The sequence below is a fragment of the Dipodomys spectabilis genome, unplaced genomic scaffold (assembly GCF_019054845.1).
Source record: "Dipodomys spectabilis isolate Male_0828 unplaced genomic scaffold, ASM1905484v1 ptg000064l, whole genome shotgun sequence".
NCBI classification, from domain to species: domain Eukaryota; kingdom Metazoa; phylum Chordata; class Mammalia; order Rodentia; family Heteromyidae; genus Dipodomys; species Dipodomys spectabilis.
The window spans coordinates 3,151,293-3,223,381 of record NW_024870741.1 but is presented as its reverse complement, the minus strand read 5'-3'; the positions used below and the strand labels follow the sequence as shown (position 1 = coordinate 3,223,381).

Here is a 72,089-nt window from a genome sequence, read left to right as displayed (position 1 = left end):
GCTTCTAAATGTAAAGAAGAATGATATTAAGAGTATCAAGGCTACTTCCATAGCTATAGCTGATGAATAATAATGATATTGGGGAATAGTCCAGTAATCTTGAACTTTTTCATAACTTTACTCTTCTCCAACACAAGAAGTCCTACTCAAAATATGATAAACATTAATAGAGGATTTATATATTTTTATTGTTCACTCCAAAGCAAATACACTTTCCTCTTTGCAAGCCTGACTTTGAAAGAGTCAGACCCTCAAAACTATTTTATAGAAGAAAGTTTACTGCTTTGAGTTAGGTGTTTTCCTGCCTTTGGGTGTTGCTCTCTATTATTTTGGCAACTGCATAGAAAAACAAGATAAATCCATTATGCTTGTGTTGAATTGTTCAAAGTCAAGCTGTCTTCAAACAAAGTTTTCTGTTCCCTTCTTCACTGCTAATTAAAGTTTAATTATTGTTCTTTAAATGCAACAAAACGTGATACTTTTACGTACATTCTCATTGAAATTGATGAAAACAAGAGTGTCTGTGATTGCTTTTTTAATAGTTTTCAAGTATTTTCCTTGGCTATTTTCATTATTGCCTATGTTCCGGTCTTCTAATCAGGAACAGAGGGTTACCAAAAAATATCTTCCTAAGATATAGGATGTTATGTAGAAAAAAATAGATGTATAATTAAAGATTTTCATCTCCTTAAAGACTGAAAAGCTCAGAAGACATTTTGCTATTACTGGCATTATTAAGATGATTTGAATGTTTCAGTTCTTAAACTTAGTGAAATACATGTGAAATGTTACTTGTTCTAGCAATGATTATGGCTTATACTTTTCTTCTCCAGTGAGATGAAACGTCTGACTATTTTGGAGGGCATATTGATTTTAGGGTAGGAGGCTTAATTATAGAAAGCCAAGGGAGATTCCTAAAACAGTATTGCCTTTCACTTATCACTTAATTATACTTAATGTATATAAGCATAGAAATATACAGATATGAATTGAGTGACAAATGTGTGATTTACAAATTTGACTCAATGACAACTAATCCAGAAAGCAATTCTTTATATTTATATAAACTAGTATACCTAGTAAGGATTTAAAAATTGTTAGAATATATTTTTCACATTTATTTCAAAATATTTGTTTATTTGTAACTGTTTATTTTTAAGTTTTGTTGGTAGTGGGGATTGAAATCTGGGCTTGGACATTGTCCCTCAGCTCTTCAGCTCAAGACTAGTGCTCTACCACTTGAGCCACTGCCAGTTTTCTGGTGGCCCATTGGAAATAAGAGTCTCACGGACTTTCCTGCCTAAGCTGGCTTTGAACCTTGAGTCTCAGCTCTCAGCCTTCTTAGTAGCTAGGGTTATAAGCATGAGCCACTGACTCCTAGCTACACAATTATTTTTTACATAGCTATGAAATATTGCTTGATAAACCCATTCATTTATATGTTGTGTAATAATAAAGCTACATCATATCCATTAATTTCTGCAGGTAAAATTTCTTTTTAGAGAGAATGCTCAAAAACTTATCCTCTGGCTAGGATGAAATATCTATTCTTAACTATAATCACTTTTCTTCTTGTGGTATACAATTAATATATTTAGTTTTAGTCCTGGAAGTCTGCTAATTAAAGTGACATAAAACATGAATTGTAAAGTGAAAGAAATTCATGGTTCAATTACTTGTTTTAAGAAAACAATTATGCCTTTTGTTTCCAATTATATTTCTGTGGGAATGTGTAATATTCATTGATTTGTTAAAATTTATAACCGTTACATTATATCAAGTTGATTCAAACTTGTTTGGTCCTGGGGCTTGAACTCAGGGTCCCTGAGATTTGTTGCAATTTTTTAACAATTTACCATTTCAGTCATGCCTCACTTCTGGCTTTTTTGCTGATTAATCAGAGATAAGATTATCAGGGAGTTTATTTTGTGGGCTGCCTTCAAACAGCAAAACTCAAATCACAGCCTCCCAAGTAGCTAGGATGAGATACATGAGCCACCTGCTCACCACTTGTATATGAATTTCATAGGCTAAATTGTTTTACACTTTCAATGAGTTCAACTCTTTCATTTTCCTTTCCTATAATTTTAATGCCAAATCTCAAAATTGTCAAAACATCTTCCGTTGCTGTAAATTTCCATCTCTCTTTTTGTTTTATATGCCACGTTTTAATCCTGCTTGAAGTTAACATTTGAATAAATTGTTATGTTTAAGTCAATGTTCACTTTTTAATTTTACCAAATACTGCCTAATGTATCACCACTTATTAAACAGAACATCATTCCACAAATGTTTGGTTTTACCCCTTATTAAATATTCCTTGATAATATTTATGTGGATCTAATCTGGTGCCCTACAGACCCATTGAGCTGGATAATCTTTCCTCTACAAATATAACAATTTTACACTAATAGCTTTAATATTGGACAGAGAAATATATTCCAGATTATTTTTCTTTGTCAATGACTCAAAGAGTGCTAGTCAGGTGTTCTTAGAAATTGTCATAAACATAAATAAAACTATGAAGCTGAGTGCTGTTGGCTTATGCTTGTAATCCTAGCTGCATAGGAGGCTGAGATCTGAGGATTGTGGTTGAAATTTAGCTGGAATGGGAATGTCTGTAAGACTGTTATGTCCTATTAACCACCAGAAAACCAGAAGTGGCACAGTTGCTCAATGAGTAGAGCATTCACTTTGAAATGAATAGCAGAAGGACAGCGCCAGGACCAGATTTCAAACCCCATGAATGACCAAAAAAAGGGGAAGAGACAATTTATATCTTTTCTCAATTGTATCCTCCAATCGACAAAAATTATGTCTCCATTTATTTAGATGTTTGCTTTTATATTCAGCATTGTATAATTTTCAATGATGGTGAGTAAATAGTACTTTAATACATTTTGACAATGTGTGAAGGTAGCATAAAGAAATTCAAAGAAAACAGTTGAAATATAAAGGGCAATGGAAATGGAGAAAGCCAGAAACGGGTTAATCAAGCCCTTCATCAATATGTGAGAATGTAAAATATTGCAATAAGATATCTTCATATAATTAATATGCACCAATTAATAACTATCTTCCAAAGACTTTGGTATTCAAGTATGACATAAAGGATAAATACACATTCTGTGGTGAAATGAAAGAAAGATAGATGAGAAAATGCATACTTATAATGATTGTGTAAATAAACTAAGAAATTCAGTCAACATGCTGAGGGCTCATGGCTCATTGGACTCGAAAGTTGCTGGTATCTAAGATAATTCTAAAATGTTAGACTTGATCCTATCTTTAAGACTGCTTAATACTATTGCTTTTTGAGTCAGTAATCTTTTCCTTGTTGCTGGTTGTGGTAGTGGTTCTGGGCCTTGAACCCTGGGCCTGGGCTCTGTCCCTCAGCTCTTCCACTCAAGGCTAGAGCTCTACCACTTGAGCCATAGTATCACCTCCGGCTTTCTGCTGGTTTATTGGAGATAAAAGTCTCAGGGACTTTTCCTGCACAGGCTGGCTTTGAACCATGATGCTCAGATCTCAGCCTCCTGCGTGCCTAGGATTACAGGCATGAGCCAATAACTTACAGACAAATAAAAATTATAATATATGTATCTCTATATATACATGTATGTACACATCTGTATATTCTTATATATGTATACATATATAGGTATTTGAATATATACACATATAAGTATGACTATATGCATATGTACATGTAGTGTGTACACATATATATATTTATTTAAATAGACTTGAATCAGAAATATATTAAGAGCATATTAATGCCAATGAAATACTTTAACCATCCTGAATAAGTTATCCAAAAATCCAAATACATATCTCTATAGTAATATAACAACAATCAAGGAACATATGGAAAGATCATAACATACCTAGACATTACATACATATAGAGATTAGTGGAAATAGAAAGAATAAGATAGTCCTGCACAACCATTATGTAGAAATTGCAATCCTTATACATTGGTGCTTGGCACTTAAAATGATATAGTCAGTTTCTTAAATATACTGGAAATCTTTAAGACATTACACATAGAATTGTCTCTATGATCCAGTATTTTGAATTATAATTTTATATACAAAATAGGTTACAACATATGTCCAATGAGACACATGTACAAGAATATATATAGCAAAACCCTTCATAATATCATATAATAAAACATGGAAATGCTCATTGAGGATGTTATTCCAATATACACATGCATACAAAAAAATATGCTCTATCCATGAGAAAAATTTACAGGGACTTACTATGGAAACAATGATATTACATGGGAGAAATGGATAAAATAGACTACATTTTCTAATTATATGAGGTTTTTAAAATTGGCACATCTGTAGAGGTAGAATATGAAATAATAGCTGCTCAAAGGGAGAGTAGGTTGAAATGATGACAGGAAATGACTATTAATAAATATTTGAGTATTTTGAGAGGGTAGTAATGATAAAATGTTCCTGAACTGAAGGTGATGTTCTTACTCCAACTCTTTAACATTCTAAGAATCATTGGACTTTATCGAAGAATCACAGATTGCATTTGCATTAACCTTAGGAAAATTTTTAGAATAGTAGTGGGTTAAACTGAGTGATAATTTAGAATTTAAAATCACAGAATTCTATAATGCACAACTTTAGTATGCTGATGAATAAGACTATCAAGAAAATATGATCTGTGATATGTCCTCTGAGTGCCTATATATGACATTAAGAGACAGTGAGTATTCTACAAATTCATGTAAATTGAGCTATGAGATAGGATTGAGAAGGATGAGGGATAATGATCATAAGATGCATTGTATTGGCCATGGGATGTGGCCTAGTGGTAGATGCTTGACTTGCATGTGTGAAGCCCTGGGTTTGATTTTTCAGTACTATATAAACAAAAAAGCAGGAATTGGCACTATCACACAAGTCATAGAGTACTAGCATGAGGAAAAAAACTCAAGGACGTTGCCAAGGCATGAATTCAAGCCCCAGGACTAGGCAAAAAAAAAAAAATGTGCATTTTATTAAGCCGGGCACTAGCGGCTCACGGCTGTAATCCTAGATAATCAGGAGGCAGAAAATTGAGGTTTGAAGCCAGCCCAGGCAAGAAAGTCTGTGAAATTCTTATTTCCAATTAAATCTCAGAAAAATCAGAAAGTGCTGCTGTGCCTCAAGTGATAGAGTTCTAGTATTCTTCCAAAGGAGCTCGGGGACAGAACCCAGACACAGAGTTCAAACCTCAGGAGAGGAAAAAGAAAAAAAAAATCACTATACACTGTTAATATACTGCTTTGTCAAACAGCAAGTCCCACACTACTACTTAAAGTTAATTAAAAATATGATAAAATACAAGTCATTTTGGGAACCAGACAAAGATGGTATACAGGGGATAAAGTAAATATTATATCATGCAGTTTGAGTTGAAATTTGTTCTATAGTCTTCTTAAATCATTTATGAAATTGACAATACTGCCAATTATAGGTCAATTTCCTTGAGGAACAGATTGTATGCTGCTGTCTTTTATACGAAATCATAGAGGTGATATTTTGCCTTGTATTGAACTATATCTGATATTTTAAAGTAGATTTGTCCTAATATAATATTAATTTAATCAATCATTTCATTAAGGTGATGTTGGTTAGATTTTTTCCAGTAAATCTTATCCCCTATAATAAATGAGAGCATGCTGTGACAGTCTCCTATTAATATGAAAAAATACTTTATAAAATTAACTTAAAAGGGGGAAAGATTAAACTTGACTTCTGATTTTATACATTTCAGATTATGTTTCTTATCTTCATTGACTTGGGTTGGTGGTGGCACAGTACCCCATGTCAGGAATATGTGTTGGAATATGTGTATTCGTGGAAGACAGGAATAGGAGTGGGAGAGGGCGAAGGAGGAAGAGGGAAGAGAGAGAGAGAGAAGGAAAAGAAGAAGGAGAAGGAGACAGAGAAGAAAAAGAAGGAAGAGAAGGAAAGGACTTTGATCTGAACACCTTTGATCACAAGTTCTCAGCGACCAAATCTCTACAACTATGCCCACATGAAAGGTTTCACCTCTTTATGGCAACTTAGTGAAAGCTAATTATTAATCTCAATCCTTTATGATTTCAGATTTAATTTCTAGAGTGTTGTGTAGATGTTTCTATACAATGTGATAACTTCTGTTCCTAAATATTTACTTGAATTAATCAAAGAAGCTATTTGGCATGGAGGTGGTTTGGTTATACCATTGCTGGAGAAACATTTTGAGTGCAAATACATTTTATTTAACAGATAAGGAAGCTTCAGAGATTTCATTTGGTGACCTTCAAAAATGACTATTTCATCTAACTCATAATGACTTTAATTTTTCATAATTTTATGACATTTCTATTCAAGTTTTGTCATCTATAGTTAGATTCTTTCTTTCTAGTTGAAGGAAAAATAAATACTATCACAATCATTTATTTCTTAATTATTCCATAGAGTAGGAATAATATGAATTTCCTACCATTCAAAAATAAGTTATATTCAAGTCTATAGGAATAATTCCATGTAATGGAATATCTTGCTTTATTTCATATGGAGACTGATTCAATTTCTAAAAATCACTGTTGACATAAAATACATGAAATTCAGTGTTTCTCTGAAATGTCTCGGTACTCAAACCTCAGAAATAAATAACTAGTAATTAAGATTTTTATATACTCCAAAAATGTATGAATCTATATTTTATGTCGAAAAAGTTTTGGTTTAAAAGAAGAGAAAAATCATGTGATCACAGTAGATAATATTTAATTTAATGAAAAATTACTTCATTCACCCTAACAGAGCCTATTGCTTTTAGCTTACATGAGAAATTTCATTAACGATCCCTTCATCACTTTTGAATATTAGAGTATTTCAATTTGTGCAAAGATTCTGTCATTTAAACCTTTGAGTGAATATTTTTTCATAAAAATGATTTTTTTTTCACACTGCAGGTTCAGATTCACTAACTAAATAAATATCTAAATATTAATTTGTTAAATTGAGCCTCTAGAATTCAAATAATAAGAAATTTATTTTATTCTTACATATATTATATCAGTGCTGAATATGGGTATCTCAAGCTTGTAATCCTCACTACTCAGGAAGCTGGGGTTCAAAGCCAGCCTTGACAACAATGATATCATCTTATAAATATGTTAGAAACAATTACAAGAAAAAAACATTTGATTACTTATTTTGGGGTCCATTTCACCTAACATCAACTTATTTGACCTTTGCTGCTTGTCTCAGATATGTCCCTCCCCCACTGCTTTCATTGTATTTGATGTTGGTACAATTTGTGGAGTGGAAGGGAAAAAACAAATGGTTTACATAAGGATAAAGGTGGACCCATTAAAACTATGAGGTGTAAAAGTCGTTATGTTGTAAAATGAACTTTACAACTTTGGCCGGGTGAGGGGCGGAGGGGGGGTGGATGGGAAGGTTTGGGAGGGGGAAACAAAGGAGGAGGCAACAATGCTTGATAAGAAATATACTCATTACCTTGCTCATGTAATTATAACCCCTCTGTACAGTATTTTCACAATAAAAAAATAAAAATAAAAAAAGGCCAGACTTGCCAAGAGTTTGTGAGTCGCATCTCAATTAATCACACACACATCAGAACACACGCACACATACACAAAGCCAGAAGTGGAGTTGTGGCTCAAATGTTAGAGCAATGTCCTTGCTAGGTAAAAAATCAAGGGATAGGTCTAGAGTTCAAATCACAAGAACAACACACACACAATATTATGTATAAATTCTTATTTTAGTTTAAAGAAATAAACAATATCATGGAAAGTAATATTTGTTACAAATCCTGAAATTTTGTGAAGTTGTTTTTATTATCATTTGTCTTAAGATACAACTTAGGTTATTAAAATTAATGTTAATATAGTATATTTATAATTACTCATAACACCTTGGAGTATAAGAGTTGGTATTTTTTCTATAGCCATAAGAGATAGTCTGAGTAAAAGAAAGAAAGGAAGAAAGGAAGAAAAAGAATGAAAGAAAGAAGGAAAGAAAAGGAAGGAAGAGAGAAAGAGAGAGAGGAGTAGGGATGAAGGGAAGGAGGGAGGAAGGAAAGAAGAAAAGAAAGAAGGAAGGAAAAAAGGAAGGAATTAAGGCACAAAGAAATGAAGGAAGGGAGGGAGGAAGGAAGGGACAAAAACAATTTAATTTATAAAATGTGCTATTTAGCCCAACATAAACTTGTAATTAACCCTTTAGTAAATGCAAGTTTGCAATTTTCATTTCTCTGCATGTTCCCAATGCATAAATGAAACCAACAAATGAAGGCTCAGAAATAACCAGGTGAAACTGTTTGCATCTGTAGTAAATATGTATGCAAATATTTTTCTCATTTTCCATACATCATCAAATAATTATTTGCAAACAATTTACATTTAGATATAAATATTCTAAAAATTCAAGTAACCAAGGGATGTCAATATATTATATAATGTGAATACTAGTAATTATAATGCTATTAATATTAGTCTTTATGTTATATTAATTGTAACAATTTTATTATGTGTTTTATCAGAGAAATTAGCATACTCTAATTAAAATGAAAGAAGATCTGTATTTGTTGGCACAAATGAATATTTCTGAAAGCAATTAACTCATTGGAGATTGTTCAAATACATCAGAAGGGCCTTAAAAAGGCTGTACCACGTTAACATGGTTACCTATGATGTGATTCAAGAGCCACTAAACAATCATACTTCATTTTGCCATCACTATAATTATTCCCATTGTAAGAAGAATAATTCTCATAATTTACATGATATAAACTTGTCCTTAAGTTATTATGTTCTATGAAATAATATCCAAATGTACACCACACTGAGTTAAAGAAAAAGTAGCAAAATGTTTTGGACGATGTAACTCCTTCCAGATACACATGTTAAAATTCTATTCTCCTGTATGGTGACATTAGAATCTACCTTTCAGAGATGACCCTGCAATAATGATTCTGATGAAAGAAGTCCAATATAATTACTCTGCCATGTGAACACCCAACAAATAGATTATTATGAATCAGAAAGTAGACCCCCATAAGACAAAAAAATTGCTTTGAATAACCATTTTTAAAATCAATGTTTAAGCTTCTGGAGTATGGATAATATACTCCTGATATTTTTAAGCCACTTACTTTGAAATATTTTAACAGCCCAATGGCTGACAAAAAGCAAAGTTTTGATTTAAATTTCACAAATTCTGATAAAAAAGATTCATAAGGTTTTATTATTTGAATTTTATTCTCCAAGTCTTCGGGTTTTAAATGGGAATTGAATTGAGATTCAACTCTCTATTCAACTATCATAATTAATTTTTTGAATATTTTTATTTTCTTTAGTTGTACAAAGGGGTTGCCATTCACTGAAACAGTATATGGATACAGTGCATCTTGATCAATGTCACCCCTTTCAACACTCTCATCCAATCCTTATGTATCTCAATATTATATTATGGAATTTCTTGCCATTTAACAAAGCAGTTTAGGTGTACAATGCACCTGGAATTGTGTCACCACTTCAACATCTTCAACCTCATTGCAAACTACCCCTTGCTTTGTATATTTCAATTCTGGGAAGTATAAAATGGATTCTTGCCTGTATTCTATCCTTTTCCCCTTCAATTTCCTACCCCTCTCACATTGCCCCCCACTATCCTCTCTTGCACTACATATTTACTGGTATTCATTTTGTTGGCTTTCACTTAGCCTTTTAAGAGAATTATAGTATTTTCACTCTCCATGGACTCTGACACTTCAGCTAATTCATTTGTACCTCCTTGCATACCATCCAATGTGTTTACTTTTACATTTATAGACACTCCTATCTACCACAAGTGAGGAAAGTTATGCAAACTAAGTTTCTCTGGGTCTGCTTTATTTCACTTAATATTATTTCTAAGTGTTTCATTTTTCCTTTAGAATGCTGCAATGTTATTCTTTCTGATGAATGAACAGAATTCCATTATGTATGTATTTATGTGTTTGTATATATATATATATATATATATATATATGTGCATATATGTTTGTATACATACATTTATATATGTACATATATACTTGTAAATTGGGACCAATAAAATTAGATATATATATATATATGTATATATAATCTATATATACATATATATTTCTTGATCTCTTTTTACAGTGAGAGGCATCTGGGCTGATTCCATATGTTGGCTACAGAAAATAATGCGATAATGAACATGATTATGCTGGTAGCTTCAGTGTGGCCTTGTTTCTGCTCTATTGGATAAATGACTGGTGGGTAGCTCTCTATTCAGTTCTGTGAGCAATTTCCATACCGTTTTCCAAAGTGATTGAACAAGATTACATTCCCACCAACAGTGTAATAGAGTTTCCTTTGGGCCACATCCCTATCAGTATCTGTGATTGTTCGTTTTTTCATAATGACATTGTAAGAAGGGTGAGATGAATCTCAGTGTTGTTTGGATTTGCATTTCTTTTATGGAGAGAGATGCAGCTATTTGTCATTCTTACTTCTTCTAAGAAGTTATCTTTAAGTCTTTATCCCATATATTAATTGGGTTCTTGTTTATTTGAGGGTTTATTTTTGTTGGGTTTAACTTTTTGATCTCTAAATATGGGTTAGTTATGAAAACACTTGTCTAATGCTTAGCTAATAAAAATCTTCTTCCATTCTGTTCTCTTTCTATATATCCTGCTAACTTTTTCCATTGCCATGTAGAAACTCTTCAGTATGATGCGATTCTATTGATCCAGAAAGAATGATATTACACCATTCATAAGGAAATGGAAAGACTTGGAACAAACTTATATTAAGTGAAGAAAGACAGACTCAAAGAAACATAGGTTGCCTAATTTCCCTCATTTGTTGTAGTAGAATGTGCCTCTAATTCTACAAGTAAACACAATTGGATGGTAAAAGAGAAAACATTACACTTGGACATGATAAATTGTATGGGATTCTAAACATTTATACAGTGAGATCAAAGGAGGATGACCTTTGGAGAGGATCACAAAGGATCAATAGCTGTACGAATATTATCATATAAAATAATGTTCATTAAAATGATCTCCAAGAAATGATTATGAGAGTTTCTTTATTAATTTGCTTTTTCCTTCAGTGTTCTGATGCCATTTTTTTTATTTTCTGCACCTTTGGTCTTATATGTACGTTTGGATGGGGCAAGGGGGAATACAGAAATGGTGGGACAAAGGCTTAAATGCAGCAGTGCTACTCAATAGACATTACATTGTAAATGAACTATACAACTTATGCGAGAGGGAGTTTGAAAGGGAAAAACTGGGAGAATATGTGTGAAGAGGTGACACTGTTCAAAAAAAATGTGCTCATCATCTGACTTATGTAATTGTAACCCATCTGTAAGTCATCTTTACAAATTAAAAATGGACCTCATTTGTATAGCGAGTAGCTATACAAATATTAGGTTAAAATGGCTTTAAAATAAAAGTAGTATGAAAGTAAAAAGAGACAAAGAAGGACAATAAATATTGACAAAGAAAACTCTCCATCAGAAGGATATAAAAATTCTAAATATCAATGTCCTGAATCTTAGAGAAATTCATCAGAGAAATACTACTTACCCTAAAAACATGCGTATATCCAAATAAATTGTTGGTTGCTTGAACAAATCTGGACAGGGTATCCAGGTGAAAACTTAGCAAAAATTTTTAGAGCTAAATAATTGCATAGACAAGTTATACCTAACAGAAATCTACAGAGTATTTCACCTACCAGTGTCACAATATATATTCCACTCAGCAGCCCAAGGAATGTTCTCCAAATTAGATCATATCTTATATCACAAGGAAAATCTTTCATAATTCAAAAATAAAAACGAAACTACTCTTTGTATCCTGTCAGACCATGATGGTACCAAATTAGATCTCGACATCAAAAGGCATCACATAACATTCTGAAACCCACAGAGATTGAATAACACATTGTTAAATCATCAGTGAGTCACTGAAGAGATATACAGGAAAGTTCCAACGTTTATGGAAATCAGTGGAAATGAACACACAAAATACTACCTCCTCTGGGACACAGCAGCAGCACAGACAATACTCAGAGGAATATTTATAGCTTTGAGTATGTACATCAACAAATTAGAACAATCTTAAATCAGCACTAATGATGCACCACTAAGTCTTTGACAAAACAGGAAAAACAAAACCAAAAACCACTAGACAGAAATAATACAAATTAGATTAAAAAATAAGTGAATCAGTCTCAAAAAACATACAATCATAATTGACTTTTATCTACTAGTAGCTCAAAAATTCACCCAATGAATGTCAATGTAGCTATTTTCAGAGATAGACTCAACAAGCTCAAACCAGTGAACAAAAAAATCTAGAATTCTAACAAGCAGCATTCTGTTTGACTTTAAAAAAATTCTCTGTTGTTATTATTAAGGTGATTTATAGATGGATTCTAATTACAAGGATCAGGTAATGAGTACATTTCCTTTTGTGAAATGTCTTCAGTTCCCTCACTTGTTCCCAGTCCCACCTTTCTGTCCCCACCCATGTGTTAAATAGTTCACTTTCATCAATGTTCAATGAACTCCACTGCTGCAATTTTTCACTCTTTTCCCTAAAGCTCTGTGCCCACCCCTCACCTTCCTGAAGACACACAATGAATATACCAGGCATAAGGTAAAAAAGACAGAATTATCACAAACTATAAACAACTACAAACACAAAACAAAAAAGAAGTTTTCTGTTTCTGTATCTCATAGTTCATTTGAGTATGTATATGTTGTTATATAAATCTAATTGTTTTTTATCATGAAGTCAATTCAGGGATTAAGGTGTAATAACATAATATTGCTTTCTATTTAGTAATGCTTTTTATTTTAATATTAAAGTTGTAAGTAACACAATTCAAGTCCTAGTGAAATTTGAAAGTTCATATTTAGATGTTCCAAATGTCTAATAATTCCCTTTTGGCAACCAAAATTTAAAAAAAGTCATGTTTTATCCTCACGAATGTCATTATTTCATGTGTAAAAAGTAAAATAAATGTAATGTTAATTCAGTGGACATAAGGAATCAAATATTTATGCAATGCATCAGTACCATAGATTATGACATCTATTAATAAAATTAATAAAACTTGTTTTAAGTAGATTACTTCAGACATGAACCAAGTGATAATTTTCTTTTCTAAGTGAAGTTATATAGAAATCACAGTCCAAAGATTCCAGAATTCTGTGTGCTTTATACATGTCAATTTACACATATGCTAGGCTCATCTCAACGTTATTTGAAGATAACTGAGAACAGGATTAGAATAAAAAAAATCACGCAAATGGTTAGCTGTATTTTGTGACTAAATAGGTCTCTTTTATATCTCTTTATTTTATTTGAAAAATCTGGAAAATTTATTTAAGTCACATCAAAAATAATGAGAAATATAAACCCTTAGCTCCTTAAAAGACAATCAATAAAAAAAGGAAACAACAAAGAAAAAATTGAACCTCATTTTGCACGTGGTCTTTGTATATTGTGGTGCTTTGTTACTGTGGATTATGTGACTCTCCCATGAATCTGGGCTCAAATCACAAGGGCAACAGGAAGAAAATTTCAAAATCTAGAGCAGCTAATACACTTGTGCAGTTGTTTGTACGTTTCACTAAAGTCGCAGCTGGACATCAACTGTACAAAGGAAATAATTCTACTTCTCTACAGGCAAGAATGTGATGGAAATCATAGTGTTATCTTCTTAGATGAAATAAGAACACCACACTTTAAAAGCTGACTAAATGATCAGCCCTTTGAATAACAGTGCCATTTTTAATGCATTCTAGATAATTCAATCCTTCATCCCTCCACAACCATTAATGACATTCACAAATCATTGCCGAGGGGAATTTCCAGTTCTATTTGATATTTCAAATGGATTAGGAGTAACATAAACAATAATTCCAAGTTGTTGAGAATATTTAATTTAGAATAAGCAAACAAATCAGATTCAACTCCATAGCATAACCTTTAGGAAAAGTGAATTAAGGTATATGGCATGTCCTTTGTAATTTAATTATAGACATTAGGGCAAAATGCCCGAAACACTCTGCAAGAAGGAAACAGAAGTCTTTGATAAGATCTATTAAAGATTACAAGTAATTTTACCTACAATTTCTATTATATGATAGCATATTTTTTCTGCTAATCAGAGACAAAAATATTTTTAATTATGATATGAAAAATACATCATCATGAATGAATGAAATCAGGGAGTAGATGGCTCAGCACTGGTTGGTTCTGTTAAATATTCTCATTATTTTGAATGATCTGGTGTTTTTGTCTGTGTGGAATTATGAATGTATTTAATGTCTGGGCTGGAAAATTTGATTATCAGATCACTGCTGACACGAAATGTCAGGAATCTAACCTGAGTCAGAGTGGTAAATATATATGTGTGCGTGTGTGATTGTGTGAGTGCCTCCAAGTCTGTATTTAGAAGGAAGTATCTTATTTCCCTCAGGGTATATACTTAATTCTATTAGTTATACTTCATTAATGACAGCAGATAAAAGTAATTGGAAGGATATGAAATCATATATGAAAATGCAACATTTATTGATTTTCAAAAGCTACACTATTCGAGAAATATTTAGTAAAACAAGTTAAATTATGGAAAGATAAAAGTAATGTGATTATTTATTGCATACAGTTTTATATTTTAGTTTCATCAAGTAAAAATGCCATTTATTTCTACTGTATAGGAAGGTAAACCCTAAATATTACAGTTTGTGCCATATTTCACAATGAGAAGGTTTGTTTATATCAATAAGTTTATTTCTTTTGGTTCTGCTGTCCTATTCATAATTCTTCTCATAGTATTCTTCTATGGACTTTTTCTTTCTGCCAGTTTGGGGTTTGAACATACATCATGCTCTCCGTTCTTTTGTTTTTTTGTTTTTTGCTAACAGTGGTCAGTCTACTATTTGAACCATGCCCCAGCCCAGAAATTTTTGTAGTTAATTGGAGATAGAACCTCATGAACTTTCCTACTAGCCTGAAAACCATTATCCCCCAAGTCTCGTACTTCTTAATCACTAGGATTATAGAGATGAGTCTTGGATCCGAAGTGTCAATGACTTTTCGTGTCTAATAGCTTCCACATGTTTGCTAGTAATTGCAATAATAAACTACCACAGATTGGGTAGCATTAATATTGTAAATACATTGTCTCTGAGTTGGTGGAATTAGAACTCCAAGATTAGAGTTGGCTTCTGATTCCTCTTTCCTTGGCATATTCAAGGCATTCTGCTTCTCTTGGAGTAGACTTCAACTTAAATGCTACCTTTGAGATTCTGTTTCCCCATATGCAATCACTTTGTAAAGCAATGGGTTTTTTATCTTTAGTCTGATTTCAGTGGGACATAACATATTACTTAATAGATAGAAGAAAATCTCTAATATGAAATTATTTGTATGGGACATTGAAGTTACGGTTATACTTTTAAAAAGTAGCAAAAGAGGTAAAGGTTTTATTAGAGCTTGTAAGACAAGTATGAAGTCTTGACCTTAGACATGCCACATTTAAATTCCCAGTGCTATTGGAAAATTGAACTCAAAACCTATACTTGTGAAACAGCATCTCTGACACTACCATACCTGCAGATTATAATTTGATTGCTTATTTTGAGGTTGTATCACTATGCCTGGGCCTGCTTGGACTGAGGTCCTCCTAACACAAGCACAAAACATTTTGCCTGGAACTGGAATTCTCTAAGTTCTGTTTTCCAAGTAGATAATATTATAGATTTGACCCACTTTATTCAGTAAAAGTATACAATTTCAAAATATCTTGGTATTGCCTATATTTGTGCTTAACATATATAGCTAACCTTAATTTTCTCCCTTTTTTCTTTAGTACTCTGAGTTGAAACCATTGGCTTTCTTGATATACATGGCTTTGTTTTGGATGGAATGCCATCACAATAAAAAAAGTCTCACAAAAATTTATGTCAAAAATCATGGAAAGAAGGCTTCAGGTTCGAAAAAACACTGATCTTTAAGTTATAAGTGCAGTATTATTTATAGTGTTAGTCAATTCTTGCTTAAGTATCAGGAGGAAGGCAGAAATGTGAAAGATGTCAGGTCTCTGTAGAAATTTTGTAGTTGTCATTTCATGTTATCTTCCTTCCTTAAAGCTTGTTTTATTAAAACCCTCTGGGTGTATATTGGTTGGACTGATTGGTAATCATCTCTGGAAATAAAGCTGATTTTAAAGGCTGGTGGTTTGGTAAATAAAGGAATGATCAGAATGAGCACAGATATTGTCACAGATTGAGCCGACCAGGTTAACTGCTGAACAGCCAAAAAAAAGCAAAGTTTCAAGTTTGATGATCCACATTGGAACATATGCAGATAGATAGATATATACATATACATATACATATACATATGCATATACATACATACACGAAAAATATCTCCAGTAGAATATAGAGAAACTTGGAGTGAGAGGTATTAAACTATATCAAACTGGTTTCAGGAAAGGTACAGTAAAATATAGATAGTTTAGCATAGATTTTGTAAAGGATGAAAATTCTTCCTTCATTATATACTTTACAAATATCCTTATTATGTTTTAAGTTTTTTTTTTGTGAAAATACCATACAAAGGGGTTACAATTACAGGGACAACGTAATGAGTATATTTCTCATCAAGCATTGTTACCTCCTCCTTTCTATCCCTTTATCATCCCTTTCCATCTCCCCTTCCCGACCCTCTCTCCCATCTTGAGCCAAAGTTGTAAATTTCATTTTTCTACATAACATCTTGTACATCTCATTGTTGCACTGGGTTGACCTGTATCCCTATTTAAACAATTTGGTTTTTCCCTTCCCCTCCAAAAATTATACCAACATCAAATACAGTGAAAACTAGGTTGTTGTTGTTGTTTTTTTATTGTACTAGGAGCATCTATACAATGCTGAAAATTTGAATTACACAAAATATGCAACATGGGTAGGCACTGGTGGCTCAAGGATGTAATCTTAGCTAGTTAAGAGGCTAAGATCTGAAGATCACAGTTCAAATCCAACCTGCATAAGAAAGTTCATTAGATTCTTATCTCCAATTAACCACCAGGGCAAATGGAGTTCCAGTTCAGATTGTATGTCAAGCACTGGTTTAGAACACAAAAACACCATCCAGGCCCTGAGTTTAAGCCCTGGGATCAACAGAAACAAAATATAAAATAAAAGATGGAGTTAGATATTTTATAATGAAACATAATTTAACATACTCTACATTGTTAGAAAGACTAGACTTATGTGTTAGCTTTATAACCTACCATAATAAGTGATGTTGTCGACTTATTAAACAGAAATGCTTATTCAGATTTCCAAGTTTGAAGGTTTCAGTATATGTTCAGTTGGTTTTATTGTTTTGGGAGCCTGTGAGAAGACAATGGCAAGGTGGGGAGTGTGTCAAAGAGAAAATTTTTTTTTAACCTAGACTGATTAAAAGATAAAATAAGAAAGTAGTTGAGAGTCCATGTTCTCATAGCTTTCACGCTGAAGAACTTAATCTCCAGAACTATTCAGATATTCTCCACAGTCTGGGAGGAAATAGAAAGTCACTTTTCTTTAACTCATAGATCTTTCTGGGGCATTCTAAATTCAATTGGCAACACCTTCACAAATGATAATGACTTGTCCAGGGGAAGAAGCAAGTAGATATTTCTGTAAATTCTAATCATAACTCAGCAGACTAAATATTTTATGGAATTCCTATTAAAATATTTTCTTGCAGACGGAGTGGGTCTTTATAATACAAATGTGTGTATCGGTGTGTTTGTATGTGTGTATGTGTGTGTTGAATAAACTAATGTAACAATGTAGCAGAGAAAAGTATTAGTGGGGCTGGGAAAGTGTCTTAGTTGTGGAGCCCTTGCCTTGCGTGCATGAGGCCCTTGGTTCGCTTCCTCAGCACCACATAAACAAAAAGAAAAAACTGGCGCTGTGGCTCAAGTGGTAGAGCGCTAACCTTGATCTGAATAGCTCAGTGACAATGCCCAGGCCCAGAGTTCAGGCCCCACAACCAGACCCAAAAAAATATTAGTATGGCCTTTCATTTTTCTTCTTATACTATGAAGGTCTGCCACAATTCCCAATCAAATCCTATCCAAGATTCAAACATTAATGCTGTCCCAAAAGTTTTGCATGCATGAAGGGCTGGGAAGGTGGCTCAGTGGTAGAGCACTTACCTTACTTACCAAAAGTTTTGCATGCCAACCCAAGTACATCTACTGCATTTAAGATGGCCATGGTATATAAAATTTTAAGTCTTTCAATTACGTTGTCACCAAAGAAACAACATATAATATTTCCTTAAAAATACCTAGACTGTAGAACACTTTACCCAGAAAATTGAAGGAATATACTTTATAGGATTTAATTTAAAATTTAGTCACTGAAATGAATGTTCTATATCCACAACTCAGAGCCCTATTAAACTACATAATTTCAAAACTCATCTATTACCATCTTCTATGAACACAGTCCTTCATGAAAACAAACCAGTTGTGGTAAACAAATTACCGTGTATGCCATTGTCAAATGAAGCTGTTCTAAAGCATGGAACTGGCAGCAATTAATGCCTGTAAACAGCTGGTTCTAAGGAGTATGGAAAGTGATTTTTCCACTATAAGTAGAAAAGTCCACAGATGTTTCAGATTGTTTCATTGTTTTCATTTGTGAGATATATTTTGGAAAGCACAATGAATGAAAGTGTGCTGTTTTGTAAAACTTTGCTGGCTGACACACCAGGGAAGGAAAACTTTTGAAATGTTTCAAATGAAAAGACAGATAATAGGGTGGGTAAGCTGTGGTATGCAGTTTAAATACAGACTGAAGCAAACCAAAGAATGGGAAAAAAACTTTTTCTTTAAGAAATGCTTTCTGGGTATATTGTGCTATACACTATAATGAGGAAATGATCATTTCTTTGGAAAAGTAAGGAAAAAACACTCACCTGTTGAACTTCTTTTTAAAGTGAATCTTAAATGACAAGGATGAAGAAATTTAAATGGGTTCATATTATCCAGTATCACTTTAATTTTTTATTAAAAGCTAAAACAAACTGACAGGCTATTAGTCCATGAAGATTTACAGAGTAAGTTTCTGGCATATATTTTATTTTGTTCCTCTTTTTGGGGGGATGATATAAATATTTTATTTTAAAGAGGCAACTTGGTTTTAACCATTACCCACAAAATGTATGCAGTCATAGAATAAGAAATTTTTTATTAATTTAAGACAATACTAGGCTCATTTTATGCCAACACAAAATATAAAAAACAATGACATTTTCACTGAACAACCACTCATTAAAAAATCATGAAATAATATAGTAAAACTCCATGCCAATTTTTTTTGTTGGTTGTGTGCCTTGAACTCTGTGCCTGGGCACTGTGCATCAGCTCTTCATCTCAAGGCTACCACTGTACCATCTGAGCCACAGTGCCATTTCTGGTTTTAAGGTGGTTTATTGGAGATAAGAGTCTCACAGACTTTTCTGCCCAGGCTGGCTTTCAACCACTATCCTCATATCTCAGACTCCTGAGTAGCGAGGACTACAGGCATGAGCCATCAAAGTCCAGATCCAAGTCAATTTTTAAAAAGCAAGCTTATTGAAACTTTTAGCTTTTTCCAGTAAACAATCTTATTTTTTCAGAATTAGCTTATAACTGAGTTATTTTTAGATGTAACCGTGAATTTTTTATAGAATCAAATATATTTCTATTACTCAGTATTTCACAAAAATCCACTGCAATTGACTTTCTCCAAAATCAATTATTACATACTATCTCACACACTATATTCATTACATTCCAAATAGTTTGGACCATTTCATATACATTCTAGGTGCTATTTTACATTATAAATTCACATCTGTGGTTTTAAACTAAGGAGAAAAGATTTTAGAGGTAAAATCAAATATGAATGTGTAGTGTGGCCCAATTAAACCAAAAATTGTGAATTCATACAGACAAAATTATTTTCTTTCCACTAAATACGTTGAAGTAATACCATTGGAAATAGTGAGGCAGGAAGTGGCAGAATTCAAATCTCATCAATGTCTCTGTTATTCTGCTAACCACTCCACTAAGAAACCCCCTTTTCCCAGTTGTCACAAAACTTCAAGTGTCTCTCTTTGAATTATATTTGGAAAAGTTCTAAATCACTGATTCTTTTTGTATTTTCTGTTATATGAAACAAAATATAGGCACAAAACAATTGAAATAAAATGCACACATATTTTGAAGTCATCACAGCTGGAAAAACAACCAACAAATTGGAACTTCCCCAGGAACAAAAACATGTTGTGCCCAGTTTATTTTTTAAACTACAAAACTTTCAAACACATGTAAATTTAAGTAGAGCTATAAGTATAACTGTCTCTCAGAAATAAGGTTGTGTTAATTTGTAATTAAAGTCACCTGGATCAACCTAATATAGAAAATCCCTTGAATGGATCAAATTGTTTAAAACAAATGTAACTGTATGTAAAGAAAGATCTGCACATACTTAAAAGAAAAAATGCTGCAGTATGAAATCACAAAAATCATAACATTCTTAAAATTTCTGAAATGCAATTAGTAATTCCAAAATATCCATAATGAGAACTAAATACTACTGACTTAACAAGAACAAAATTTGCAAATAATAGAATCTGAGCAGTGTACATGAGTGTACATAATTTAAAAATACTCCAAATTATACAGTTTTTAGAAGACTGAATGTGGATTATCTAAAGGAAAACATCAGCACATTATATAAATGAAATTAAAAATCTCATGAAAAGAGAGAATAGTAGTAGTTTCTGGAAAATAATACTTTAATAAATGGTGGTCAAAATCCAGTACTGACTAAATTGTATACCTAATTAGTTAGATCCAAAGAAGACCGAAGGGGGCTGGGAAGTTGGCTCAGTGGTAGAGCGCTTGCCTTGCATGCTCGAGGCCCTGGGTTCGATTCCTCAGCACCACATAAGCAGAAAAAGAAAAAAAAAAAGCCGGAAGTGGCGCTGTGGCTCAAGTGGTAGAGTGCTAGCCTTGAGCTGAAGAGCTGAGGGACAGTGCCCAGGCCCAGAGTTCAGGCCCTACGACCGGACCCAAAGAAGACAGAAGGTACTCGAGCTGATTTGAAACTGGCAAAGTAGTAGAATACATCAGTAACATTATTATTGATATTGACTCTGGCATGGAATTCATTTCCTCTTTGATCTGACAAATGAATATATGAAAGAACATAACTTCTCCAACTAAATATCAAGACCTAACTAAACATATAACTAGAAAAGTAATCATGCAATCCGTATTGCAACTGGGATAAAAAGAAAAATCAGTCATACTGATTCTGTATTTATTTTAAACGTTGGCTTTTTTCATAAATTATTTCCTTTGTCTTGCATTTTTAAAACGTTGTGTTAAATGATTTATATCTTGGTAACTAATTTTGGATGCCTCCTTAAATTTTGTTCTGGATATAATATCTCAATTCAGCTCCTAACCCATGAAATGATGTTGTTTACAAAACAAATTCTAATAACCTCTGTTTATAATACACAAAATCTCATAAGATGATTTCAGGAAGCATAGGTTAACATTTTGATATCGTGGTCTCATGACTGATCAGGCCTATCTGCATGAGTAAAGTTGTACCTAGATTCCTCAGCCTAAATTTAGCCACTGTTAAAAAATGTTTATACCTTTATCTGTCACCCATCAGAGGTTAAACCTGAGTAAAAAATCTAAGGAAAATCATAAGGTAAGAATTTAGCTCTTCTGGATATAAAGTAAACCAAAATGAAGCATAGAGTAACTCATTTGACTAAAGTCAATCTATTTCTCTGAAACATGTTAAGCATTCCCTTACAATGTGTATTATTCTCAAGAAGGGAATGAAGAATACGAGACGAGGACTAAGCAAGTTTTGTCTTCAAATATACATAATTTGGATTTATATCTTTATTTCGTTATAGGCATTTTTGATAAAAACTGTTTGAATAATTGATTTCCTGGTCAGGTATAATATATCCTAGTTACATTTACCAAACTTCATTCAGAAAATGGTATATAGTAATTGAGTAGAAAGATATTCAATTAGTAGCAAAAAGTATATACCTATAGGGTAATATTTTGAAGAGTCAATTGGAAATATTCTAATATAATAACTTGAACAATTTCACATTGACAGTAATTATCTAGAATACTTTAATGCTAATTGGACAAGATTGTCCTTCTAAATGAGCAAAACCAATTTCTCCTTTTACTTTATCAGGGAAATATCTCAGCTAAAAATGGAAATTAACCTATGAATCTATAACAACTGGAATGAATTTTAATTTTTTTTAGCAAATATCAATTTCACAAAAGTATTTTATTGTGTTATACACATATATCCACATAATGTAGTTTGTTAAATTTTATTCCTTTTATTAATTTCATTATCCTATTTTTATACTTATATTTTATTATGTCATCATACGAACTTATGAAATATTTGAACATATTTACTCCACAATATTTCTCTTCATCTCCTCTCTTACTTTTTTCCAAACTTAATCAGTTCCATCTTTTACACCTGGGTCATTCATTTTATTTTCTGGGTCTAGCATTTGCATATGAGAAATCTAATAATTGTTTTTCACAGTATCGCTAATTGCTTTAATATGAAGGTTTCCAATTCTATTTTCTTGAAGATGATGTGATTTCATAATTGTGTGTGGCTAAATAGTATATCATTGTGTGTGTGTGTGTGTATATATATATATATATATATATATATATAACAGTTTCTCTCTTCAATGAGTGATTAAGGAACATGCAGTTAATTCTGTAGTTATTTATGCTTTTTTATGTGGGAGAAGGAAGGATGGAAATAATGAAGTTTGGAATAAGAAACATGCTCTTTAGGCAGGCAATCTACTATTTGAAACATCTCTCCACTGCTCTTTCATCAGTATTTCAATAATGCATTGTGCTTAAAAATAAAATTTAATTACATTTGCAAAGGTGTTCTTTTTCAGTATATATATTATTTTTTATTACAATGTTACATTTAGTATGTAATGTGAGTATGGGGATGTATGTGAGCATGAAAATCTAGGCATGTTTGTACATGTAGCTGACTCGAAGGAAACTGAATATATGTGAGATACAGGATTCAAATAAAAGTTTAAGACCTGTAAGTTGCTAAATTGATATATATGTCCAGTTTGTGGAGTGTGATTTCAAGATCACATTTTGGTAGGTTTTATACCAAGTAAGTAGATGTTTCTAATCCAAAATCGTAAGGATTAAAACAACAACTCTGTTTCATAATCATTCAGTCTTAGTAATCCAGACATTGCAATAAGTGGAAAAAATGATTGAAAGTATGGTGGGTCAGTAGTAAGCCTTTAGACACTCTACATTTTCCCCAAATTCTTCAGATGTACTCTTTGGATATAAATTACAATTATATTTATAAATGTACAGCTATAATATGATCTTATATATATAAATATATGTATATATTATAAATACATCATATATTTACTTATATTTTAAATATGTATCACAAATATTGATTTATATTTAAATGTAATTCATCTCATCATAGATACATAGACAGACAGACAGACAGAAAGACGGACAGACAGACAGACAGACAGACAGACAGACAGACAGACAGACAGACAGACAGACAGACAGATAGATAGATAGATAGATAGATAGATAGATAGATAGATAGATAGATAGATAGATAGATAAATGATAGATAGATAGATAGATAGATAGATAGATAGATAGATAGATAGATAGATAGGTAGGTAGGTACATATGTAGGTAGGTACATAGGTAGGTAGGTACATAGGTAGGTAGGTAGATAGATAGATTTTTTTTTGGTCAGTCGTGAGGCTTGAACTCTGGGCTTAGGTGCTGTCCAAGTGCTCTTCTGCTCAAGGCAAGAGCTCTACCGCTTGAGACCTAGCGCCACTTCCAGTTTTCTGGTAGTTTACTGGAGAAAAGAATTTCATGGAATTTCCTGCCTGAGCTGGCATTGAACTGTGATCCTCAGATCTCAGCCTCCTGAGTAGCTAGGACTATAGGCATAAGCCATGGGCACCCGACTATACTTATATCTGAGATTTGTTAGTGGAACAAAGGATACAGAAACTATTATTCTTATCATGAAAGGACTTCACACTGACAGGTATAATTACAAGAAGAAAACAATAACTATTCACAGTGGCACAAAAATTCCTTAGGTGCCTAGCAAGACAGCATGTGTTTCCGTACACTGCATGTGGTGTGAGCAGTTTGAAACCCAAGTGACTGTGGGAGATATTGGACCCTAAACAAACCTGACAATTGCATAAACACTGCCCTCTATGACAGATTTAGCAAGGCCTATCTTAGAGATTCTTGTTAGGGACATGATGAAAAAATTTATAGTTTAGTTGTGATTACAGAACTCTTTTACACATATCACTCAGCCATTAACTATATTTCACATAGTTCCTATTGCTCTAACTTATATTTTCTTGGTTCAGTAAACTGTTTTTTGTTTGTGAAAACTTAGCTGTTCAAAACATAGACATGGGTTTTTAATATTTTTGAAATTGCTGTCTGCATAATGTTGTATGAGATGAGCTTCTCTTTACCATTTCATAGGAATAAACTTAATCTGATTCAAACTTGGAAACAGGTAGCTTGTTCTCTCTCCTAGAAAGCATCTATATAGACTTCTTTACATGTAAACAGACCCTCACTTACTTGCAAAAGTCTGTCAGTGGATCAAACCTAACTCACCCAAGTGAGATGAATTCTTCTCTCATGCTTCCTTTACATTAAAAATGGTAAGAACTGTTCAGTAATGTGCATACTTTTTAATATGAAGTGTGACTCCTATTTTCCTTAATATGAATCAAGCAGAGGAATCAGTTTAAGATGTGAAAGAGCCTTAGAAAGAGTCTAGGATATTGGAAACTGTCCTTTGTATGAATTTTTGGAGAAATATCCCTTTTCAAAGACAAAGGACTCATTTTTTTAATATTGTGCTGGTACTGGGATTTGAACTCCTGGCCTTGAGCCCTATCTGGGCTTTAATTCTCAATGTTTGCTCTATACCACCTGAGCCACACCTTCACTTCTTCCATTTACCACAAGTGGAGAAAAGAATCTCTTAGGTTTATCCACTTGGAATAGCTTCGAATTTCAATTGTCAAATTTGAACCTACCGACTATCTAGATGTAAGCCACTGGTCCTGTGCTAGAACTCACTTCTTAAGAATAAAAAAATCACAAAAAGAGGAGAAAAAATATTTGTTCAATTATTTATGTGTTGTCTGATAAACCAAAGCACTTGCTACTGGAAGGGAAAAAGAGAGAAGATAGACATGAATATGCAGGAGAGAGACACAAAGAAAGAAGAAAGGAAGGGAGATTAAAAGAGGGGAGGGGAGTGGAAGGAAGGATACAAGAGGAGGGCGTAGCTGAGTAGAATTGTCTACTCCTCACTAAGGTTTTGTTGGACAATCAGTACCTTTGCATTTATGTAGCCAAAGCTTTTTATTTTTGGTAGTAGTATGCTGAGATATAAAATAAAAATTTACAGGTAATAACCTGTTAGTGTGCTTCCTTCTGCACCAAGGAAGCCACAGTTAGGTTACTGTCAGAGAGAAGGCAAGAGTAAGCAATTTAAGTGATTCTGAGAAACAATAATCGACATGCCAGGAATGCTCCCTTGTATGGTGAAGTCAAGCTTCACTCTTGTTCCCTGCTCCAGTCTTCCTCTCAACAAGAACAGCAGAAACAGGAGAGGAAGGAGATATGTGAGTAATGATCATCTCTCTGTTTACCCTCATCCCTTGGTCTCTCAAAATATAAAGCGAAAGGAGAATTAACCTGAACTAGTGGGGAACATGGGAGGAAAAAGTTCAGTCTAACTTATTGTGAAACTTTTAAAATAATTGGAGCAGCATTTCAAATACTGAAATAAAACTTTTTAAATTATTAACAAAAAGTAACTCGAAATTTATCGAAAATTTAGAAGACTACACAGCTCACTACATAGTGGAATCTGAAAATTGAAACTGATTCCTGCCTCTATCATCAGAAATTGAAGATTGTCCCTAAACGTCTAATACTAGGTAAATTACCCTTGATATTCACTTATACTGTGAGAATATAATGCAGAAAATATGACTTTAAATTTAGACTGCTGAAGTGATAAGCGATGGGAATTCATGATGGATAACATAATGCTGACAGCATGGAAATTATTTCCCTTCCATCTTCAGTGAGTAGAGAATAAAAATGCTCTATTGGATGGCCCTGAAAGTCCAATTCTAAATTTAGGACAGAAGGAGAATAGTAAAGAAGATCTATCTTAGCCAATCTGAGATTAGAAATGTGGAGAAATATACTCATTTATGTATGTCAAACATGGAAAAGAGATGTGGCAAGCCCATAGTCAAATGCCAAAGTAGAGATATTTAACAAAATACCATGAAGTTGAAACAAGTCTTAAAAGGAGGTCTGGGCTAAAAGGGAGTAGGGTAGAAGAATGGAGAGGGAAATGGTGGCCTAATACAGTCATACCATTCAATGTACACATGTCAGAATATAAGTAGGAAACATGAAGGGATAGGTGGGGTTGGGATAAGGGAAGGAAGAAAAATGCACTGTATATTGAAATGCACACACACTCTATTCAACACTGACATGATGAAGCAAAACCCCTTTGTACACCTAGCTAAACATAATTTTTTTGAAGTTTTAATATTTAAAGACCAGAAGCATAAACCTTTAGAGATAAATAAGAAGAGAGAATTGACATATTGTTGAGGCTTGTTTCCCTTTCAATATACAAAATTTAATGTGTGAAGTCTGCTGCAAATATAAATATTATTTTGCCTATTCTTTTAAGCAAATTGCTTAAAATGTAGAGAACCAAATTCCAATATCCCTTCATTTCCAATAAAAAAATCATATGCACCCTTAAGTTTCTCAGTTATTTCTAAATGCCTAAATGCAATGCATTATTGGAATTAATTTCATTCCATATTTAAATTTATTTTTTTTTGTTGTTGTGAAAATACTGTACAAAGGGGTTTCAATTACATGGACAAGATAATGAATATATTTCCTATCAAGCATTGTAGCCTCCTCCTTTGTTTCCCCTTCCCATAACTTTCCGTCCTCTCCCCGCTCCCCACCCAGTCCTCCCCCCACCAAAATTTTAAAGTTTGTTTTCGACATAATGACTTGTACATCTCATTGTTTTAATGGTCCAACTGTATCCCTATTATATAAACGATTTGTTTTTTCCCTTCCCTTCCTCAAATTATAACAACATCAAGTTCAGTGAAAGCAGGTTTTGTACAGGGGGGAGGGACATACAAAGCAAAAAAGAAATATTCTTATAAATGTGTTAGAAACAATCGCATGAAAGGGAAAAACATTTGAATATATAGCTTAGGGCTCATTTCCCTAACATCAACTTGTCTGACAGTTTCTGTTTGTCTCAGACACATACTAGTTATTGCAAATAAGGGAAATCATGGCACTAATGTTTCTTTGGGCCTGGCTTACGTCACTTAATATATTTTTTCCAAGTCTTTCCATTTCCTAACAAATGGAGCCAATGTCATGCTTTCTGATGGAGGCATAGAATTCCAGTGTGTATATATACCACATTTTCTTGATCTACTCATCTACTAAGGGGCATCTGGGTTGGTTCCATCTATTAGCTATGGTAAATAATGATGCAATAAACATAGTTGTGCTGGAAGCTCTACTGTGGCCTTGTATGTGAACATTTGGATAAATACCCAAAGTGGGATTCTGGGTCATAGGGGAGCTCTATGTGGAGACCTTTGAGGAACCTCAATACTGATTTCCAAACTGGTTGAACAAGTTTATACTCCCATCCACAATACAGTATTGTTCCGTTCTGTCCACATCCCCTCCAGCATCTGGTGTTATTAGAGTTCTTGATTATAGCCATTCTAACTGGGGTGAGGTGGTATCTCAATGTTGTTTTGATTTGCATTTCTTTTATGACTAGGGAGGTTGAGCATTTCTTCATGTGTCTATTGGCCATCCTTCTTTCCTCTTCAGAGAAGTTTCTCTTTAAGTCTTTAGCCCACTTATTTTTGGGCAGTTGATTCTTTGAAGATTTGTTGGGGGATTAAATTTTTGAGTTACATGTATATTTTAGATATCAGACCCTTGTCCCTTTTATGGCTAGTGAAGATCTTCTCCTAATCTGTGGGCTTTCTATTGATCTTGCTTGCTATGTCCTTTGCCATGCAGAAGCTCTGCAATTTTATGCAATCCCATTTGTCCAACCTTTCTTTGAATTGTTGTGTTTCTGGGTCTCTATTAAGGAAATTTCGGCTTGTGCCAACAAGATCGAGGGTTTCTCCTATTCCAATCTTTAATGTTTTCAGAGTATCTGCTTTGACTCCAAGGTCTTTGATCTATTTAGAGTTGATTCTGGTACAGGGTGATATATAAGGATCTAGCTTTAGTGTTCTACAAGTTGTTAACCAATTTTGCCAGCACCATTTACTGAAGAGGCTGTCTTTCTTCCATTCTATTTTTTAGCTCCCTTACCGAAGATTAGATGACTATAGGTCTGTAGGTTCATTTCTGGGTTTCAATTCTATTCCATTGGGTTCTGAGGTCTGTTCTTGTGTCAGTACCAAACTGTTTTGATTACTATGGCTTTGTAGTTGAATTTGAATTTGGTATTGATATTCTTCCAGCTCTGTTCTTTCTGTTAAGGATCATTTTTGCTATTCAGGGTCTTTTATTGTTCCATATGAATTTTTTGATTGCCTCTTCTATTTCCTTGAAGAATGAGGTTAGAATATTGATAGATATCGCATTGAATTTGTAGATAGCCTTGGGAAGTATTGCCTTTTTCACTATGTTGATCTTTCCCAATCCAGGAGCATGGGAGTTTTTGCCACTTTCTAAGTTCAGTTTTGATTTCCTTTTTCAGTTTTTTAAAGTTTTCATCATAGAGGTCCTTCACTTTTTTGGTTAAGTTAAATCCTAGGTATTTTATTTTTTGTGGGGCTATTACAAATGGAGTTGCTTTCCTAATTTCAGCCACACTTTTCTTGTTGTTGGCATATAGAAAAATCCATTGATTTTTGAGGGCTAATTTTATACCATGCTACTTTGCCAGAGTTTTGAATCAGCTTGAGTAATTTTGGAGTGGACTCTGTGCAATTCTTTAAATACAAGATCATGTCATCTGCAAAAAGGGAGAGTTTTACTTCTTCTTTCCCTATTAAGATGCTTCTTATACTTGCATCTAGTCTTATTACTGTATTTAGGCATTCCAATACTAGATTGAAGAGAAGTGGAGAGAGTGGGCAACCTGTCTCATTCCTGAGTTAAGAGGAAATAGCTTTAGTTTTTTACCATTAAGTATAATGCTGGCTATAGGTTTGTCATATAAAACCTTTAATGTATTGAGGAATGTTCCATGGATTCCTCATTTTTCCAGAAACTTCATAAAAAGGGATGTTGGATCTTGTCAATTGCTTTTTCTGCATCTATTGAGATAACCATGTGGTTCTTATTCTTGCTTCTGTTGATGTGATAAATTATATTAATTGATTTGTGTATCTTAAACCAGCTTTTCATCCCTGAAATGAATCCTGTTTGATCGTGGTGTATGATTTTTTGGATGAATTGTTGAAGTCAATTGGCCAAAGTTTTGTTGAGAAGTTTTGCATCAAAGTTAATCAAAGAAATGGATCTATAGTTCTCTTTCCTCGATGAGTCCCTTCCTGGTTTTGGGATGTGTGCTATGATGGCCTCATAGAATGAGTTCAGTAGTGAACTTTCTTTTTCAGTTTCATTGAAGAGTTGGAGGAGTATTGTTGTTATGTCTGCTTTGAAGGCTTAATAGAATTCCGCTGTAAAACCATTTGGTCCTGGGCTTTTCTTAGATTGGAGGTCTCTTATTGCTGTTTCTATTTCAGTGCTTGATATAGGCTGTTTAAGATAGTTTGACTCATCTTGGCTTAGTTTCGGCATGTCAGTATTTTCTAGAATAAGGTCCATTTCTGCCAAGTTCTCAAACTTATTAGTATACAGGTTTTAGAAGCATTCCCTTATAATGTTCTGAATATTAGTTGTTTCTGTGATGATGTTTCCATTCTCATCTCTGAGTTTATTTGGATGTGTTCTCTTCTTTTTCTGATAAGATTTGCTAAGGGTCTGTCAATTTTGTTAATTTTTTTGAAGAACCAACTCTTAGTTTTGTTGATTCTTTCTATAGTTTTTTTGCATTCTAATTAATTTAATTCTGATTTAATTTTAATTATTTCTTTCTGTCTACTGGATTGGGGTTTATCTTGCTGCTTTTTTTCAAGGAGGTTCAGATGTCTCATTAAATTGTTGTTTTCAGATCTCTCCAATTTGTTGATGTAGGAGCTCAGAGCTATAAACTTGCCTCTGAGTACTGCCTTTGCTGTGTCCCAGAGGAGCTAGTAATTGGTGTGTTCAGTTTTGTTGAATATCATGAACATTTGAATTTCCTTTCTAATCTCTTCCATGACCCACTCGTGATTCAGCAGTGTGTTGTTCAGGATCCATGTGTTACATGACTTTCTTTGGTTGCTTTTGGTGTTGAGTTCTAAATATATTCCCTTGTGGTCTGAAAGAATGCAAGGTATAACTTCAATGTTTCTGAATTTGGACGTTTGCTTTGTGGCCTAAAATGTGGTCTATTTTGGAAAATGTTCCATGTGCTGCTGAGAAAAATGTATTGTCTAATGCTGCTGGGTGAAATATTCAGTAGATGTGTGTTAAATCTAGTTGGTCTGTGCAGTTGTTTATATCTGCGGTTTCTCGGTTGAGTTTTTGTGAAGTTCATTTATCTAGTGGGGAAAGTTGTGTGTTAAAGTCACCAACAATTAATGTTTATGGATCTATGTGGGATTTGAGGGAAAGTAGAGTTTCTTGGACGAATTAGGATGCTCTGCTGTTTGGCAAATAGATATTTAGAATTGTAATATCCTCCTGAAGGAGTGATCCCTTAATTAGTATGTACCTACCTTTTCACTAATTTTAATTAAAAGTCTATTTTATCTGATATTAGGATTGCAACTCCATCCTGTTTATGGGAGCCGTTTGCTTGGTAGATTTTGTTTAACCTTTAAAATTGAAAATGTGTTTGTTTTTGTGGGCAAGATGTGACTCCTGAAGCCAGCAGATAAAAGGATCTTGCTTTTTAATCCAAGTAGACAGACTGTTGCTTAATTGGTGAGTTAAGTCCGTTAATGTTGAGAGATAGAACTGAGAGGTATTTGGGAGTTCCTGCCATTTTATCCAACTACTTCAGGGCTGTGGCAACTGTGTTCTTTGGATTCTCAGTTTGGGTGATATTTCTTGGTCTTTATTGAGGTCTTGTTGGTTTTCTCTGTGTAGGACATCTTTAAGATTCTTTTGTAGGGCTGGTTTGGTGGAGATATATTGTTTCAATTTTTCTTTGCTATGGAAGGGTTTTATTTGACCTCCGATTATTAAGGAGAGTATAGCTGGGTAAAGTATTCTTGGTTGATAGTTGTTTGTCTTTAGGGCATAGATTACATCATTCTAGGCTCTTCTTGCTTTGATTGTTTCTGCTGAGAAATCTGAGGTGATTCTAGTTGGTTTCCTTTTATAGGTGTTTGATCTTTTCCTTGTTCTGAGTTGATCCTGTGAGTATTATAATGTGACAATGGAATATCCTCTTCTGGTCTAGTCTATTGGGAGTTCTAAAAGCTTCTTGTATCTGAATAGACCTATCTTTTTGCATGTTTGGGAAGTTCTCTGCTAGGATCCTGTTAAACAAATTTCCTAGACCATTGACTTCTGGCTCTAGGTGCTCCTCTACACCCATTATCTTCAGATTAGGCCTTCTAGTGGGGTCTTCTGAGGCTTGAATGTTGAATAGATCTATCATATTTCTTGGATTTGTCTTTGATGGTTGTATATTCTTTCTCTATAATATCTAGGCTCTCTTCAATCCTCAGGATTCAATCTTCTGCATGGCCTATCCTACTATCGAGACTTTCTACTTTTTTTTTTCTTTTCCTTCTATTTATTCGGCTTTTATGGCTTCTAATTCTTTGTTGGATCTTTGTTTTAGATCTTGTATGAAATTCTTTACTTCCTTAATTTATTGTCAAGTGTTTATTCTCAAATCACTTGGTTGATTAGTTATGGTTTCCTTGGACTCCCATTACTTCTGTTGGGATCCATTCAGCATTCCCTTTGTGGACTCCCTGACTTCTTTCAGCTCTCTGTTTATGGATTCCATGAATGCCTCTAGTGAACTTTGTCTATGCTCATTCCGCTCTTGAAATTCCTGTATTACACTTTGATCAGCTTCCTCACGTTTATGCAATTCCTGTAGTTCTCTTTGACTAATCTCAGCCTACTCACACAATTCCTTTATTTCTCTTTGAGTGTTCACAAGCTGCTCATGCAATTCTTTTATCTATCTTTGAGTAGCTTCTTCACACCTATGAGCTTCCTGTTTTGACATTTGTTTGCCTCCTCTCTCTATATATCATGCTCACACAGAGTCCTTTGAAGGTTTTCAATCTTTTTATTTACCATGTTTACCATTAGTGTTTTTAGAGCTTTTTGGAAGCGCTCCTCTGGATTATTCATTATCTGTTCTGTCCACAGATTATCATGAGTGGGAGTTGAGATACCCGGACTTGCCGTTTTTCTTGTGTTTTTCCGGCTTATTCTGCCCATTTGGCATGAGAGTAACACCAATTTTGTGCTAGAAAACTATCTTAAGGGAAGCATCAACAAAGTCTGTATTTGCACAGTCAAAAGCCTGCAGATCCTCCTGAAGGAGAGATCCCTTGATTAGTATGTAGCGACTTTCTTTATTTCTTCTCACAAATTTTAATTTGAAGTCTATTTTATCTGATATTAGGATTGCAACTCCCGTCTGTTTATGGGAGCCGTTTTCTTGGTAGATTTTTTTCCAGCCTTTAACATTGAAAATGTGTTTGTTTTTACGGGCAAGGTGTGACTCCTGAAGGCAGCAAATATTTTGCCCATGTAATTGTAACCGCTCTGTACAGTATTTTCACAATAAAAATAAATAAATAAATGTTACAAAAGCCTGCAGATATAATCTAGTTCAACAGATACATTTTCAACATCAACCAACTATGTATTAATAGGCTATGAACCGCAAAGAGGAATTTGGCAAACCAGAAATTATTAGGTTTAGTGAGAGATGTGGGTATAAATAGGAATAGAGGGATGTGGAAAGATGGAGAGCTAACTTAGTCCTAATCTCAAAGCAGGAAATAGATTCGATAGAATGATAGTAGACAATGGGGAAAAAAGAAAGAGAAAAAAAAGACAAGGAAAAATAGTAAAATAAAAATTAAAAAGTGAAACACTTAAAATTATGCACATTAAGAACTTAATATTCAGAGAAGGATGGGAATATGATAAGAGAAGGGGAGGGATAGAAAGGAGACGTCAAAAAATAAAAATGCTTAAAATTTTATATAGGTATATAGAGGTAGTACAGCTATTAAAGAAGTTAAGTCTAAGAGGTTTTGAATTCAGTAATAAATTTCTGGATTAAGTGTGTATACAATCGGGGATAAGGTCTAATAATCGACGACAGGTATATCTGAGAATGAGCAGAAATGCGACTAAATCACGCAAAGAAGAACGAAAGAGAAAAAAAAGTGAAAAGAATGAGAAAGAAAGGAAAAAAGGATCAAAAGGTCAGTAGTGGTAAACAAAAATGGAAAAAAAGCACACACACACACACACACACACACACACACACACACACGTATACCTGTAAAATAAAAATTATAAGAGGAAGAAAAAAAGTTAATAGAAAACAATTTTTTAAAGTTAAAAATTAAAAATGTTAAAACAATTTTAATAAAAGGTGACAAAAAAGAGTTCGTTGCTTTTTGGGGATGAGAAGGGATGATCCTGTATCTCCCTTGTGTCCATAACCAGTCTCTTGTTGGAGTCTCTGGTCTGCTTGTGGTATTTGATTTTCCTGTAGCTTGGTTGTTTTCTTAAGTCAGTTTGTTTGAGCAGGCAGAAAAATGCTTTGATTTACCCAGGATTTTGTCATCCTCCTACCAGGCTAGTTCAATGGGAGGGAGATCTGCTTTGAGTATCACAAAAGATGGCTGTTTCTTCTAGTTTGGAGATGCTGTGATGGGGCTAGGTTCTGGGTAGAGTTGAGGCCTTTCAGCAAACAGTAGCTTTTCCCTGAGGCCTAGCTTCTGAGACAGTCACAGAGCCTAGCCAGCAGCCATTCTCAGGGTTTATTGTTACTGAATTTCAATTGATTGTCTAGGGAGGATCAGCCTCTGGCTCTGTTTACCCAATAAAGAAAGCCACTCCTGGGGCTGGTGCAGGCCTGGGATGCGTGAATTTTCCCTGAGTGGAGCTGAGCCTGGCAGGTCAGGTTAGGTTCCTGTGACCTGTTAAATGACTGTTTGTTTTCATCCAAGGACTGAGTTAGAGCTAGCTGCTCAGCCAGGCCTTTGCCAGTATCAAAGATGAAGATCTCCAGTAGTGGGCAGGGAGGGGTGGCCTTCCTTTCTCTGCTCCCTGAGAAGGAGTGAGGAAATCAGGCTTCTACTCACACAGGCGTCTGGTTCCTGGGTGATCTCTGATCTGCGATATGAAGGATGAAGATGTCTGCTCCTTGTCAGTTCTTGCTGGTATTGAGTAGAATCCTCTCACCTGCTGCATCTGGCGCCTTTATCCTAGACACTCTGTGTTACAGGTATGGTGGTTACGGCCGCCACCGCCCCCGCCATAGCTGCAACCATGGCTGCTGGCAAGTGCTCAGATTTGTCTACTTGCCTGGATTTTCCCTCTCTGGCCTAACTCTCTGTACTGTGATGGCACATTTGGTGTGATTCTTTGGCTTAGTTAAGCTTCCAGCTTCTCCTTCGCTATCTTCCCGGAACCATAAATTTAAATTTTAAATGATAAATTCTTTTAAAATTGTTTCACTCGTACACAGGTATGGATAGATAAGTGATGTGGGCAGAATCAGAATTATTCAGAAGGTTGTAAATGGATGCTTACCTAGTTTGCTCTCGGCTGGATCATAGAATACAGACTGTCCTAATTGAAAAAGTTAGCCTTCCGAGGTTTTTGCATATAAAAACTCCATCAACATTTTATTAGAGGATTATTCAAGATTAGCTATATGTTGATTAATAATGACTGATCATGACAGAAATTTGAGAGAAAACCATCTACACTTCAGTGAGGTTCTGATTTGTGCTTCACGAACTGTTATGAAAGCTCTACATGAGAAATCTAGCAGCTGCATTTCTAAAAAGACCTTGGGTTGTTACACTTTCTGATATTATCTCAATTCAAGTACTTTTCCTTGGAGTTCCATACTATTCAATGATGCTGTATTAGCTCCTTGTTACAATTTTCAGACTGGTCTTTTTGATGAAATTTGTGCTTTTCAAAATTGCTCTCCAAATTCCATCCACAAACTGCATACAAAATTTATCTGAAAAAATTTATATCTGTTTATATTGCATATACTTTTAGTTTTCATTACAAATATGGAATGTAGTAAAAATTCTCATAACAATTATACTGCGCCAGATTGTGGGCAGATTCTGGTGTAAATAATATACTGTGTTCATGTAGAGATTTTGAGTATCCAAAGTAATAAGCCTGTGGTCCTAAATCCAATACCTTACTTATATTGAGTGACAAATACAACTTCATATAAGTACAGAAGTTTTCCTTGTATCTTTTTAACATATATTTTTATTATAAATACTGTACAGAGGGGTTACATTTACATAAGTAAGGTAATGAGTACATTTCTTATTGAGCATTGTTACCCCCTCCTTTGTTTTTCCCCTACCATCCCTTCCCTTCACACCTCTCCACCTCCCCCTTCACCCATCCTCTGTTAGATTGTCTTGTATATTTCATTGTTACAATGGGTCAACCAGTATCCTTTCCTTATATCTTAAATGAAGAAATGCTGGCTTGATTTATGCTGATTCTACTTGTGTAGACACATCTAAAATCACTGCCCAAGTCCAAGAGCACATAAATGAAATGCCATCATTTTTTTGTCAGTTGGTATTTGTGTTCTACACATTTATTGACAGGTTACAAATTATTCTCAAACTTTAAAACATTAAAAATACTTTCTTTTTTTCTTATTTTCTTTGGCAGGAAATCAGCAAGACCTCAGTCAGCATTTCTCACCTAGGAATTTTCACATGGGTTAGTTAAATGTATATGTAGAGTCCAGTTTTCTGAGGACTCACTCATCTGCCTAGGAATTCATGCTGGTTTTTGGAAAAAGAGCTCAAGTATGGATGCCATTTAAAGCCTTATAACTTTACTCTTTACCAGGGTATTCTCCTGCTATTTTGGTTGTTAAGAATGTCTACAAGAGTAAGCATTCCGTGAGGAGCAGGGAGACACCATATGACTTATACTTACTGAGGTTTCCAAGTGACTTGCTATCACTTGTACTGCATTTTGAAAGTCAAATCTCTCTAAAACTACCAGTTTTAAGAGATAAGAAGAGTGGAAAATGAACTCTTAGGGACAAATACATCTTCACCATATATTGTTCCAATTATTCCTTTTAAGGCATATTCAACAACTGGTGAAACTTGTGTTGGCTGTAATTATGTGTCTTTCTCCATGAGTGCATGTATACATGAGAATATGTATGTGTGTGAATAATAACATACATGTGTACATTATGGCTTATATCATCATTTATTCCTTGCTAACAAATAAAGTAAGGAATCACTAAAGTTTTAACAGAAACTGTGTAGTTAAAGTCGTAACTCTTCACTCTGCTCCTTTACACAAAGACTTTGCAACTTCTCATTAATAAAGTTTCCATAAACTCTGAAATGTACATACTAAGTACTTAATGTCTGCTATCATAAATCTTAAATACTTTACAGAAAAGTTTTATACCTGCCAAACAGTCCTATTTTTGGCATATATAAGCAAAATCCCAAAATTAAGCATATTTAAAACATTAAAACTTTTAACAAACCTTAACACTTGCTGCAATGTTCATTTTGACAGGTGCCTTGTATAGAATAATTGAATTTCTCCTCCTACACATCTCTTGAACTACAAATATCTGGAATTATTTTGTTTTTGGCATGTATATCTTGATTTTATTCTTAAATGTGTGCTTATGAAAGAAATACATGATTCTATAATTTCACAACAATTCTTTTGAACTTACTTTTTGTTGAATTGCCTAGCTTAATAAAATCAATTAAAAATTATACTTTATATATAAAAACTGTTCTGTGCTCAATTTAGCATCACATACACTAACATTGGAACGATACAGAGAAGATTAGCATGCACCCTGCGCAAGGATGACATGCAAAGTCTTGGAGCGTTCCATAATTTTACAGCAACAGATGCTGAAACGTATGTGGCCACAAGGGAACCGTACTGCATTCTTGGTGGGAGTGTAAACTTGTTCAACTACTTTGGAAAGCAGTATGGAGGTGCCTCAGAAGACTCCACATAAAACTCCCCTATAACACAGTAATCCTACTTTTGGGGATTTATCCAAATGATCATAAAAAGGACCATACTAAAACTACAAGCACAACTATGGTTATTGCAACATTATTTACGATAGCTAAGATATGGAACCAACACAGATGCCCCCATTAGATGAATGGCTCAAGAAAATGTGTTATATATACACAATGGAATTCTTTGCCTCCATCAGAAAGAATGACATCGCCCAATTTGTTAGGAAATGGAAAGACTTGGAAAAAAATTTATTGAGTGAAGTAAGCCAAGTCCAAAGAAATATAGGTCCCATGATTTCCCTTATTTTCAATAACGAATGTATGTCTGGGATAAGCAGAAAAGTTCAAAAGATATGTGCATATAACTAGATAAGATGATGTTAAAGAAATTGAACCCCAAGAGAGGGACACAAGTGGTTTTTTGATTCTTGCTATTGTTTCTAACGTACTTATAATGTGGGATGTCATTTTTTTTTTGTTTTTTGTACGTTTCTCCCCACACTATAACCCCTGTTTTCTCTGTATTTGAAGTTGGTACACTTACATCTTGTATGTATGCTTCTCTAATTTGGGGAGGGGAAGGGAAAAAAATGCTCAAATAGCGATACAGGTTGACCCATTGTAACAATGAGATGCACAAGACATTATGTTGAAAAATGAACTTTACAATTTAGGCGGAGGAAGGAAGGGGGAGGGGAGTGTACTTGTGGAGGTGGGAGGGAAGGGATGGTAGGGGAAATATAAAGGAGGAGGTAACAATGCTTGTTAGGAAACTTACTAGTTTCCATGTTCATGTAAATGTGACCCCTCTGCACAGTATTATTACCATAAAAAACATATAAAAATGTTCTTAGATGGAAGAGTTTATTTCCTCTATTTTACACATATAATATTGTTAACAAAGAAATTAATTCAGAACACTGATATGAAGGTAATTTGAATAAATGTGTGTGTGTGTGAGTGCGGCAGCGCACAAGCATACACGCACGTGCATGAGAACACCATGCATGTATATTGGAATGCTCAGAATTTAAATCAGGGCTTCAAGGCCTTGCTAGGCCTTTCCTATCTAGATTGGTGAGCTACGATATAAGCTACATCTCAATTCTTGGCTCTTTGCTAGTTCATTAAACATTTTGAAAAATAATTTCATGAAGTTTTTTTTTGGCCCTGATTGGCTCCCAAGTGTTATCCAGAGATCTCAATCTCCTGAGCAAATATTCAGAGTAGATAGGATTATAGGTGTGACCAGCCAGCACAAGGCTTTTAGAACAATTTTAAAAGTAAAAGAAAATTTACTTCATGGGGGCCTGTTTAATCATCACCGAATTTGAAAGCCTTTGGAGTGATTATATGTCAATTTAATTCGTTTGGGGATTGTTAAAAGATAGTAAGTGATGATATTTAAAAGTTTTAGTACTTTTTAAAAAAGAAACTGGAACTGTGGGACAGAAGAAATTTGGCTGTCTTCAGACCTCAATTTGTAAGCTCAGCTCTGTGCATGATAACCTAATGTCACCAACACAGTCTGTGTTGAAGACAAAATGTGACAGAAAACAATCACCATGGGAAATATTTGCTATGCTATTATTTCTTGGACAATATGAATATTGAATTGAGAGCATAAGAGAATGGAGAGATTTTACCCACCTTTTTGGTACTGCTGAAAGACTTTTGGAAACTTTGACTCATTTCCTTCCTCACTGTGTGTATCTTTGGGCCATGCACTTACAGTTTTTTACTACAATTTTTCCCAACACTACAATGGTAATAACATTAGCATTATACCAAATGTTATCTTAAGAAGTAAGAGAATAAAACTTGTGAAACACTTAACATAAACCTATGAATGACCTTTGAGTTTAGCCAGCATTCTTTTTTAAATACTAATTAGAATATGATAAGTAGTACAGAAACCATTACATGTAGTGTTAGCAACCAGAAGTAATATCTATTGACCATGCTCAGCTTCCAAGGAAGCCAGGTGGATAACTTCTCATGCTGTAAATCAAACTGGTTATCTCATGTCGTGATAGTGTAAAAATATCAGAGACAAAACAATGAAGGAATGTTGTAGACTGAGGTGAAATCCATATAAAAATATGCAAACTTGATAAAACATAAAAGTATCTGAGCAGTATATTGTGTTTTACATCATTTAAGTTACATAGCAAAGATAAGGAAGACCTAGAAGAATAAAATGTCTTTTTGATATTTTATCATAGGTCCTTAGAAGGATGAACACGTTCCTCATTCTTGTAGAGGCATCATCAGATGAGGAGAACTGTATTTTTTGTTTGCTTCCTTCCATTTATTCTTCAGTTTGAAATCTGTACTACATGAGACTGAAAGAAAGCAAGTGAAATTAGCCGTACAGGCTTTGGAAAGAACAATCAAAGTAAAATAAATAAAATATATATAGCCTTGTAAAAGGTCTAACTAAATTGAGTTACATAGTCTCAAGCGTTTACAGAAAATGATTTAAGCAATATCATGTTATTAAAAATTTAAAAATTTTAGGAGCTGCTTAATTTTTTTCCTTTCTACTACCTTGAATTAATTATTGATTTTCTATAGAGAGATTAAAGATGAGATTAACAAGAAACTTGATTAAAAATGGACAAAAGTTCTGAATAGACATGTTTTCCAAAAAGCCCTGAAAATTGCCTGTGGATTTACAAATTTGTATTTAATACAACTTTTGTGCTAGCTTAATGCTTTGTGAGCAGAAGTCATTAGAGAAATGCAATTCAAAATTACTTTGATACTACTTCTTAACTATTATAACTCATAAACAATATCCAAGGAACCAGGTGTGGAGGTAAAGGCTGGTAATTCCAAGTGATTGGAGGTTGGAGTGAAAGGATTTGAGTTTAAGGCCAGTCTTGGGTACTGCACACAGTAAAAACCTGCCCTTTAAAAAAACTCAAAATGTAATAATGTTGGCTGGCGACAGTGTGGAGAAAAGGAAATTTTCGACACTCTTGGTCAAAATACAGGTTAGTGTTCTCGTTGTAGAAAGTAGTATGCAGTTTTCTAAAGAAATCCAAAGTTGTAATATGATCTGTCCCACCAATCGTGTGATTATTTCTCTCTGAGTAACTCATAAATATATCTGTAATTCATTGTTATTCACATTATTCACAACAACAGCTAAGATAGAAATCGAAGTCCAGTGTTCACCTACAAACAAATAAAGCAACTGTGGTACATGCACAAATATCTTTTTCTGTTGATTCCAAAGTACTTTTTTTCCTGTTTCCATGTGATTAACCTCCAAATTAGAAATCCAGATATATGACTTAATTTAATCAAAACTATTTATTGAGTGTAAGAACCTTCTACTCTCTGCATTCTTCACACTAAGATCACCAAATATGATGAGTCTGGAATAATTAGTCTTTTTTTGACCTATGTTAATATTCTTTACAATATGAGTGAAATGTTTAAAAGTAGTATTTGTTTTAGATTAATTGCTCTGAAGAGACAATAAATGATATTATCAAAGCTTAAAAATGATTTGATTTAAAATTTAGAATTCAGGAAATGGTTTTGACCACTCTGGTTACTGGAGCCTTCCCTACAACCTAATGAGACAATTTATATTGATGAAGCAAAAATCTGACGTTAGACATTTATGAATAAAAAAATCATGTCATTCTGAATATGTAGAGCTACGTATAAAACATAGAAAATTTAGCTTCTAAATACCTGAATATGCTAGTACATTTAATTGCAGGGTAAGTACTTGTTCTGAAAGGAGATAAAATTGAACTTACTTTGAAATGTAAACCTAAGTATTTATTTGAATAAAAGACAATGTTTAAAAAATCACTCATTCAAGAAACAAGATGTACAGTTAGTTGTTTTTCATGCCAATTATGTTCTCTAAGCTTACTACAAATACTAGATTAGTAAACCTAAGTCATTGCTTTGCAGGGAAATAGCAATTCCGTTTCTTAAAACTCATGACAATAACTTTTTCTCAAACAATTGCTAAGTAACTGTTTTATATTTTTTTGTCATGGAATCTTATTTGATAAATTTTTATTCATTAAGTTAAATAATTGGCAAACAATATAAATTATGCATGGACAAAGTTTATCTAACACGAGTTTTTTTTTTTCAGAAGATAGATCATGGCTCTCTTAAAGAACATTAGAAGGCAGTGTGTTCTTTATTAATTTTTAGTTATTTTGTTAATAGATATTAATTGTCAGAAGTGACAATTCCATAAAATCTTTAACGGTATTTGATTATACTCCCTCTATTTCTTTCTTATTACTCCTTCTTCCAAAGATCTTCTGTTTTTCACATAAAATTACATCTTTATATATGCACATATAAACTAATTTGGAAGATTTAAGCTAAACTGCAAGTTAATTCAAGATGCACAGTGAATTAATAGAATAAATAAAAACCTGAATATCTTTTGTTAACTTTTGAATTGAGCTATCATTATTATTATTATTAGGGTTAGGATCTCTGACAGAATTAGAATTATTATTAGAGAAATAGAAAATTTAGGTTCATCACAGGATGACCCATTGCAACAATGATACTCACAAGACACTATGTTGAAAATGAAGTTTATACCATGGGAAGGGAAAGGTATGAGAAGTGGGGAGGGATGGGATAGTGAGAGAACAAGAAAGAAAGGGGTAACAATGCTCAACAAGAAACGTATTCCTTACTTTATATATGTAACTAATCCCTCTTTAAAGCATCTTTTCAACAAAATAAAAATTTTTTAAATAATGAAAAATAAAACCTGACAGGACATAGAAAAACAGTTAAAAATTTATGTTCTAAATACAAGTAAAAGTTAGACCTACACGCTGAGCAAGAGTTAGGATAAATATGAAAAAAGTGGCTTGCTACTAACATGATGATTCGGTTATAGGTAGACTTAGGGTTAGGAAAGGTGTGCCAGTTAGAACGCGGTCAGGATGAGAAAAATCTGTAAGACATTGTGTAAAACTGCCACATATTTTAAGAAGAATGAATGAAAACCAGTCTGTGTTACTTTAAATATTCAGATATAATTTGGTTTAAAGTGTGAGATACTTTTTTTTCCTGTTAGGGTTAGGGAAGGATAAGCTTTAAGGTGAATTTTAGTTTTCCAATTAGAATTAGAAGCCAAAAAAATGTGTGATTGAATAGAATCTAGACAATTTTCCTTACATCAACCATTTGGTGTTCAATCAGAATGTGATTTGGATTAGGTTTCTGGTTAACCGGAGTTGAGGATAGAGTAAAGAAATGGGTTAAAGTAGTGGCTCGCGCCTATTATCCTAGCTACTCAGGAAGCTATTTTCTGAGGATCGCAGTTCAAAGGTAGCCCAGGCAGGAAAGTCCATGAGACTTTTATCTCAAATTAACCACTATAAAACATAAAAGCGGTGCTGTGGCTCAATTGGTTAAACGCACACCTTGGGCTAAAGAACTCAGGGATTATGCCCTGGCCCAGAGTGCAAGCCCCACGACCGACAAAAAGGAAAAAAAAAAAAAAGAAATGTTAAATATTAAGTAAAGCTGAACCTTTTTTTAGGTTGTAGGAATTCAGGAAAAGCTGGGATAATGGAAGTACAATGCATTTCATAAAATCAAGATTTGAGATCAATGGGTATAATGATGCCTGTTATGGAACAAAATACATTCAGAGTTAAGAGTGAAAAATCTGTAGAGTTTACAGAAAACCTACAATTTATTTCAAGAATTACCAATGGAATTTCAGTTAGGATTGCACAAAATGAGCATTTTTCATAAATTTTAGAATTGGGATAGGATAGTGTCAAGGTAATGGTTAGTTAGGATTCCAGCCATGGTTAGGCTTAGAGTGAAGGAGAAAAAAAATGAGGGTCTAATTGAAGGTAAATTTTAATATAAGCCTGGTAAGAATGAGAATGAATGTAAACTAGAGTATTGCTATTAATATTAGAATCTACTCACAATTAGGCTAATGGTTATTCTCAATGTTCCAGTTAAGAAAGATTACGTTTAGGGTTAGAAAATGACTAAGATATTGGAAAAATTTAAACCTATGTTTGGAAGGATGAGTGAAAACTAGTGTACTTGTGTTAGTGTTAGTATTGTCATATAATTTGGATTAAGATTAGGGTCAATATTTTCTTCTGATTATATTTATTGTTACGAATAATAAAGCTTTTAGTATAAAATTGTGTTCACTAACAAGTAGGAGCAAATATATGAGGCTGAATAGTAACTAGAACGTTATCATTATATTTATTTCTCAGTGATCATTCTTGTAACGATTAATGAGTGTTTTCCAGACAGGTTTAGGTTGAGAGTTAGCGTTAAGTAATGGACTAGATGGTAAGTAAATCTGAAACTGTTTTCAGATACAGTGGTTCAGAAAAAGGCAGAATCAATGGAAACTACAGTATTTTTCCTGGTAAGAGAATGTGAGGACAAGTAATATAATGACTCCTGTTAGGGAACAAGATAACTTTCGAGGTAGAGTCAGAAAATTTGTGAAAATTAGGGCAAACTGAAACTCATTTCCAGAGTGAAAACTGGAGTATTCATTAGAATAATTAAAAGCTAGAGTATTTTTCTTAAACATTAGAATTGGATTATCATTAGGGTGAAAGTTAGGTTTTAGTTCCAGCTAGGCTTAGTGTAAGCATTAGGGAAACGGAAAATTTAGGGTCAAACAAAGTAAATCTTCGAATAACAAGTAGAGTTAGAATTAGGATGAATGTGAAATAGAAAACTGCTAATAATATTAAGATTAGAGTATGATTACGGTGAGGGTTAGGGTTAGGTTTACAAGAAAGACAAGATAATGAGTGAAACTAAAAACTATTTTTAGAAAGATGAGTTGAATTGAAGTTAGGATGAATAAAAACTAATGTATTTGTGTGGCTTTTAGACTCCAAAGGCTAAGGCAAGCCAGTGATATCCTCGTTTCCAATATCTACTGTGGGAGTATAGAGAATTACTGCATATTACCAAGAGAATGTCCCACAGGATCTTAGCAGCTTTCAACCGGGAAGCATTTTCAGGTGATGGAATCAGTCAGGAGTGCAGTCTACATTTACCACGGTGGAGGTGATCTGAGTGATGATGTAGATTTCCTCCAGGTAACTGTCAGGCTGTTGTTGAACTTTACCCATTAGGATGTGCAGCAGCAACAGCAGGGTCTCTCAGTGGCTCCAAGGGGCTGTCACATCTCGTGCTGGACTGCAAATTCCTACATAGACTGGTAAGGATACATTGCATACGTTTGGCAGGCTGTGACTCCACTAGTTTTTAAGACAATTTACACAATAGCCCAGGACAATTTACCAAGATGACAACTTTTTAAACAAATAGATCTTTTAATAAAGCTAGGATTTTCTAAGCAGATATAGAGGACTCAGGCCTGTACTATTATTTCCCATGCCTTTTCCTTCTGTCTATTTTGCCACATTTTTTAAAAAGTGAATATTTTCCCTTGTTCTTAATAAGGGATGATGGGCAAATATTCATCTTCTGTCACTTCTTGAAGCTGACTCAGGAGTGTTGATCCTACCTAGCCAGGAACCTATAAACTTAGCCTATTTTACAAAGAGGTTAAGAACAATATTTTAACTTTTGACAAATGCACAGACCATTTTTCTGGCTACAGCAGTGGAGCTTCTTTAGTCTTCTGGTTTGCAAAGGGATCTTTATGAATGGCTTTGGAAGGTGATCTCTAGTAATCCTAACAATGTCTGAGATACCTATGCAGGCCTTCAGACAGATATCAATAGAAACACACTCAAAGGTTTACAAACTTTTCCTGAGAAGATGAATTTCATGTAGGTGGTGTCAGCTCAAAAGTTACTGCCAATTAGAACTTTTGGCACATACAAGGGTTGGGATTTAAACTATCCTCCACATTTTGCAACCTTAGCTTTTTACTAATATCACAGATGACTGACAAGTTCATGTCCCTTTCAGTCATAGATATGCTTACAAACTATCTTCCCATGACCTTCTGGCTCTGACCAATTTTTGAAGGGCCATGCACAAATGACTCAAGGATCTGACATTATTTCTGCCTTCTAAGCAGTGGCTTACGGTCTCTGGATGCTCCTCCATTACTTTCGTCCAAGGAGTGTCTTCTCCACACTGGAAACAATGCCTCATTGGCAATTCCCTTAGTTGGTTGCTGGACTTGAAATTGGGGCCTGAGTGCTGTCCCTCAGCTCTACAGCTCAAGGTTAGCACTCTGCCACATTGAATCCTAAAGCAGGTGTGCTTGCTCTTTCTGTCTTCTGCTGGCTGAGTAGAGGTGACATTCTCACAGAGACCTTCATCTGCCTAGGCTGGATTCAAACCAGTTTTCAGATCAATGAGTCTCATAAAAGGCCATTTTACTCCAGTTAAAAGCAAAAAGACAGTCAACATAGTAGTAGCTTTTAAGCATATTCTCACCTGAAACTTATTAAGAGCCAAAGTTACATCTGACAAACTTAAAAGAATCCTCACTCCTTTTTGTGGATCTGCTGGGAACTGTTATGGAAAAAAAAAAAAAAAAACCTAAGAGACCAAACTGAAATAGGAATTAAGCAATAACTTTGGTAATTCTAATTTTTCCTTTTTGTACTTTGAGGCAAATGTTTAGAACAATTTTACTTTTAAACTTTATATACAGAAATCCATTCCTAATTTGTAAGCCTCCTATTCATCTCTGTTTTAATATTCTATACTTTAGTTTTTAGTTGCATTTTGAAAAACCCCTTAAACTCTCGAGGCTAGGTGTCACTCATTTCCTTTTGGCTGCTTGTTTTTAAACAGATACACATGAAAACTTTTAAGCTCAAATAACATTTTTTTCTCAATGCAAAAATTAGAATCACCATCACTGTACCAAGAAGCTAGACTTAACACCTTTATGCCTTAAAAATAACATATCCAATGGCAGAATATCAGAGAGCAAACCACATTATACAAATAAACTTTTGATCCTCTTCTTAAGGCCTTCTTAATTTTAATTTTAACACATCCAAGGGGCAGTTTTAGCAATGTTAATCAGATCTTCACATCACTCATTTTTACCATCATGTTTCCAGTGTCTATCTGTAGGGAAAAGGGGCAGAATAAATATGGGCCACTTGGCCCTTCCTGTGGAATGGGCACACACTCAATCCGACTCTTTAGATTTAGTTGAACTGCGTTTGTGCCCGCTTGCCCTAATTCATGATGCGTGGACTCTTCCCAGGGCCTGTTCCACCATGCATGACCAGCTGAACTGCACTTCTGCCTGTTCATCCTTCACTCCTAACGATAGGTCTTCTGTTGGCTTCTAAATTTCTCCTTTTTGTTAAGCCAGATATCTTGATTACAGTGTAAACAGCTTTATGCATTCTAAAATACCAGATTTTCTAATTTTTAAGTTAAAGAATCCTTACAAAGCTATTTCAAACAATGTGAAAATGCTTTAAAAATTTTTTAGTAATGATCAAATCTCATAACCTTTGGAACTTTAAACTTAAACTCAGCCAATTGTTACAGCATGCTGACAATTTCTATCATGAACATGTTCACAAGCACATACAAAACACACTCAGATTTTTAAGCACACAAAAATCAAAATCAGTTATATGTACATTTTAAAGTTTTGAAAGAAAATTTTGAGACACTATTTATTTTAATCTAAGTAACTTTGTTGAGCTTCATTTTCCCAGGGCTTGCTTATTTAGCAAGGCATTTCAAAAATTGGTCTTTTGCATCCCTTCTGTTGGAGGAAGGCTGGGGGGGGGGGGGAGGAAGTCACCTGAAATTAAACTGGCCTGATTTTTATCCAGTTTTAGACTAAAGCACTTTACATTGTCAGGACTAGCTGAAAAGTCAAAAAAAAAAAAAGGCACAAATCCTTCTCTATAACTGAGCCCAGCTGAAGGCTGGAACTTCTATTTCCCCAGATATGTTCAAAATCACATTTGTAATAAAAGTTACTAGATGAAACCTTCATAGATGAGATGGTATAGGGTTTCTGGTGGAGCTCTGTCTGGTTTAAGGGAGGAGTTGGTATTGGCACAGCCTGTATGGTGGAACAGGACAGGGATTTGAGGGCAAAGGCCAGTCTGTGTAGGGCTTTGAGACATCAGGGAGGGAACAGCAATGACTAGACTTGTTAGAGGAGGGGTCTCTTGTGCAGTAGGTGGGATTTAGGATGGAGGCTGGCAGGTGGACAGGTTTTCATTGGAAGAAGTGGGGTCACTGGGGAGGAGGCTGTTTGGGACAAGGCTTTGAGAAGGAAGAACAAGGCTAAAAAGGAGGAGGTTACTTAGAGGAGGGGATCTGGTGGAACACTGTGAGCCCTTGTGGGACATGTAGGGTGAGGTTTTCCATAAGGCAGGGCAGGGAATGGAGGGAAGAGGTTGACAGAAGGTGGGAATTCTGGAGTAGGAATGCAGAGCTATGAGGGAGTGGCTTTTCAGGGTGTGGATTTGAGAGGGCATGGTGGTACTAAGAAGACATAGGCTAGTAAGGGGCAGGGTTTCTCATGGAGAATGGTAGGACTTTGGGAAGTGTGTTAGGGTGGAGGTAGGGTTTCCAGCAGAGCAGGATGTAGTCACAATGTATGGAGGCGTTTTTCAGGACCAGGGCTTTGTGAGAGCAGTGATAAGATCCAGTGCACTAGACTAGTTAGGATGGGGTTTCTGGTGTTGCCAGTTACCACTTCGAAAAGAGGAGTGAGGTTGGATGGGTATTTCAGTGTTGTAAGGCAGGACATGGACTATGGACAGGATTTCCAGCAGGGCAAAACAACCTTCCAAAAGGGACCATGAAGGGACTGGGATTTAAAGTTGAGTCTAGTGAGGCTTCCAGAGGGAGGCCAACTGATGCAGTGGTTTCCAGTGAAGCAATGGTGGTATCGAGAGATGGGAGAGTGTGGGGGAGGTTTTCTAGGCTTCCAGAAGGAGGTCAACTGGAACAGTGGTTTCCAGTGGAGCAATGTGGGTGTCCAGAAATGGCATAGTGTGGTGGGGGTTTTCTAGTGGAGTTTTTCAGGAGCAGGGCATGGTTTGGAGCCATGGGGCTAGTTGGAGGAGGGGCTTTGAGAAGGAATGTAAGAACTACAATGGTGTAGGATAATTGTGGGCAGGGTATCTGGTGGAGTAGGATGTGGAACTGAGGGAGGAGCCAAGGTGGGGGTTATCTGGAGAGCAAGTCAGGGCATTGAGAGAGTAGATGTGGGAGGTAGAGAGGCTTGTGGTGGAGCCGTGCTGCCTTTCCAGGCAGGAAATGGGCTGTGTGAGAAGCTTCTGGCCAAGCAAAGCAGGGCTTCAAGGGCAGTTATAGGGAGATGAAGGGTTTTTGGTATAGCATGATGGGCTTTGTGGGAAGAGGTAGTTTCAGGGCTGTGTCTGAGAGATTAGGCCTCTTACAAGTAGGCTAGTTATGGGCAGAGATTCTGATGAAACCAGGGGGGCTGGAGTGAGAAGGCTTTTTGGGGATGGGGTATGAAAGGGAAGGGAAGAGTTTGGAGGTACTAGGATATGGGAGCAATGCGACTATGAGCGACTAGAGTAGTTAGGGGCGGATCTCATATGGTGGACGAGGTGGGGATTTGAGGGAGGAGCCTGGTGTAGGCGGAGTTCTATTGCAGCAAGGTGGGACATAGAAGGAGATATGGATGTGGCCTGGTTTCTGGTGGTGCAGAGCAGGGATTCCAGGAAGGGGTGGAGTGGAAGAGGGATTTCCCTAAAGCAGAGGAGGGCTTTCAGGAAGGAGTCTGGTTGCAGTCAGGCCTTTGAAAGTTTTTAGCATTGCTACCAGGGGGTAGGTTATTTAAGGTTGAGCTTTTTAAGGAGGATGTTGACTAGAAGTGGGTTTCCAGTTGATCTAGTCAAGTTTTATGGGAAGGAGGGATAGCAAATGGGCAAGACATAGTGAAGAGTGGGGCTACAAAAAACAAAAAGTTACTACTAATAAATAAAATATAAGAACACCATTTTCTGTCAGTGTAGAATTATATTACTTTTATGTGTGTGAGAGATACTGGAGAAAGTAACCAAGTGTTAAATCCTTCCTAGGGAAATTTTTCTTTATCCCAGTTGATTGAAAATAAAACCATAGGTCACATCAGGCTCAGAGGCACACAGTAGACTAAGACACATGAAGCTAAGAACTTGATTCCCCAGCACCACCAATAAGGACCACAAATAAAAAGTTTAAAATATCTCACTTGGTCATAATGGACAATGTTGTCTTAAAATTGTGAATGAATAGAACTTTTACTCTACCCATTTTAGAAATCCTAAAACTAAGTAAGTAGTAATGTTTTAACATTATACAATATTGGAAAGTATAGTAAAAATAATTAGGAAAATATAAAATTGTACACAGAATGTTCGTTCTCCAGCATCAATTATAATCTAAAAGAATTTAAAACCAGAAAATTGCGATATAGTGAGATTGCAGCATGGTTTCTTTTCAATCATCAAAATGGTGACTTAAGCAATGTGTTTTTATCATCGGATGCATCGATGTTAAAAACATAACTAAGAATGTGAAGCATTACTATACAGACCCTGAAGAAACTCAGAAGGAACTGCAAAATGATGTTGGAATAAAATTAATGACTAATTAAAGTAGGAATTGATCTACACTAGGCCCATAAATACTTTCCAGAAGAAAAGGCTACTTTAAAAATAAACAGTGAATAGGAAGCAGGCAGGAAGACCTTGAAGTAAACATTACCCAATGAACAACATCTACGGAGGCATGATTTCAGTCTTCTTTTACCTAAGTTACAGTTACTGATCTATGTACTTCCCCAATGCCAAATAACAAAGCCATGAAAATGCAGTAATCATTTTCAAGGCATTAGACTTTACAGAAAGAATTCAATGAATGTATTGCTAGAAAGTAAAGATAGATGTCTGAGCTAAAGTGTGAAGAAAATATCCTCAATCTCTGACCCTCTGCGGTGAGAGGGGTACAAGATGAACAACAAGGAGATTGGATAGAAGTACAGTAGTGCATAACAGTAGTTCCCAAGATGCAATGATGAATGTAACAGCGGAGAAAATCAACATGATCATCACAGGACTTAGCATGGGAGAGTAGAGAGAAAAACAGTGAAAATCCAAGGAGAATTACAAAGGATGTCCTTGCATATTTGGCAGAAGAGTGCACGGCATTGAGGTCTAAACTATGTGGAGGTATTATAGGCTCATATGGTGCCACAAGAAGTGATGAACTTATGATTTACAGGGCATTGAATAATCATAAAGGTGATGCTTCTGTAGTGCAGAGTTAAACCTTGGTAAATTCTGTTTTGAAACACACTCTAAAACCAAGAAAAGAAGATTCAAATTATATATGTGATTTGACCATTTGCAACGATAGAGTTCAAAAAAAATCAAATCACATAATGTGGATGTAAAAGGATAACATTAATAAAGTAATATTTAAACAACACACATTTTATGTGAATATTCTTGGTTATAAGCGATTTGTTTTCCTTACAGATTTTGAATGCACAAAACAACAAAAAAAACAAAAACAAATCAAAGCAAAAAAACACTTGGCAATTAAGCTGGATGCCAGTGCCTCATCCCTATTCTTATATAGTCACGAGGCTGAGATTGGAAGATCATGGTTCACAGATGGCTGGGGTAGCAATCCATGAGATATTTATGTTCAATTGTTAAAGACAGAGTGAAACCTTGGTTGAAATAGTACAGACTCAGTCAGTCATGAATGAAGAAACCAAGCAAGAATTTGAGGCTCCGAATCAAGTTTCATTACTGTGCGTGTACACACACACACACACAAACACACACACACACACACACACACAATTGGCATGAAATAGGAAGAGCGAGAGAACAAAAGGGAATATTAAGAGTTTAAAAAGTAAACCTGTCTGTCAGGACTATCCTAAGCATATATTAATTAATAAAAATGAGGCAAACCTTGGAACCTATTTTTCTTTGAGTAAGGCTTCCTTCACATAATATGATTGTTTTCCAAGTCTTTCCCTTTTCTTAAGAAAGGGGCTATCATTCTATCATTCTTTCTGATAGAAGCATAAAATTACAACATTTTCTTGATCCATTCATCCATTGAGGGGCATCTTGATTGGTTCCATATCTTAGTTATAGTAATAATGCTGCAAAAAATATAGTTGTATATTTAGTGTGTTTTAGCTTGAGATCATTTCTACAAGCCCAAGAGTGGGATTGCTGGCTCCAGAGTTATATACATTTGACCTTACAAAATGATGCTAATTGAAATGAACTCCATGACATGGAAACAGCAAATTTTTTTTTCAGATATCAACCTTGATGTCGGTAGAGAATCTAGATATTATTTCATTTCATTTGTCTTTTCTATTGGTTTATCCCTAGCAAACTCTGTCTTGATTTTGGTACCTTCCATCTTGTATATACATTTATCTGATTTGGAGATGGAAAGGGAAAAAATATAGTGATGAAAGAAGTGCAAAGAGTGACCCATTGCAACAATGATATTCACAAGACACTTTCAGAAATGAACTTTACAACTATGGGGTGGGGAGCATGTGTGGAGAGTGGAAAGGGAAATGAGAACAACAATGGAGTGGATAAAAATATTCAACAAGGAATGTATCTTATTCATGTAACTGTAAACATTCTGTACAATATTTTTGAAATAAAATAAAATTTAAAAATTGAACCTATCCTAGAAAAAATATAGTTTTCAAAATAAGACATCTGTCACAGTACTTGTGAGGGATTCTAGGGTCAAACTGTTAAACCTGGAAAGGGATAGATTGCGAAGCCATCTCAAACAGCAATCAAAAGACTGAGAGCTCTGCTCTGGAAAGGTCAGTCAAGGGAAGACAGGGGTATGAGTTATTACCTCAAAAGTATATAAATTCAAGCTGTTGGACACTAAAAGATTAAGACTTTGGAGACAAGATGGATGTCTGTGTTATGGATGTAATGACTATTACTCCCTTCTGCTCCCTAAAAATAAGGGATTCAATTATCACTATGTATACAAACAATACCTCATGTTAATAGTTGTAACCAAAGCTAGGTTAATGCCTTAGTTTGTGGACATACCTATAGCCACTGACCACCACCCGCCTTGTAGTAGAAGGAATATAAACATGTTAAGCAGGATTTGGTGATCCAGAAGCTGGCAATGAGGCTTTGGGTCCTCTGGTGTCTTCTTTCCTATCATTTCCAGTGATTTCTCAGATTTTTGGCCAGGTATCCCATCATCTTTCCTGTCCCATGGTTGCGGTTAGTGACAGTACTGATTTTCTGAACACCTCAAAACAAACTATGGAAAAACACTTCCTTAAAAAAGATTGAGGAAGATTGAGCAAAGATACCAAACGTTAGCAGTGACCCTGTGATCCTCTAGCAAGTAAGTACAATTCAGGAATATCTTTACTTCTGATAATATGAGATGGATAATTGTCCCTTTTGTATATTTGGTATTTGGTATTGCATGCATTTTCAGAAACACATATGCATTGTTAAATAATGTTTTTTATTTCACAGGTCACAGACCATGTCACTGGAGTGATGACCCTAATGTCTTATCTCAGTTGCCTGATTCAGACTTAGATGAGTGTGAATTGCCTAATTATGAACATTTCTCCATGAAACTCAACAACACAGAATGAAGTGTCAGGGTCAGGCCATTCCATACCTGTAAGGATTTTTACATATGTTATAGTAATATACACCTACACTGCTCAGCACTCATGGCACAGTGGTTTGTTATAATTGTCCTCAAATCATAAATATGCTAAAGCTTAAAGCAGAATGATGGGCTATTCATTTTCAACGCAAGAGTAATGATCACCCCCTGAAATTATTCTCAGTGGAGAATCCTTCCTATACATTTTACTGACTTAGCTTCTACTCTCTGTTTACCATTATCAGGAAGGGTCACACTGTATTGAGCTACAATATTGCAGCAACTTAGCTGCCTTAGAATGTTACCTCCAATCTTGATACCAAGGTCAACTCTGCAACTCTAATCACATAGTTAGTGGACACCCGAACTTTTCAAGCCTGGTTAAAAATTCAGCTATCACTGCTCATTGCCAGTGTTAAAGAACTCACTCCTTTAGATGTATTATGTATCTTCTTGTATTTCCAACACTGCCTTAGATGTTGGTTTTTGAAGTAGAGCTTTTAGTTTGCATTTGATTTATGGAGGTGTTAGTGATGCCAGTTGTTAGTAATTTGATGTTTTGACATTGTGGCTATTGAGGAAGTGAATACACATTACTCACAAAAGTTTCTTTATGTGTATAGGTATTGCGATATTGTGAACTTCCTAAAAGCCAGCCATGGGAGCACATGTCCCTAATCCCATCACTTATGTCACTGATACAAGCCTTGAAAGGTCCAGATCAGTTGGCACTTTATAGTGAGAACCTTTTCTACAAAGAAAGGGGAGAGAATAGCAAACAAAAAAACAACAAATGAATCTTCCAACAGTTTTGTCACATATTCTTTACACTTAGCCATTAAGAGCACCATAATAGTATTGTTTATGACTTCTTACATACTCGTTTCCTGTTCTGAGATGTTTTATTTATGGATCTCTAAGATGTCATATAAGAATTACATAAGAAATCTATATAAATCATATAAGAAATCATAAAAATAGTTTGTTAGGGATATATAATCCAAAGGTAATAATTTCAGGAAAATATTAAGCACATAAAATGTAATGCATTGACTATTGAAAACTTCAGCAGTTGTAGTTTATTTATTCTTATAACAAAGTTTATAAACGAAGTTACAGTGGTATTCCAACTGGAACACAGAACTAGAAATATGAAGGGTAGCACTAAAGAATGCAACTGCTACCACTAATAGAGTAAGAATGAAATTTCGGCAAAACTCCTTCATAATAAAAGCCACAGGACAACCCCAACATTGCTTTCATTGTTTCATATGAGGACAAGACTTTTTTTAGTAAAGACAAATTTTCAAAGATATTAACATCAATTGGGTATATATTTCTTAAGTCCTTCAGGAAGGTTGCTGTGACCATGTTGATGGAAGCTGACTTCTTGGGGACCTACTACACAATGTGCAGACACCATTCCAAGCACTGAACCTGCATTAGGGTAATTTAAGTGCTCATGAGTGTTCTTCAAGTTAGGAAATGAATTAAGTTTTTTATTAAAAACAAAAGTAGGAAAGAAGCCCAAACAAATGTCCAAGTTGCTAAGACTGATCAGTTGAGACCCATAATTCAAATCCAGAATTCCACCATCCACATCTGAGGATATTCTGTGTCACATTCATTACTTTTCAAGAGCTATGGAGCAGATGAATCCACATTATCTTACTAATTATGGTTATGAGATCAATAACATTGATACAGAATATAAATATTTTTAAATGAAAAGGGTATGGATAATGACAGCACAAGTGATCTTTATATCAAAGGAAGATCAGTTTAATTTCTAAAGAAATACCTGAATGAACATCATTCAGCTTCCACTGTTTATTATTCCTGGTATCAAAGACACCTGTGCTGACGAACACAGGCTTTTATCAATCAGTACCCTCAATACACAGGGAATAGATTGTTATGGATATACAACCCAAAAGGAATCATTTTTGTGACTACTTACTTCCTTGTTGTACCAAAAAAAATCTATTCCCTATTCTAAAACAAATATCAATTTAATGGATATTAGTGTTATCAGTATAAATTAGGTGTGCATAATATATGTAATGTATCTTATTACATAACATAGAAATTATATATTTATATATCGTATGTATACATATATATGTATCATTACTAATATTCTACGACTACTATAAATAATATATGTATAAAACATTTTAGTATTATACTGTGAAGGATACAAGGAATGACAAATTTATGTAAATAAACATATATGTATGTTTTTGTCACATAATTTATTTTTGTGCCATTACTGGGACTGGGTTTTGTCCCTGAGCCATTTCACTCAGACTGGCTTCATATAGCTATCTTCAGATCTCAGCCCCTAAGTAGCAGGAATTACATACATGAGTCAGGTTATAGATTTTTAACCCCATCCTTGGCATATTCTTATTTATTATTTATTCTTATTAATTATTCAAGTTAGGAAATGAATTAAGTTTTTTATTAAAAACAAAAGTAGGAAAGAAGCCCAAACAAATGTCCAAGTTGCTAAGACTGATCAGTTGAGACCCATAATTCAAATCCAGAATTCCACCATCCATATATTCTTATTAATTATTTTTGAATGCTCAATTATATTCTGATATTCCATTTCTAAACCAATTCAGAATAAATAACTACTAATTGAGTAAAACTCTAGTTTGCAATCAAAATTGTAAGGACCCTACTTTATTATCCATTTTCAAAGATATTGCTAGTTTAATTCCTGGACAGACAAGTAGAAAAATTAAATTATGTGTGCATAATATATGTAATATACTATATTACATAACATATAAATGATATATTTATAATATATGCATAATTAGTGATAGTCTATAATTACTATAAATACTATATGTATAAAACTGGTTTTAATATTATACTGTGAAGGATACAAGGAATGACAATATCCCTATCGTAACTGTCTCATTTTTAACAGTACACAAACTATGTTATAAATAGATATCTTCAAGAAAGCACACCTCTGTAATCAAATATTCTCCTCATCATTATGAACATCCTCTAAGATTGGCTACACTTATCCACAGCAAACACTTTGTGATACTTCTGGATAAAGTTGCTTGTCCTCATCCTTATCAGTCTTTCAGCAACTTCAGTGAAGAGCTTTTTCTCTTGCTTTGCCTGTAGACGATATCATCCTTTGTTATTTCCCAGCAAAAAAATTGTGGCTAGCAGGCTTGAGCATTGGTACATACAAAGGTTCTTTGGTTACGAATTTTTCCTTTCCTTTCTTGATAAGTGAGCTGTAATAACAAAAACCTCTTAAGACAATGTGTAAATGAAAACATATTGATTTGAAAATACTACAAATATTCGTTCTTTGAACTTATTTTTAATTCAAATATAATAGGGGTGGTTTTATTGGTGTACACCTTTAAATCTAGCTATTTACAAGGCTGAACACAGAAGATCGTAGTTTCAAGCTAGACCAGGTAAATGGACCATGAGACATTTATCTTCAACTAAGAACCAAAAAGCTAAAAGTGGAGCTGTGGCTCAAATGGAAGACTGACAACCTGAGCACAAAATAAAAGTAAAAAACAACAACCAAGGCCACGAATTTAAGTCATAGTATTAATATTCATATACTATATATTTATGGTTCCTAAAATATTATGTGAGTTAATTTGTCAAAACCTGCTCATACATTACATATGAGGTGTGAAATAGTAGGTAAGTCTGAAATGACTACAAGATATTTTGACAAGGCAACTGTAAGAGTTATCAATTAATTAAATAGTAATGAGGGATACAATCAAAGCTCACTTTGGACTCTTTTGAATTTGTTAAAATCAATAGCTAGGAGTTGTCAGTAGACATGATGCTATTAAGGAATTGAATTAAAGAAAGAACAGAGCTGGAGAAAAAAAACGAAATAATTACATGTACTCAGTGGTAACACTCATGAGAAGGAAGATTACAGAACTAAGCCATGGGATACACAAATATGTATAACATGACAAATGAAGAAAAACAGTAATAAGTATGTAATGCAGACTTATATGGATAGGTATTTTTAATGTTTAAGGGCTATGAATAGTTTATGTGATGACCTAAAATTTAAGAAATTGGTAAGGTCAACTATCTCTTGGGCAAACTATAGCAGATAGGTTAAGTAAAACAGGACCACAATAGAGTGTCTTGATTTGCCAACGTGAAAACAGGTCAATATTTGGAAAGCTATTTTTTGGACACGTGGTTGGAGTGACAATTGCTGCAGTTTGTTCAAGTGTCAGTAGAAGGGTACAGATTTAGCACAATGATAGAAATCTTTCCAGGATCTGGTACATTTTCCCACTGTCTTCAATTTCCCTTTTTTTCTGAGAACTAAAATGTCGTTACTGGAAGCCATTCCCAAATTGTGCCTTTGGCAAGTTTTCAGATATTCAATCACTTGCCCAAATAATAGAGAATGGTACCAGGTCTACATTGAGCACTCATAGTAGACAGGTTTCTGGCCATTCCCAGGAGGAGCCTTCTGCAATTGTGGGATGGATAGGGCTGGATAATTTACAGAACAGCCATCATAGATGGAAAGTATTCTGCTAATTTGACCACTGATATATTGGATGTTTTATCTCCATTGTATTGATTTTTATGAATCAGTTAATCAGTTTCTTTATACTATATGATGTTACTAAATTGTGAAATGCATGTTTATTGCATTTCCTTTGTATAACATATAGTATGTTTTGAAATTTGGTATAAATCATTCATGTTTCTATTTTTTTCAATGTGGATTACTCCTAGTTCTCAAGAGTGGGGAAATGCTTTGGAACTTTGTAACTTGAAGTCATATGTTGCCATGTGTCATATCCTATTTTCCTTGTACAGAGTTGTTAATAAATTATATGTAATTTATTTTTTATTTTTATTTATTGTCTATTGCAGAGTTTGAACTTGGGTCCTGGGCACTGTTGCTGAGGTCTTTGGCTCAAGGTTATCTCTCTACAACATTGAGCCACAGTATCAATTTTAGTCTTGATTGAGTAACTGGAGATAAGTGTCTCATGGCAAGTTTTCTGCCCAAGATGGCTTTGAACTGATTCTCAGATATCAGCCTCCAGATTAGCCAAGATTACAGGCATGAGCTACCAGCACCTAGCTATATGTAATTTCAACTGTAATTTTCTTCAAGTGTTTCATCCTGCACTGAAGTTTATTTTTCTGACAAACTTTCTAATAAATATGTAATCTATTTAATTTTGATAAGTACTGCTGTACTTCCCAATTATTTGTGGCATTTCTGAAATCCAAGTTCCTATGTGTGTCAGGGTAGATACTTTTGCCTGTAACAAGTATTGTTGTTGAACACATGACATCTGGCTACTAAGAGAACAAAGGATGTGAAGCTACAGTAGCCAGATAAATAACTACCAGGACAATTCAAGGGCAACTCATGTACTCTCTGTGTAGGTGCATACGGAACATAGAAAAGACATTATTTTTTTTGTGGGGTGGTCCGGTCATGGGGCCTGAACTCTGGGCCTGGGTGCTGTCCCTCGACTTTTCTGCTCAAGGCTAGCGCTCTACCACTTGAGCCACTGCAACACTTCTGGCTTTTTTCTTTTTGCTTATGTGGTGCTGAGGAATTGAACCCAGGGCCTCATGCATGCAAGGCAAGCGCTTTACCACTGAGCCATCTTCCCAGCCCGAAAAGAAATTCTTATACTTGAAAGTGATTGAGTGTGTGTGCACATAGATGTTGACTTAATTATCTGTTGCTATAGTTTTACACATTCACTAGTATAAAACAATATTTCATATATACATGTTTATGTATATATATATGTATATATGTATGTATGTATGTATATATATGCATATATATATATATATATATATATATATATATATATATATATATATATATGCAGATCACAGTTTCCAGAATCCAGAGAACCATTTCCATGGCCACTGCTTGCTTATGTTGCTCTTTGGGTAATAAGAATGAAACCTGGAATTGTCCAGTGGTAGAGAAATTACACAGAGATTCAAGCATTTGTCTTTCAATATGTTGCTTGTTCCTAACTCTAAAATTAGGAAGTTTGTTAATATATAATATATGTTATATTAGAATATATTTATTATACTATATAATGTATAATATATTTTACACTATATATTATATATAATATCTGACAGAATTATATATTTGTAAGGAAATTTATAATAAACACATTAGTGTCCATACTTTCCTAGTCATGATTAAGTTTGGCAGAGTTGGTGCATTATATCTCAACAGGAAAACTCTACTGAAGTTCTGATGACCTTGAACTAGATAAGAATTCCTGTTAAAAAAAAAAAGCCTCTCCTCATTTATGAGAAAAAATAAGTTTGGAAGCTTTTTTTTTGTTTTTGGGTTGTTTTTTTTTTTTTTTTTTTTTTTGGCAGGTCATGGGGCCTGAACTCTGGGCCTGGGTCCTGTCCCTCTCCTCTTCACCTCAAGGCTAATGCTCTACCACTCTAGCCATAGCACCACTTCTGGCTGAGGAATTGAACCCAGGACGTCAAGCCTGCAAGGCAAGCACTCAACCAATGAGCCATGTTCCTAGCCCAGGTTTGGAAGTTTCTCGGAAGAGGAATTTGGCATTTGCTATGCATCCTTGATTAGTAAGAATAGGTATCATTTTGCTCCAAATTTTGTCTCCTTTTATGTTCCCTAGACAGTTACACAGGATCATCATTCCATCGCATATCTTTAAGTCCTTCTTTTATTTCTTTTTATCATTATTGTGTTGTTGTTTTTGTTTTGATGATCATGAAGCTTGAACTCAGGGCCTAGATAGTGTCCCTGAGCTCCAGGCTAGTGCTCTACCACTTGAGCCACAGGACTACTTCTGGCTTTTTCTGCCTGGGCTTGCTTTGAATCGTAATACTCAGATCTCACTCTCCTGGGTACCTAGGATTACAGGTGTGAGCCACTAGTGCCCAGCAAGTCCGTCTCTTTTAGATATTATTCTAAAAGCCTCCTAACCAAGGTCACTCCTCAGATAGTAAATGGACCTATGCCAACAGTCCCTTCACACTCTCATCTCCTGTTATGGCTATTATGTGTCTTTTCCATGTTATCTTGAACCTACTTCACTGTTTTCTTCCTAATCCATGATTGTATATGTGTTACTAATAATTACCTAAATTGAGTGGCTATCCACCCTAAATTACTCAACCATTAATTTCATTTATTTTTTTTCAATATGATTGTTGTTCAGTTCCAATCTGAGCTTATACTCACCTTTTCTACCTCTTGGCATGTGCAGAGCCTGGGCCTTTTCTACCTCCAATGCAAGAGGTTAGCCAAAGTATAGCCTACAATATTCCTGCTTAGGATTCAGGACAAGTAGTTGAGTGCCTGAAAGAAGCAATGCATTCTTGGCATGGGAATGGGTGGGAGAGACAATAGCCTAGAGAGCAAACTGGTAGACACAACATTTAACAACTTCTTTGGGGAAACTGACCTCCCTCACAATGGCAGTGAGATAACACACCTAGTGAATTTTCATATATAAAGGAAGTTGTCATGTCTCACTGCACAACTCACTTTTAGTCAGAGAGGGTCATTCTTTTGTGTACTCCTTAGGCCCAGTCTCACTTTATCTCCATCTTAGACTTTGCCCAGACTCTGTTCCTACCAGAAAGTGCCTGATGAGGAGGAAAATGTGATCTCTTGGTTTCTGACTGGCCATGTGAGAACTGAGGTCACTTTAAGTTTTGAACCTATTCCTCCTGACAAAGCTGTGGTGAGTGGTGGGAAAGCTCATTCTCTGAATTGTGCCATAGCACCAAATCTCTTCAGAAAAAGTCAAGGAATGATGAATCCTGCCTGAGGGATTGAGTTTCTCTATTTCCAAAGAGGTCAATTAATATCTGATTCTGAGTCCCAGGTGGAGGTCTTTTACCAGATCCTCCAAGCTGGACTGGATGTTCCTCAGATTCCAGACCATCCTCATATTTCTTTAGCTCTTTCTCATGAACCAAAAGGTCACAGGAGTTGAGTTCAGAAACAAGGAGAAATGAGAATAGCAGAAGAATTACTGGCAGGGGAAGGAATTAGAAAATTTGGGTGAAAAAGGGCTCAGAAAATCTACGATCACTCATATCATTTGGGAATCACATCATAAGATTAGGGAATAAAAGTAATAAATTACTGCCTAAATTCGTAACTCCACTGCTCTGACTACATTACAAGTGCTCTGTCAAAAGGTAGCTGTCCTAGCTCCACGTTGATGAGCAAAATGGAGCACATTTTTTCCTCACAAAGTTCTACTGAGTATCTTCATCCATGCCCCAGGTTGTTCTTACTTTCTACTTCTCTGTTACTTTTCTTTGCTGGATTCAATAAATGATACTTGAATGTGATATCATCTTCAGACATGTAATCACATTTTCTTTTTTTTTTCTTTTTTTAATTTTTTTTATTTTATTTGTGAACATACTGTACAGAGGGGTTACAATTACATGGGCAGGATAATGCATACATTTCTTACCAAGCATTGCAGCCTCCTCCTTTGTTTACCCTTCACCTCCCTTCCCAGCCTCCCCCCTCCCCCCCAATCCTTCCCCTCCCCCCCCACCCCCCCCCCACACCGACATTGTAAAGCTCATTTTTGACATGACAACTTGTACTTCTCATTGTTGCAACAGGTCCACCTGAATCCTTAAAAGACTTGTTTTTCCCCATCTCCTCCACAAGTTATACTGACATCAAATATAGTGAAAGCGGGTGTTATACTGTGGGGGAGGGACATACAAAGCAACAAAGAAATAATCTTATAAATGCGTTAGAAACACATGCATGAAAGAAAAAGACATTAAAATACATATCTAAGGGTTCATTTTCCTAACATCACATTATCTGACCTTTTCCGCTTGACTCATAAATATACTAGATATTGCAAATAAGGGAAACCATGAGACCTGTGTCCATTTGTTATAAATTAAAACAAATTATGGGGAACATATGTCTGTGGTACATTTTCTTCCATGGCATACTTATTTGATGTTATTAAGTATTATTTTAATTGTTTCATTTTTAAAACTTGAGGAAAATATTTTGTTAGTATTAGCACTAATCAGTTGCACATTTTTTTTAAAATTTTTCCATGTCTGTGTTTTTGTTATTAAGCTTCTAACATTTTCTTGTCCCCCAACTGTTGCCTTCTTAAAATTGGATCAAATTACAAACTGTATATGATGGTCCTTTATGTGTTCATTGATATATTTAAATTTCTTCTAATATCCACATATTATAGGATATCTTCAACCTATTGTAACTCCCCTAAAAATCAATATGGAGGTCCCTTTTAAAGAAAAACACGAAGCCACAAAACCTGTGAAATTAGGATTAAGTGTATATCCAAAAATATTTAGCAGTGATATTGGAGAAATTCACTTCTCTTATATACCAGAACATGTTTATAGTTATGAATAGCACATTTCTTTATTCCCTCTTTTTTGTGCATCTAAGTTGATTGCACAGCTTTCTTTCTTGCTGCCATGCACATGGATGTTGATGTTGATTTATATTCCTTCTTTATGTATCAAGGTTTCAGTAAAAGTCATCAACACATGTGTCTTTTTGGTATTGTCTAAACTTCCATTATGATCTCCATATGGGTTGCACTAGTTTACAATACCACAAAACCAAATACAGTTCCTGATTTATCTCAACCTCTCCAGATGTTTATTTATTCGAATGGTGATAGTTATTGTGGTGTGTAGGATGGGATTTCAGTGACTTTCCTATTTATTTTCCTTTGTATTTCCTATGTGGATAAGAATCTCAAATATTTCATTTATTTATTAAACACTTACATTTGTACTGCATTCCTGATCAGTGTCTTTCTTTTACTTTTGGTATTTTATCAGTTTTTAAGTTCTATAATATTTGGTTTTTTCACGTTCTAAATATTCACTTTAGTAAGAAGTATTTTTTCATTGCTGTGGTGCACAATTAACTAAAATCAACAGATTGTACATTTATACCACTGGAATTTTTTTTGTTGGTTTTACAGCCAGGAAATTGTTTCAATAAAGATGCAGAACTTTTTTCACTAGATAGATTGAAATGATAATATTTCATATTAGCCTAAACTAATCTCAGAACTAACAGTCACAGCCTGGGCCACATAGTCTGGGCTAACTAAAACCACTAATACAGCACATCCTGCATTTAAATAGAGCAAAGGGCTTCATAAAAGTTAGAAGAAAGGCACCCCTTTTATGAAGCAAATTCTGAAGTTCACAGCAGATATTAGGAATCTGAATATTAAGAAGATCTAAGGATAAAAGTATATAGAAGAACAAATTTAGAGTTCAGAATTCGGGAGGGGGAACAACCACTAGATACCAAAACTCAAGGCTGAAGGGAAGAAGTGTTTTACACCAAACCTCAGCTGTGTCTGACTCTCTCACACCAAACACACACACAAACACACACACACACACACACACACACACACACACACACACACACACACACACACACACACACACACACACACCCCTAGTGAGAGACCTTAGCCAAAGTATAGCCATTCTGGACTTTGTCCATTTTGAAGGTCTATACTGAAAGTATCCATTGTGAAGGCATTTACTGAAAGTACCTATTGCAAAAACTTTTACCGAATGTTAGGACTCAGGTTCCTGGGAAAACGATGAAATGTCCCAATAACCTTCTTCCCGTAACTCCTCTAGCAATAGCCATCAGAGGATGACAGGAAGGTACCTAAAAGCTACAGATGTTTCTTAAGATTCCATAGTTAACATAATTTGCTTCTTACTGCTAAGCCTGCACATGTTAGCCAATAAGATTGTTACAATATTATCTCATTAAATGTCAACCAATCATGTAACTGACAAGCTATGAACCAACTTACCTCAGCCCTATGCCCTATAAAAACCTTGCTAACTGAAGGTTTGGAGGTCGCAACTCTGACCCACTGCGATGCTGACAGTTGTGAGTCCAGGCTCGAGCTTGCAATAAATGACCCTCGTGTGCTCACATCAGAAATGGCTCCTTGGTGGTCTTTGGGGATCATTATCTCAGCACAAGACTAGTGTACACAGAGAACCCCAAGGGCAGCTGTATCTGGGGCAATGAAGTTTTTCCCTCTTCCAAACTGAAATTGTGGTACCCTTTGCCTGGAGGATGGCACCCTATGAGCCCTGCATGCATGGTGAACCAGACGTGGGAAGCCCTGTAAGCATCTCCGGGATGGCCTCTTAGAGGCTGGAGAACTTTACTCCTATAGTTGGAAATGGCACTAGGCAGGAGGAAAGTGGGAATCCAGAAGATAGGAGGGGCACAGGAGTAAATGTGCCTATCCATGGAGACACCTTGACCATGCTAAGGAATTTCCCAGCCCACACATAACAGCCACCATGCAAGTCCCCAGAGGCCACTTGTCTGGGGGGCAGTCCCTGGTCCTGATCCAGAGCCAGAACTTCCTCAGTGGCCCTGTGCCTGGCTAGGGTGGAGCAGTACCCACCAGCCTTTCTTCCTCTGCCCTGCTCCACATAATCTCCCAGCAGCTGCCCGGTCCCCAGCACTCATGGCAGACCAGCTCTGTGGGGTACAATTCCTGGTACCTGCTTCAAGGCAAGAGTGAGGCCTAGTGCACAGCAGAGCAGGCCCTCACTCACATCAAGGGCCTCCAGAGAGGCATGACCACCACTGGCTCAGCACTACTGCCCTCCCCACCCCCAGAGTTTACCTACAAGTCCCTGCCTTTTTTCTTGAAATTCTTCAACCACTGGTTGTCTCATTTCTCATTGTCTGTTTGGGTGGGATTTGAGACTCCTTCCTCTCCTCACCCAGCCACGAGGCCCCAGGGGCCAAACTCTGCACCTCACAGACACTCCCCAGAACCCAGCTGCATTTGGGGCTGCTGCTTCCTGAGCCATTGGCCTACTGCCTCCTTCCTTCCTTCACCAGCCTCTGCCAGGGCCTCCCGTACTCTCCCTACTACCCCCATCCCCAACCCCAGCTCGGCCTCCCCTCCTCTCCACACAGCTCCCAGTGCCAACCCTAGCAGGGCTACTGCTCTGGGGAAGACAACTGTGGGCCTGGCCCAGCAGAATCAAAGGTTCCACAATGTGCAGCAGGCTTAGAAATTGAGGCAGCATAGGTCACTGAGAAGTGTCTTTCACTTCACTTACACAAGTATTAGTTGTATTAATTTGGTATTCAATTTTGGATTTTGTAACCTCTTATTAAGCCTTTGAAGAATAGCTGGTAGAAATATAGTTCCAAAATTCAGATTCTCTCTTGTTTAATTCTTTTGAGATTCAAAGATGTTTAAGTAGTTATAACCATCATGAACTCTCATTTCTATAGCAGAGTCTATTCAGAAAATACTTGCTTATGCATCTGTTATCAATTACTTACAAGACTTGAAACTTTTAAAGTTTCAAATATTACGGAAGATCTTTGATTCATGTTGAATGGAAGTGATTAGGTGGAGCTGTTGCTTACATTCTTGTGTGTTCCTGTGTGTTTGTGTGTGTGTGTGTATGTGTGTGATTGTGCATCTGTGTGTAGGGGGGTATATGTGTATCATTGAAATCAAGGATAAGGATGTTGAGCCCTGGTCTGTACTTGTTTCCTTTTTCTGAGATATACATTATGGCATTTCTTTGTTGGTGCTATGCTCTGATTGCTTGCCTTTGCCTGATGTGCACATTTCAGCTCAATTTTTCAATTAAAGCTTCCTTTTTTTATAATTCAGCATAAAGGGCTCTGATAGTGTTTTTAGTCTGCCATCTAAGATCTTCTTTTCCTCCTCAAAAATTAACATTCAATATAAATTTTACCTCCTGACTGATTTTCCCTTTAATTTGCATTTTGAAATAAGGATTATATGTCCTTTAATCTCTGTATTTATGAAGAAAACTCACTTTGAATTCTCTGTTTAGTGTAATAACACCTGGACAGTTTTGTTAGCACCAAGACCTTAAAATTACTTTTGTAGTTTTAGTTTAAAATACCTCCTCCATGTTTACAGCATGGGGAGACAAACAATTCCTAGTAACAATGATAACAGTTTTATTCATTAAAATATCAGATAATTCATAAATTTTGATTATGTCTAGTGGCAAATGAATACATTTGCTCAATAGATTTGTTTGATAGACCCTTGCACAAAAATTCCACTTATGGGGGCTAAGAAGGTGGATCAGTGGTAGATAGATTATCTTGAATGCACGAGACCCTAGGTTTGATTCCACAGCACCACCTAAGCAGAAACAGCTGGAAGAGGTAGTTTGACTCAAGTGATAGAGTACTAGTTTTGAGCTGAAGAGCTGAAGGACAACGACATTTCACCATCATCAGCAAATTAAATAAATAAAACTCATACTCAAGTACATTAATTTCAAAGGTTGATTACCATTTTAGTTAGGGGCAGGGTGCCAAGATACAGCAGAAATCGGTTGAAAAACTTTACAAAGGATTTCAACACCTAACAAATACTAAAACCAGAAAGTAAAACATTAGCTCTGCTAACAACATACAGAATTGCTACTCAAAGAGAAACCAGTACTAAGAATGAAATACTTGTTATAACATTTCTTAGGAGATTATGGCTTTATATTAATTATCATATAAATTGACCTTCAAAACCTCCATTGGTGGGCCTGAGTCTTAAGGGCACCTACAAAACCTGGAGTAGAGAATCAACCCGGATTTTTAAAATTGTTACTGTATTTTTAAAATTGTTATAGGGAACCTTACTTCATTGTTGGTGGGAATGTAAACTTGTTCAACCACTTTGGAAAGCAGTATGGAGGTTCCTCAAAAACTTCACATAGAGCTCCCCTATGACCCAGCAATCCCACTTTTGGGCATTTACCCAAATGTTTACAAACAAGACCACACTAAAGCTACCAGCACAACTATTGCAGCATTATTTACCATAGCTAAGATATGGAACCAACCCAGATGCCCTTCAGTAGATGAATGGATCAAGAAAATGTGGTTTATATACACAATGGAATTCTGTGCCTCCATCAGAAAGAATGACATTGCCCCATTTGTTAGGAAATGGAAAAACTTGGAAAAAATTATATTAAGTGAAGTAAGCCAGGCCCAAAGAAACACAGGTCCCATGATTTCCCTTATTTCCAATATCTAGAATATGTATGAGTCAAGCGGAAAAGGTCAGATAATGTGATGTTAGGAAAATGAACCCTTAGATTTGTATTTTAATGTTTTTTTCTTTCATGCATGTGTTTCTAACGCATTAATAAGATTATTTCTTTGTTGCTTTGTATGTCCCTCCCCCACAGTATAACCCCCGCTTTCACTATATTTGATATCAGTATAACTTGTGGAGGAGATGGGGAAAAACAAGTCGTTTAAGGATTCAGGTGGACCTGTTGCAACAATGAGAAGTACAAATTGCCATGTCAAAAACGAGCTTTACAATGTCGTTGGGGGGGAGGGGGTGGCTGGGAAAGGAGGTGAAGGGTAAACAAAGGAGGAGGCTGCAATGCTTGGTACGAAATGTATGCATTATCCTGCCCATGTAATTGTAACCCCTCTGTACAGTACGTTCACAAATAAAATAAAATAAAAAGATAACAATTTTGTAAATCAGGTAATGAGTTCATTTCTTGTTTGACAATCCCATCCCTCCTGTCCCTGTCCACAGTGGTATAGCTCGTTGTGAACACAATATCTACAGTGTACAAGTACTGCATTTGTTTGCCTGTTCTCCTTGAATATCTCTGGCTCCATCAATGCCATAAATGGATAAACTAGAACAGAAAAATCCCTCTTGTTTCCAATTCCTGGAATACATTTCAATATAAACATCAGTAGTTTTATGAGCGTGTCAGGCTTTGTACACACATCCCAAACACGTATACTTTCTACACCCAGTCATAACTCCCACCTGATTCTAAGGTCCACACAGTAATTCTTTTCACTTTCCACACAGGAAGAACTGAGATTCAGAAAGATTATGTAAGTCACTGGAAATACTGGGCTGAACATAGTGGCTCACTCTTATACATTATCTACTCCAGAGAGTAAGATCTGAAGATCATAGTTTGAAACCAACCCAGGTTGACATATCCATTACATGTTTATCTCCATTTAACCAGAAGAAAGAGAGAATTGTGTGTTTCACATGGTAGAGCTAGAATGCCACCAGACTTGAATGGGAAACCTAAAGAATATTGACAAAATGATGGGTTTTAAGAACTAATGCTGTCCCATACATAATCTCAGACACCACACACACACACACACACACACACACACACACACCACAATCACACTCCTTAAAACAGATGTTAGTACTGAAATCCAAATAGATTTTTTTAATTTTATAAGTTTTATTTTTTGCTTTAGTGAGGTTTGACTTGATAGTTTCTACTGATGAGCCACAACTTAGAACTTTGTTATAATTATATCCATATCTGTATTCAGAGGAACATTCTCCTAGTTAAGTCTTCCCACTTTTTCAGCAATGATAAGTTTTCTCTTGTTGGTCCAGTTTCTTTTTGGGATATCAATCTCTTAGACTTTTCTGTCTTCCATGGTCTGTAAGTTCATTGATGCAGTAGAACTCAGCCATCCTAATAACCTGGACAGAACCTATCATGGGAAAAGTGTTCTAAGCTCACCATTCAGTGGAGGTTGTTAGTACACACCAATAATAACGTTCTCTTCAGAATTGGTAACTTGTTAGGTCCAGGAATTCAGGGAAAGCACTCACTGTGTGCTATTTCATGTTTTTTTTTTAATTTAATGGCAGCTTCCACTATTGTCTACTTTAAGCATTGTGTGAAGAGAAGGATTGCCCCTAAGAGATATAAACACTTTATTAACTGTTGCTGTCAAAACATAGAAGGAGAGAAAGAAGTTCTGAAGGAAGCATAGAGCCTAGAAACTGATTTTGTAGAAACTCAAACTGCCTTTTATCTTACCTTCAAATTAGAAAGTCAGAGACTGCAGTTACTTGTAAGCTCCATTTCTATTCCTGAGCAGGGGGCTCCCTTCCCCTTTGCCCTTTTGACAATTTACATCAGGGGCAGGTGGGAAGATGTAACAAGAACACTTAGAGTTTGGGTCTGGGATTAAGAACTCCTTTTTGTGATCATAAACATTCACCACCTCCTGAATTGGATCTGAGGCAGAAGGAAATAAGGTTAGAAATTCAGAAACTTATAATTACTTCTAAGTTTGCTATCTAAACTCATCCATTCCCACCCCTCAGAATCCTATTTCCCAACTGTGTAGACACCCTTACACTCTGTTCTCCTGGAGCATTTGAGTGTGGGGTATCATCTCCTTCTTATGTGTACTGCTTAACAAATGGAGATTTTCTCCTAGGCTCAAAATGATTTCATTGATTGGGACATTGTGCAATATGCTAAACAGAGAGTTACCTGGAAGGAAGGTCCTAGAAGGCAAAACATCTACTAGGACAATGGAAACCCATGGTTTGGCATGCTTAATGTTTTAACTTGTGCACTGAACTAACAGGAGAAGATGACACACTAAGAAATCTGCCAATTATGCCAAATAAAGAGATATGATGAAGGTCAGAGAAAGGACATGAAGACATTGATTTCATCTTGGTCATGACAAGACAACATCTTACCACACCTTCAAAATACTAATCCATACTCACCTCCTTTTTTATTCACCCATGTCATTAGGTCTGAGTTGTATGTAGGAGTCCTCAGGGCCTTCAAAACAGGAAGATCTCAGGGAGAGATTAACACTGGTCTGCCATTTTGAGCATAAAATAACCAGTTTGATGAAAGCTCTTAGTAATATCCTACAAATATGTGCATTTATCCTACTACACTTGGTAAGTATCCCCTCAATAAATTATCTTTGGTTTTGTCACTTGCTGACATAGCAGCTGTCTGGTAGCTCCATTGTGAATTCACTTTTTGCTGTGAACCAGAAATGGAGGAGAGACTGACCAGAACACATTTACATCTTTGTCAATGAGCAGTGAATGGCAGCGGAGTATTTAAGAAGCTCCCCATGTTATTAGTTAGCTAGTACCATCTTGGATTCCAGCTCAAATCTTGATAAACAGATACAGAAGTTAGCTTGTTGTACCATATTGACAGCTAGAGAGGTAGATGAGAAAGTGGAAGGGTTTGGTGTGAAAGCCACAGATTAATATGAAGCACAATTCAAAAGATGTGGAGATGAAGCGAGCTAACTGGAGGGAAATGGAGAGGCAGCTGAAACAGAAGAGCACCTAGAGAGAGAAGATAGAGCAAGTTTGATGCCACCTATACATCAAAGTATTCCATCTGAGGTACAACAAACTGGTTGGGCAGAGCCACAGAGAGAAGTTGGAAGAACATCAGCAAGTGCTCTTGCCCATTTCTAGGGAGCTCCCAAATTGCCATGGTAAGAATTGGTAGCTGTTCAGAGCACTGCTGCTGAGCACATCTCAGATCCCTTGCTACCATTATAATTGACACTTGAGAGGAGCAGCAAGAGTTGTATGCGGTGATTGCAGCTCACTATGTGGAGCCTGTTCTGTAGCATTGTGGAGTGTGGTCTCTCAGGATGCTTAGAGCAAAGATCCTATAGCTGATGTCAAAGAATGCAATCTACTTGGAGAAGACATTTATATATGGCACGTGCCTGAACACAAGCTGATAATGAGCTGCTAGAGGTAGTTTCCCTAAAGATCTAACAGCCAAAACTGGACAGGAAAATCCAGAGCTCTGCACCACATCAGGCCACCATGCCAATTGCTTCTACCATAGTACTGGCTATCCAGTTTACAATCCCATGACCTTGTTACCCTGATTGTGCCCCACAATCCTTCACAACTTTTACTCTTTCACTTTGTCTATGCTTACTTGTCCCTGCTAAACAGTTCTGGATACCTGTGTTAGCTACCCCAACCCCTGGAAAGCTGTTCTGCTAACCGATTTCCTAACACTGGAACTCAGCAATTACAGTCACAATTAACCTTTACCTGGTATCCTAGTCTCTACTACTCTTTTCTGCTACCCATAATTCATAACACCATGGTTCCAGCCACCTGAACCCTGACACCCCTGTCTCCCCGGTCTCTGATACCCCCTTCCCAAACAAAGTAAGGGAATAGTGGGCACAGAGAGTTGACTTGGATACTCCTCTTGCAGGAATATTGGGACAAGTTATTCCTCAGGTTTTTAACGCGAGGGACTAACTGGTGGTGGAAAGAAAACAGCTTACTCAAAGTTGACAAAAATCCAAGGACATGATATAACGTATTGCTAGGAAAAGAAGGCCCTGCAGTGAAAGTTAATGAGAAAGAAAATTTTACAAATAGCATTGGGAACGATGCAAAAGGTTGAGCTTACTCTCTTCTACTAGTGGTCTGAATTATTTTATGACATATGATATGTAACTACATTGCATTTTAAAAATTATATGAAGATGCACATTTATGTGGTATTTATATTAATTGATGGACTAGTTGAATAGGATCACGTTAATGATATTCAATAGTTTATGCTCTATGATATGCCCATGGGTCTGCATTTGGCAATATGTATTGAGCTATCTAACAACAAATGGAATTTCATTGTCAAATACTACTTCGTGCTAGTACCAAAATGAAAGCGGGAACAAGAAAACTGAATAAAGCTACAAGTTTGAAGGGAGGGGGTCACTGGTAAGGGCTACGATAAAAGAGAAATTTTTCACCATGGAATCTTGGAAGAATAGAATGTGTTTTATTGAATTACTAGCTTTTAAAACATTCTTAGAAAGCAAAACATTGTT

The 72,089-nt window shown here is 35.4% G+C and overlaps 1 non-coding gene across 1 annotated transcript; it reads left to right on the top strand.

Annotated features, from left to right (window-relative positions):
• Window positions 1–37,423: 37,423 nt before the first annotated feature.
• On the top strand, window positions 37,424–37,530 carry LOC122108720. The gene has a single exon (XR_006147616.1). It is a non-coding gene; the product is annotated as a U6 spliceosomal RNA (small nuclear RNA).
• The last annotated feature ends 34,559 nt before the right edge of the window (window positions 37,531–72,089 follow it).